Genomic DNA, 67,886 nt, shown 5'->3' on the forward strand with positions numbered 1-67,886 from the left:
ATATAGCACCTTTCACAACCACCAGACATCCCAAAGCACTTTACAGCCAATGAAGTATAGTCACTGTTGTAATGTGGGAAATGCAGCAGCCAATTTGCACACAGCAAATTCCCACAAACAGCAATGTGATAATGACCAGATAATCTTTTTTTTTGTTATGGTGATTGAGGGATAAATATTGACCAGGATACCAGGGATAATTCTGCTGCTCTTCTTCAAAATAGTGCCATGGGATCATTTACATCCACCTGAGAGAGCAGACAGGGCTTCAGTTTAAAGTCCCCATGCGAAAGACACTCCACTGGAGTGTCAGCCTAGAATTATGTATAAGTTCCTGGAGTAGGATTTGAACCCATAACCTTCTGACTCAGAGGCAAGTGTGCTACCCACTGAGCCACAGCTGACACTGGATTACCACTGCTTTCCTCCTCAATTGGAACCCAGTAAATCTAAGAGGGTATTGATGTCGTGCTGAGCATTTTCGATCATATATGGTAACTATATCCAAGATCCAGCTTTTCTGGCAGAGAATCTTGACTGAAATATGTAAAACTTTGCAGATTATATTGTGAACTGTATTTCCTGTTTGCCATACTGTCAATCTATCAATCTGGACTCAATCACTTCTGAGAACAGGGTAAATACAGTCCACAGAGGCTAGGCAAAGTGCCTATTCTCCATTCTGTACATGAGTGATTTGAGACATGACATGTAGTAAGTCTATCATTCTTGGAACAGGTGACTTTGGAGCTATGGTTCTCAAAGTGCTCCACCACTGAGACTTTGCTCGCACATGTCTGGGTCTGTTGTAGACTGATTGATAGATTGCTATGATTAGTCAACAACTCTATTATCATTGTAGCATGCAACTACCGGGATGGTAGAAGGTGAACTAGAGAGACATTGGCAAAAGCAAAATACTGCAGATGCTGGAATCTGGAGTAAAAACAAAAAATGCTGGAAATCTCAGCAGGTCAGGCAGCATCTGTGGAGAGGAAGCAGAGTTAACGTTTCGGGTCGATGATCCTTCGTCAAAACTGGAGAGTGTTTGAAAAGAATAGATTCTTAACACTGAAAGGGGGAGGGGAAGAAAGAACAAAAGGGAAGGTCTATGATAGGTTGGCAGACAGGAGAGACTTTGGTCTTTTTTTGTCTAGCAATTCCTATGATCAGAAGCATAGGTTAGGATCACCGCATGAGCAATACTCACAGTGGGTCATCATCATCATAGGCGGTCCCTCATATCAAAGATGACTAGTGAGCCGGAGGATATCAAGAGGATTTGGGTGAGGAAAAGTAATAGTAAAATAAATTAAAACCCAGCACTGCAACTTTGAAACCATGGCAACAAAAAAGAAACATTAATACAAAAGCAAAATAACACGGATGCTGGAAATCTAAAATAAAAACAAAAAATGCTGAAAATACTCAGCAGGTCAGGCAACATCAGTGGAGAGAGAAACAGAGTTAATGTTTCAGGTCGATTGCCAATTGTCGGCCTGAAACAGTAACTCGGTTTCTCTTTCCACAGATGCTGCCCACCCTGCTGAGTATTTCCAGCATTTTCTGTTTTTATTATAAAAAAAAGGTATATTCATCCTTCATTATATAGTTATAACTGTATATTTTCTAAAATATATAACCACCCAGTTTGTAACTTCAACATTGAAATAGCTTAAAGGGGGTATTTGTCCTTCTGATTTGGCTGTTTGATAATCGAGTTCACTCTTGATACATGGAGGATGTTTCCATTAGAAAGGTAATATTCTACAAGGTAAACAATTCCAACTTCGCATCAACCCCTATGTGATGCAGCTAAAGCAGTTGCCCATCTGTATGTTTCTTCCAGTTATATAATGCACCCCTTCTGATTCCATGCTAAATGTATATGCATGTGCTGCTGAAGATGATGTCAGTACTGGAGAATTGGGCATCTTAGTGACCTAATCAAGCAGTCCAAACCAAACACAAGAGACGCTGAGATCCCTTTAACCTGCCCCAGCACAGAAGGACACACCTTACTGCACTCGAGCGATACTTCAATCTCCTGTGTCAGCCAAGTGAGGCTGCCAATTATTTCTGAAGTAGTCTCGTTTGATCCCATGCCACTATTTAAAGAGCAGGAGAGTTTTCCTGTTGTCCTGGGTAACATTTATCCTTCAAAAAAAAATCACTAAAACCGTTTAATTGGCCAATAATTACCCTTCAACCAACATCACTAAATAGATTGTCTGCTCCTTATCACATGGCTGTTTGTGGGAGCTTGCTGGGTACAAATCGGCTGCCGCGTTTCCAACAGTGACTGCACTTCAAAAGTACTTTATTGACTGCGAACCTCTTTGGGACAGGTCGGTATAAATGCAAGTCCTTTCTTTCTATGGGGTTGACATTGACCCATACACATTTCACTCGAGAGGTGAAGGGATAACAAGCTAACACACTGTGCCACACGCATCTTATTTATCAAACCTTAAATTTCAATATATTTTAAACTCTAATAACTTTTTAAAGAAAAAAAACTAAACTGCTGTATAAATGATTTATCCTGCAAAGTTATCACTCCGCATGCGAGGTTCACCTGATCGTGGGTGGAGGGTGGAGGCCACTCCAAGTTCCCCTCCCCGCGAAAAACTTTTTTGGGGCCAAAAAAAATCTGGGTAAACATTACCTGGCGCTGCATGGTAACACTCAGCCAATCATTTACCTCTCGCCATCACTTTGCATCGACTGGAGATCTTGTGACTTTTTTTTGGTTGATCGACCAGCAGAAGAATGTAGAGTTGGACGAAGGAAAACATCTCTTTGAATGCGACCAAATATTTCGCCTGCAAGAAACTAAGAGGATGGGCTGACCGCGCTTGGAGGTCACGGTAAAGTATGCTGGTAATTTCTTCTGTAACTGACGATTAACTGAAAGCCCCCGCTGCCCATATTGTAGGGGGCAGAGTGACAAGAACACAAGGGTCTGACCAACAGCCCCTCTCCTTCCAGCTGTGTGTGCCATTCACCTTCTGAATGTACAACTTGCACTGGAAAAAATGTATTTGAGTGTGACCCCCCTTGCAGGGGGCATTTGTTTAAAGGGCACAACTAAAATAGTTGAATGTACAACTTTAACTTTTAAAATTCCTCAGTTACATTACTTAAGTTAATACAGGAGCCTTTATATCATTACTTATATATATATATTTGCCAATCGAACGTCCCCCCCAAAATGTCTTATAAAATTGTCACTCATTACATTGAAGACTTTAAAAAAAGATATATATTTTAAATCATTAGCCCACTTTAGTGGTAATTACCAGACAGTCCTTGGACAGAGCTACAACCACACTGTTTCCACTCTCGTGTTTGTTTAACAGGCTATTTGCAGCTTTTAATTCCTCGCATACTTACGTGTATTTAAATTAGTTTCTGTGTGGCGCTTTGCTTCCTCCTCTAGACGCCTTACTCTTACCCTCTTGTTGCATGTTCATGCAACCTGTTGGCTGAGGAGGGCGGAAAGCGTGCAGTTAGCGCACGTAGAAAGGTATGCTGTCTGAGAATCGTTTGATGGACATACCCAGAGGAGATTGCAACCAGGCTGTCTCAAACTCCTCTCACTTAGATCCCTCAACAAGCCACGGGATGCAGGAAAGCACCGAGGCGGGATCCAACTGCCGGTAAGGTTTGTATCGTTTAACTCGCGGCTACGTATGTACAGAAACTGGGGATTTTACTAACGTTTTCCAATACTTGCTAAGGTGTTAGCTAAAAGTATATGAACGCTCATTGTAGCATTTGAAATATTATAGGAAAGGGGAGAAAAAAAACCGTCCTTGGCACAAATTCAGGTCGTGTGAGACTAGGAACTGGTATGTGCAGACAATGCAAAAGTCATGTCTGTCTCAATAAGTTTGCATGTTGTGAATTGCTAGGTAACACCTTTCTGTGGCTTTAAGCCAAGCCCCTCTTAGAATTGCCTCTATAGAAGCTTATCTGACTTGAACTGCACAAGTAGAGCCTGTTCTGCTGAACTTAAACTATGAAAACATGTTAACAACATGACTTTTTTATTTATATAGCGCCTTTAACGTCGTAAAATGTTCCAAGGCGCTTCACAGGAGCGTTGTCGTCATCGGGCACGGTAGCATAACGGTTATGTTAATGGACTGGTAATCCAGCGGCCTGGACGATTAATCGGGGGATGCAAGGTCAAATTCTATCACGGCAGCTCAGGGGATTTAAATTCCATTAAATAACTGGAATAAAAAGCTAGTATCATTAATGGTGACCAAGAAACTGCTGGATTGTCATAAAAGCCTATCTGGTTCACTGATTTCCTTTTTGGAAAGGAAATTTGCCGTCCTTACACAGTCTGGCCTATATGTGACTCCAGACCCACAGCAATGGGGTTGACTCTGAACTGCCCTCTGAAATGGCCTAGTAAGCTACTCCATTGTATTTAAGAAAGCGGCTCACCACCAGCTTCTCGATGGGCAATAAATTACTCATTCTTGGGCAGTGCCGTGGAGTCGAGGATGACTTGTTTCCACACTAACATGAGTTCTAAGGTGACTGATGAGGCCAATGCGGGACCTACAGTCCCTGTCACAGGTGGGGAAGACGGTGGATGGGTGGGTGGGGTGCTCGGTTTGTCGTGCGCTCCTTCCGCTGTTTGTAAGTGTCTTCCGCCTGCTCCCGGCGAAGAGACCCGACGTGTTCGGCGCCTTCTCGGGTGCTGCTGGCCTTGCCGGCGACTAATGAATAAAAACATTTTTTGACACCAACCACATGAGATATTAGAACAGGCGACAACGAGATAGTTTTAAAGATGCAACTTAAAGGAGGAGATAGAGGCTTAACGAAGGAATTCCCGAGCTTGGGGCCAGTGCAGCTGAAAGTGTGGCCACTAATGGTTATTTTATAAATTGATCATATTTAATTTATGTTTTGTTCAACTAAAATTTATTTAGGAATAAATCATAATTAACAATGGAAACCTTCTGTAGGTTTCTGTCCTTTAATCTCTTCACCCGAGATTTTCGAAGCTAGCCCAGGCCAATGAGATGAAAATTTCTTCAACGTAAATGTCTGAAGTGAATTGACGTTATGATTGTTTCAGCCCAGTTCCTAATTGCTATGGCGTCCCATCACAAAACAAACCATAAGTCAGTATCTAACTGGCAACCTCGGTCATTCCTTGTATAGAAGCATTCAAAGGCACTAGCTCCTGTTTGTTTTTTTTTCAATTTCTCCCCACTGTCAGCTGTAGCTCAGTCAGTAGCACTCTGAGTCAGAAGGTTGTGGGTTCAAATCCCATTCCAGAGACTTGAGTACAAAAATATAGGCTGACACTCCTGTGCAGTGCTGAGGGAGCGCTGCATTGTCGGAGATGCCGTCTTTCGGATGAGATGTTAAACGTCTGCTCTCTCGGGTGGATGTAAAAGTTCCCATGGCACTATTTCCGGAGATGAGCTGGGAAGTTATCCCCTGTGTCCTGGCCAATATTTATCCCTCAATCAACATCACTTTTTTAAAAAAAAAAAAAGATTATCAGGTCAGTATCGCAATGCTGTTTTGTGGGAGCTTGCTGTGTGCAAATTGGCTGCTGCGTTTCTTGCATTGCAACTGTGACTACACTTCAAAAAAAAGTACTTCATTGGCTGTAAAATGCTTTGTGATGTCCTGAGGTTGTGAAAGGTTCTATTTAAATGGACGAGCGCCGAGCCCTGGAACATTGTGGGCTGCCCTGCCCTGACCTGTGAGAACACCAACGCAGGCCGGGGCTATAAATAGAGCTGGAGCGCCGGGCCCTGGAACATTGTGGGCTGCCCTGCCCTGACCTGTGAGAACACCAACGCAGGTCGGGGCTATAAATAGAGCTGGAGCGCCGGGCCCTGGAACATTGTGGGCGAAGGTGTGGCGAATGAGGGTACCAGGGCCCAGACGATCCAAGGCCAGCCCACGCTGTGATGTGTGTGCACTACGTCCGTGCAACAGAGCAGGTCTCCAGTTGTCTTGGTTAACGCTTGCCACTGGGTAAAGGCCTATCTCAGTCAAGCCCGTGTGGTGGCTGATGTGCAACGGTCACCACACTTTTTTTTTAAAATCCACGCACAGACATTTTCCACCCCCTCAATTGGTTTTCAGATCTGGAACACCGTGTCCTTCATTGAAACACCTGTGAACTCTTGCGGAAGCAAGTCATCCTTGTTCGCGGGACCGCCGAGGACTGCCTGATTTAAATGCAAGTTTTTGTTTTGCCTCTCCTGAGGGTGCTGACTCTTGCCGATGTATAGTTCTACCGGTGCCAAGTGACCATTCTTCGTATCTGAGACTAGGCAGCGAGCGTCAGCAAGCTGTTCGACTGGGGCAAGCATCACAGCAGAGCCTTATCTTGCTCTCGCCCAATGCTCACACATGTACACTTTTTAGCAGGAGTCACTGGATAGATATACAAGTGGGAATGGAATTTGTTTTCCCCTCACTAACCCAGGATTACTGAAGCCAACTATAATACCCTAACTCCTACTAGTGTTATCTATATTACAGGGCAATTTCACCAATGGTGGGGGGAGAAAAATATGATTGTTACAAGCCCATCTGCTTTGTTCATCCATGGCTTCTGTCCTACCACATTCGTCATCAGGAGATTTTAATAATACTTACAAACAGAAGTCAGATTATATCATTCTAAACTGGAGCTGATAAATATAATTTTATTCCCCCTAAAATTAAGCTGCTCCTGTGAAACATAGTCCCAGCATGCAAAGAAAATTGCTGTTAAAACCACCTGAGAATACATGAAGCTACTGCAAATTCAATTGTGGAGCTTGCCAGCATCTATACTGACAGGAGATGTGCGTTTAGAGAATAGGAATAAACAAGACTCCCCGAAAAAGAATGGTTGTAACCTGTTTTAAATTCAGTATGGTTTGAGTCAAACTCCACCTGTTTTATTTTGCTGATTCAGCTCCTGTTTTGTCACCACAAGGTATCAGTAAGGCTACAAGGATGGCTGTTGTGGAAATTGAAGTGGAAATGTCACACTCCTGGAACAGGAGTTCTTTTGAGTTTAGGGTTAAGGCACATTATTGAGTCAAAGTAAAGTCCATAGCTACACCTGATCTGTGAGTCATGCCTCCAGTATACCTGAAACTTGTATTTAATTTTTAAAAAAATAGGAACATGTTCCATTATCATTAATCACTCTGATAAGCACAAAAACCGTTCAAGCCAGACAGCTTGGCAGCGGCTGAAAATTTACTCACCATATTGCCCCATAGATATTTCATTATTTAATGTGTATGTAATGAGCTCAAATCGCCATGGCGCTGTGGCTAAGAAAGAAAGACTTGCATTTATATAGTGCCTTTCATGACCACAGACTGGCTAAGAGTAGCCAGTAATTAGTGAATTCAAAATCAAATCCATGGTCTACTAATTCAGAGCTACATGTCATGGTTTCAGTTTACTTCACGACTGCAGTGCCTGTTTAACAATCTACAGGCTCTTAATTCCCAGGGTTGGCATCACAAAACCACTACTTCCTGATTTACATCGTCTTCTCCCCTACTTTTGTCATCCATCTGGTCTCCTTTCCAGGGGCATACCTGGTTGCAGAAGTAAAGGAATGAATCTTCCCTCGTGTTGTGCTGTTTCTAGTGACACGGTCACATGTCTTTACCAGAAAGAAACATAGAAAATAGGTGCAGGAGTAGACTATTTGGCCCTTCGAGCCTGCACCACCATTCAGTAAGATCATGGCTGATCATTCACCTCAGTATCCCTTTCCTGCTTTCTCTCCATACCCCTTGATCCCTTTAGCTGTAAGGGCCATCTCTAACTCCCTCTTGAATATATCCAATGAACTGGCATCAACAACTCAGTGGTAGGGAATTCCACAGGTTAACAACTCTGAGTGAAGAAGTTTCTCCTCATCTCGGTCCTAAATGGCTTACCCCTTATCCTTAGACTGTGTCCCCTGGTTCTGGACTTCCCCAACATTGGGAACATTCTTCCTGCATCTAACCTGCCCAGTCCTGTCAGAATTTTATATGTTTCTATGAGATCCCCTCATCTTTCTAAACTCCAGTGAATGCAGGCCTAGAAAGGGCCAACTTCTGCACGTGATACAAACACATCACTGGCACCCGAGGTGGAAAAAAACCTGAAAGATTTGCATTTATATTTTCACAATCTCCGGCTTTAGAGCCAATGAAATATAGTTACTTTTGTAATGTAGGAAACGCGGCAGCCAATTTGAACACTGCAAGCTCCCACAAACAACAATGTGATATGACCAGATAATCTGTTTTTGATGTTGATCAAGGGTAAACATTGGCCAGGACACACACAAAAAGACATGAATTTATATAGCACCTTTCACGAACACCGGATGTCTCAAAGCACTTTACAGCCAATGAAGTAATTTTGGCAATAAGTCACTGTTGTAATGTGGGAATAAGAGACTTCCAAGATATGGGAAATGGTCCACGTTGACCAGGACCGCGCCGTGGATCTTGATGATGGGGGCAGTGCTGTGCGGCGAGGACAGGCTGGTAGAGGACCTTTGTCTTACGGATGTTTAGCGTAAGGCCCATGCTTTCGTACACCTCAGTAAATATGTCGACTATGTCCTGGAGTTCAGCCTCTGAATGTGCGCAGACGCAGGTGTCGTCCGCGTACTGTAGCTCGACGACTGAGGTTGGGGTGGTCTTGGACCTAGCCTGGAGATGGAAAACGAGCCAAAGGTGGGCAGAGGAAACGTTAAAAGGACACCCTCAAAGCCTCCCTGATAAAGTGCAACATCTCCACTGACACCTGGGAGTCCCTAGCCAAAGACCGCCCTAAGTGCAAGGAGGGCATCCGGGAGGGCGCTGAGCACCTAAAGTCTCATCGCCGGGAGAATGTAGAAATCAAGCGCAGGAAGCGGAAAGAACGTGCGGCAATCCTGTCCCACCTGTGACAGGGACTGTGGTTCTCATATTGGACTCTTCAGCCACCTAAGGACTCATTTTAAGAGTGGAAGCAAGTCTTCCTCGATTCCGAGGGACTGCCTATGATGAATGTGGGAAACGCGGCAGCCAATTTGTGCACCGCAAGCTCCCACAAACAGTAACGTGATAATGACCATATAATCTGTGTTTGTTATGTTGATTTGAGGGATAAATATTGGCCAGGGCACTGGGATAACTCCCCTGCTCCTCCTTGAAATAGTGCCCATGGGATCTTTTATGTCCACTTGAGAGAGTAGACAGGGCCTCGGTTTAATGTCTCATCCAAAAGAAGACACTTCCAACAATGCAACATTCCCTCAGCACTGCACTGGGAGTGTCGGCCTAGATTTTTGTGCTCAATTCCCTAGAGTGGGGCTTGAACCCACAACCTTCTGACTCCGAGGCGAGAGTGCTACCCACTGAGCCACAGCTAACACTGAAGATAACTCCCCTGTTCATCATCAAAATAGTGCCATGGAATCATTTATGTCCACCTGAGAGAGCAGACGGAGCCTTGGTTTAATGTCTCATCCAAAAGACGGCACCTTTGACAGTGCAGCAACTCCCTCAGTACTGCACTGAGGGTGACGGCCTAGATTTTTGTGCTCCAGTCTCTGGAGTGGGACTTGAACCCACAACAAATTCCAAGGTTTTTGTTTGACACATCTCCTCTTCGTTAATTTCAAATACATCATTAGTTACTTAGTAATGCCATGATAAGGAAACAAGTTGTACACCTGTGTTTTATGTGGGTACAGCATCTTTCACTATGCACAGTTGATGATGGCACAAAGTGACAGATTACAGAATTATTGAGCTAATTAACCAGCCTCTGCAAAATTATTTCAAAGATAAGTAGTGACGCAGAAGGTCCGAGCAGCATTAACTTCTGAAGTGAAGGTTGCTCGAGCAAATAATTAACTACAAGCCACTTTTAATCATATTACTGGTTAAACTCTCGTGTTTATTTCATTAGTAGATCAGTTTGACACTTATGCCTATACAGGGCTGGCTATAGAAAGAACTCCTACTTTGCAAATAAAAGTAAACTTTTCGCTTTTATATATAATTGATCTCTGCGTTGCGCGCAGGAAGTCGAGAGCAACTGTAGTTTTCAGGTGAACTGGGATGAGATGCTGGCAGATAATTGGACCAGGGAGTATAATCCCTATTTTCAAGTCTTACGTTTGTCCTTATGTAATATATTGTCATTACAATTCACTATGCCTATGTTTCTAATGGAAACTGCTGTTGCAAACTTGTCACGGTGTAATTGCAATTTCTCACTGCAGTTCCTCAATGGGGTGAGGTGGATGGGAGGGTGTAATTTCAGGTTGACGTGTTGACATAGACCGTTTCATTTATAAATATAAACATAGGAACTTAAAATCCAAAAGATTAACAGGAAGTGCACAGAGATATAAGGTTTTTAATATATTAGTAGATTTGATTGTGAATCCTCAGTAAAGGGCTGTTGTGGAATATTTCAAAATACTCAACGCAAGTCTGAAAACTAGGGTGCAAGCAATCTTTATTCGCATGCGTGGGAGACAACTTGTTCTCTGACCTGAGCCAAGCTTCTCAAATTGATACAGCATGTAACTGATTTTTATACATTGTACAACGCATCATTTGAATGTCCCTGCCTCCCTTCTAGAGCATTCCATATTACAGCATTCATTTTAATTCTGTTACTACTGGGTGTCCACCTTAGTTTAGATAAGTTAGACAGGAGGCAGTTGCAGTCAGCTCACTTAGCTTAATCATATTACGCTTTATCTTGTTTAGTCTTGTCCATTGTTTCGTCACATAGGCTGTTGTCCAAGATGTCACTGGTTTCTTGTCACACAAGCTATGGCCCATGTCTCCCTCGTACTCCTGTTTCAGTCCCCCCTTTTGGCCCTTGGCTATAATTGGCCCAAGGTAGCCACTCAGCTTAAGTCCCGATAGTCTGGAGACGTTTACTCCAATCTATACATGTTCTCGTACACGGGTCTCCGCGTTTGAGTGATTGTGGCCTTTGCCAACTTTCTGATTTTTGTCGCCTGTATTTGTAATAGCAGCGTCATGGGAAACAAAGAATAAGAATGAAACCAAGCTCCTCATACAGGTGCAGCGGGCCCCCACCCTTTCTGACGTTCCAAAATCAGGATTATTATCTGAAGGGAGACCAGGATGTGGGATACCATCCTTATCCAGGGATGTATCTGGACGTTCATGCCCCAATTCCATGCTATACTATACAACGGGGGAGTGCCCAAAGTTTGTGTCCTTCCCAGTTCTCCTGATTTCCTCTTGTATCTGATGGTATTGCTTTCAGCATTTTCTACAGCCTATTTGCTAACTGTTCAGTGTTCAGGGAGTTTTGGGATTTCAGGTCCCTTGGGAATTAGATATCTCCACATGTTCCCTTTTATCTCCTCTGGCATTGAAGATCATCTGTCGTCTTTTGTATATTACTATCAGTTGCTGATATCCAATAGTGGTTGGTGTTTGTGGGTGGAATCAGAAGCTCGCCGTGTTGATCGGGTACATGAGGGGTCCATAGGACAGTTTTTTTTTCCACTTGTAATCATACAGTACTTCGCCTTGCCCTGATGGGCAACGTGGGTTGGCTCAGCTTGGGCCTGCATCACTTTCATAGTGCAATTTGTGGTACAGGTGCAGCATCTAAAATCCGGAATCCTCCAGGACCAAGGCCGTTCCATATTCCGGGCTTTTCCGGACTTTCAATTTGCTTTTTGACATAACTAATCCGGAAACACCCGAGCCCAGGTTCGGGTATTTCCGGATTTTGGACTGTCAGGAAGGGGTGGGGGGGTGCACCAGTATGAGGAGCTCGGTTTAGTGCTTTTTGTTTCCCATGACGCTGCTTCTTTACTATATTTCTGTACAGCTGCATGCAATCCTTGCAGATGGAGCTGACAGCCATTCAGTTGCTAAGACAACAGCTTGAGGAAAGCACTCAAACCAATCGAGATCTGCAGATGAAATTGGAACAACAATTCCATAATGTGCTGCAATCTACCATTTGTACCCCACCTTCTTTTTGCCTCCTGGATTTACCCCGCTCGCCTCATCACCCTTACCTCAGGACCTCCTTGCCGGCCCACCCTACCATGTCCTCGGCGGGGCCCCGCCCGATGCAAGCAGCTCTTCGGCAGGACCCCGCCAAGTAGGCTGTTGGGCCGGCGAGGAGGCCCTGAGGTAAGGGCAGCAGTGGTGAGGCGAGCGGGCGAGGCCCAAGGTCGGGCAGCGGTGGGGCCCCGAGGTCGGCAGGATCGATGGGTCCAGATTCCGGAACATTTTACGGATTCCAGACAACCCTGCCACCAATCGGCCTGTATTCCATAACATTCCGGATTCTCGACGCTGCACCTGTAGTATTAAATCCGCATAGCGTCTGGGTTCCAGTCCCAACTGGGTGTGGGCACATTACTGTGTTTCCGTGTTCCTTGCATCCTGTCAGTGATATTCCTACCAGGGTCTCTCCCATATCAGGTGCTGGCTCCTTCATAGTGGCCTGGTTAAAGATCGGGTACTATCTGACATGTGCCTTTCCCTGATTTACACCTATATTTTCCACTTGGTACAATGAGTAAAGTTTTTGGCCCTCGGCCATGGCTGGGATCATCATGATCATTCCGAGGTGCTGTGTGTGATCTGTCTCACAATTCATATCAGTGAGGTATTCTCGGATCAACCCTCGGAGTTGGCATGCTGTCAGATTGCCGGGGTTGCTTGCCCCACCTAGTAATTGGTCGTTATTTATCCAGCTAGGGACTTCTCCCTGATGCAGCTGGTCCAAATTTGCTCTGACCTGGCCTTTTATCCAGGCTCCACCTGCATGGCACAGCATTTCCCTTCCACCACCTTGTTGGGCTAGTGCTGTGCTTTCCGATCAATGAGGGTATTTATAGTGTGGACAATCGTCTCTAAGAAGTGGGACCTAGCAGTCTTTGTACTGCTTTCGCTCCCATCTAGTTCTCCTGGGCTGCCTCGCAGTTTGTTTCGGACAGCAGCTCTTTTTAATTTGTTATTTAAGTTGCCCAATTTACTGTTTGCTCCTTGTATATCTAGGGAGTTTACTAGGGAAGTTCTAGTGTTAAATACCGTCCTTGTATCCCCACTCGGCTCCTTTTATGCCATTGTAATTTCACCCTTACTCAGCTTTTGGCCCTGGACTGCTGTGTTCTCTGCTGCAGGACATTCCTTACAACCTCTGAGAAGGTGTTGCACAAACCTGGCAGGTGAATTTCTGATCTGTTTAAGACTATGGGTACAAGCTCATGGTGTCCATTATCTACGAATACCGGTCCTCCTTTTGTCCCGGGTGTCGTTTTGGGACATTCCGAGGGCCCTGCTGTGGTTGGGACTAGTGGGCTGGGTTTGATGTGGGTTCTTAAGAGATATTTTCCGTTCCAACTTTGACATCTACCTTTTCCTGCCTGGTTGGGGAGTACCTCCAATGAGGTTGAATCCTCCCTTGTTCTTGACAACACGACTCCGTCTCTATCGTTTTTGTCCCAATAATATACTTGGGTCCCATTGTGGCCAGTCTTCGTTGTAGGCCGGACATGATTGTAGAATGGGAAGTCTTCACATTCCGTGCTTATACTGCTGCTTGGTGGGTAGTGTGTTTTTAACCGCATATTCTTTCCAAGGTTGTCCTCCTTTTAATCCCTGGGGTGTATCTCATTCTATCGCCTCCGAACCATACTCGAGTTCCTGGTGGCATATAAATGCCCCAGTTGCTTCCTTCTGGGGTATATTTAATGTTGGGATCAAATATCAGGTCTGTGCCCTCATTTTCCTGCTGCTGGTGGTGGTTCCAGCCCAGCACGCGAGTATGGTTTTTACCATCCACATCTTGCACGTCTTCCTGTGGGTAAAATAGGGTCCCAGTCATCACAAGGGGTTAGGCACTTTATTTTAGTTATGGTATTTCTTGGGTTGGGTCTAATGTTTCCATCGGCCCTTTCCGTTCATCTCGACGCGTATCGCTGGTCATGGTTATTTCATAAGGTCCAGTCCACCGCGGGGACAAAACCTGGTGGCCCCAGGAGGGCCTGCACCGTAACACTCTTTTTTCCCCCCCCCCCCCCCCCCCAACCTGTGGCAAAGGCTCCGGAGGTTTGACACCTCTGGTTGCCTTATCTCTGATTTCTTGTTGATCCCTGAACTCTTAGCGCAAGGCCTTTGGTTGCTCATCTCACTGTAAATATCCTTCTGAATCCAATCTTTTGCTGGTCCCAGCTCTGTGCTTCCTGTGGAACTGCCTTCAGGCAGGCGCATTGCGCTTCCGGTCATTAATTCGTACGGGGTCAGTCCGCTTGTCCAGTTGGGTTGTTGCCTGCAGTCGCATTAATACGCATGGTAGTACCTCTGTCCAAGATTTATCTGTTTCTGAAATGGCCTTTTCCCCCTTTACTAATCGTTGCATGGGTTCTGCTGTTGTGGTGAAGTTTTGTACAAAGTTCCTACAATAATTATAGTCCCAGGATCTATCAAACCTCCCCTGCCCCTCTCCCCTGCTTACCGTGGTGGGTCATGGCATTTCACTAATGGCTGTTCTTTGGTCCTGGGGTAGGGTTTTAGACCCCTGGCTAATTTCATGGCCTAAATATCTTGCTCGGTCCAAGACTTCCTGAGCTTTCTTGGAGAATACCTTAAAAGCTGACTCCTCCGAGGCTTGTAGGGTGCTGATTAACACACCCATATGCCCCACTGGACTCTCGGACACTATCAGTATATCGGCAACATACTGCAATAGCATACTGTTGTATTGAGTCAGGTCCAGGTTCTCCAGAGAGCGACTCATAACTCGGTGGAATATCCTAGGGTTGTTCTGAAACCCCTGTGGTGGGACCCTTGTCCACGTATGCTGTCAGTCTCCCACTGTAAAGGCAAACTTGTCTTGTGCTTCTACTGCTAAAGGTATGGACCAGAATCCGTTTGCAATATCTAGTATGGTAAAAATCTTATGTTCAGGCTTCAATCCATTAAATATGGTGGCTGGGCTTGCCACAATGGGGTGTTCCCGTGGGATTTCATTGTTGAGAGCAGTGTAATCGATAGTTATCTGGTCATTATCATATTGTTGTTTGTGGGAGCTTGCTGGGCGCAAATTGGCTGCCGCGTTTCCCACATTACAACAGTGACTACACTTCAAAAAGTACTTTGTTGGCTGTAAAGCGCTTTAGAACGTCCGGTGGTTGTGAAAGGCGCTATATAAATGCAAGGTTTTTTTTTGTTCGGTATTCCGAGTGTGAGATTGTGTGGTGTGTCTGGACTTCAATGCAGTGAAGACACGTGGGGGGGGGTGGAGTGGAGGGAGAAGAGCATGTAGCCTGAGGTTCTTGAAGGCATCTTTAACAACAAAATAATAACTTGTATTTATATAGTGCTTATAACATAGTGAAACATCCCAAGGCGCTTCACAGGAGTATTATGAGAGAGAAAATTTGGCACCAAGCTGCATAAGTAGAAATTAGCACAGGTGACCAAAAGCTTGGTCAAAGAGGTAGGTTTTAAAGAACATCTTGAAGGAGGAAAGCGAGGCGGAGAGCTTTAGACAGGTAATTCCAGAGCTTTGGAGGTGGAGGGGGCCTAGACAACAGAAGGCATGGCGATCAATGGTTGAGCGATTTATAATCAGGGATACTTGAGGGCAGAATTAGAGGAGCACAGACATCTTGGTTGGGGGGGGGGGGGCAGGCTCAAGGGGCCGTATGGCCTACTCTTGTTACTATTTCTTATGTTCTTATGACTTGGTGCGAGTTAGGACACGGGTAGCAGAGTTTTGAATCCCCAAGTTTACGTAGGGTAGAATGTGGGGGGCCAGCCAGGAGTGCAATGGAATAGTCACGTCTAGAGGTAACAAAACAGTTGTCTGTGTAATCCTGTACATGAGAGCTTCAGCAGCGGATGAGCGGAGGCAAGGGCGGCGACGGGTGATGTTATGGAGCTGGAAATGGCAGTATTAGTTATGCTGTGGACATGTGGTCGAAAGCTTGTTTCAGGGTCAAATATGACACCAAGGTTGGGAGGTGTGGGAGTTACGTTTGACATCAGAGCAGATAGTGAGCCAAAGAATATCAATAGCTGAAAAAGGACCAAGAGTTGGTCTACCACAGGCAAGAAGTGGTCACAGTTGATTGGACATGCAAGATACATGTAGGTGCAGCATTTTGCAAAAAGTAAAGTAACATGTTTTTCTTGCTCATTTGAATGGCATGAACAGTGGTCTGTGTAATCCTGTACATTCTTGTAAGGATGTTGTAATGAGATAACTGCTTCAGAATCACTTTGGTATATCCAGTGTTCTCCATTTAATGCTTATGGTGTTGACAAGATAATTAACACAGAAAAGCTTCTTGAAACATGAAACCAGTTTTAAGAAGTCAAATGCACTTTCCTTTTACAAATAGAGGGAGTCTGGTTTGTATGTACAGACCGAGGAAGCCAAATCTGTCTCGCTGAAGGAAAAGGTTTGCTTACAATTGGCGACATCCTGATGAAAGCTGTCTGAAGTTAAAATCTCCGGGTTCATTTATTCTGAGCTAATTGGGAATGGATTCTGAACACCGACAGAATTCAAAATACATTTTTTCTTTTACTTTTCCTCTAATATTCTTCTCTCTTCCCCTGGAGTCACTGACTCATTCATCGTTTGTCTTTACATTCATGGTGCATTTGCACAAATGTCAAGCCCTTCAGTGCCTTCCCATGGTGGCTATCCTTCATCTTTTGAGCCTAGATAAGTGAGCTGTTGGCAAGCTGTTGGGCCTTGGAGGACATCAGAAGCGAGTCTGATCTGATCCTTGCCAATTATCCAAACACACACCACACCATCCATCAGAAGGTGACGGGCCAGTGATCATTATAGAGAGAATGCTGGTGGATCTTGCCCTATCCCAGCCTGAGAGCAATCTGGCCAACCATAGTCATTCCCAATGCCAAGAGCAGCAAACTGGATCGAATAGAGAAGGAACTTGACTGGTTTTGAATAAATTAGTACCACCAGGCAATACAGTTACTTACTGAGCCATCGGGGGAACGAGCCCAACGAAAGAAAAACTTGCAACAATTTCCATCCCTGATATTAATGAATCAAAATAGATTGTTACCCACATTAGTAAATTCTCTCTGCTGTTTAAATGTGCGACTTCATCGTGACTTATGTCTGTTTAGACTAGTAGGGTTGTACGATTTACTGCTCAAGTATATTTTTCCTTATTAGGCCACGGTGAGTCTGATATTGGTGCTGGAGTTGGCCGGCACAGCATTGGAACCCCTCGTACTTTTGCTGAAAACATTGGATTGGAATCTTTGTTATCCATGTTCCTCTGTTTAAACATTCTGCATGGGATGTTCCAGATTGAAATGCCTTTTAAAGCTATAGTGGAATATAAAGATATCGTCCATATATAAAATCAACATTAACTTGCATTTTTATAGCAGTTAGTGTAAAAAAATATCCCAAGCTGCTTCACAAATAGGTGAAGAGGTTTTAGATTTGGCTGTGGCTTATTTGGTAGCACACTCAACACTGAGTCACACCGAGTCAAAAGACTGTATGTTCAAGTCCCATTCCATAAACTTGAACATAAAATCTAAGCTGACACTTCAGTGAGGGAGGTTCCCCCTTTCCGATGCGACATTAAAACCAGGCCCCGTCTGCTCTCAGATGGCCGTAAAAGATCCCGTGGTACTATTTCGAAGTAGAGCAGGTGAATTATCCCCAGTGTCCTGGCTGATATTTATCCCTCAATCAACATCGCTAAAACAGATGATCAGGTCACTATCACATTGTTGTTTGTGGGAGCTTGCTGTGCACAAATTCGCTGCGGGGTTTCCTACATTACAACAATGATACTTCAAAAAGTACTTCTTTGGCTGTAAAGCCCTTTGGGGTGTCCAGTGGTCGTGACGGGCGCTATATAAATGCAGGCCTTTCTGTCAAGGTTTTCACGTGATTAAGCAGCCTGCTGTATCTCACTACTCCAGGCTCATACGGGATGAGTGGTCGCCTGGCACCCACTGACGCAGTTAAAAACTCTGCAAGGACAGGAGAGAAAATTGAGGGGGGGAAAAGAAGGTTCTCCTGATGCCTCAGTTGGTGAGTGTAAAACTGAGTCATACATTCCAGGAAAATCACAGGTTCAATATACACTCTGTGCTGACTTTGCTGATCGAAGCCATGGGGAAAGGAGATTGGTGGGGGGAATGGGTTCTACAATTAGCCTCAGTACTCTTAGGCAGGAAACAATTATTCAGTGTTGCCATCCCCGACTGCTGAGTCAATCCTCCTTTAAAAAGTAGTGACTCTGATATATTATTTACAACATTGCAAACACACTACATGGCGCTACACAAGCTCTACAGGAGCTTGTCATGTGACCTTTTCACATGATCCTTTTGTATTTGCATCAGTAGTTGCATTACCGCAGTAGTCCACTAGGGGGAGCTCTATATTACAGTTACGGACAGATGTCTGGTGAAAATGGGACCATACTACATTGTCGTCAAGTAGTTTGCCAACACTCCCCATCTAAACTCCCACATGAACCACCTGAGCGAGAGATCGGGGGGTAGATGGTGCCAGTGAAATTGTCTCCCAGTGCAAGTTAGCACCCTCAGGATGCAGGACAAAGTTCAGCTGCCTGAGCCCTAAGCTCTGGAATTCCCTCCCTACACCTCTCCACCCCTCTCCTTTTTAAGATGCTCCTTAAAATCTACCTCTTTGACCGAGCCTTTGCTCAGCTGACTCAATATCTCGGGATTGGTGTCAAATTTTGTTTGACAATATGCCTTGACAGTTTTACTACATTAAAGGCACTATATAAATGCAAGTTGTTGTTGCGAGGATGGTGCTTAAGTTAAGGCAAAAGAACCACAAACAACCATTTGGATAAAGAAAGAACCACAGGTCAAAGCATTTTTTGTTTTATTTCTTTTTTAATTCCATACAATTAATTTTGCTTTTATAGTGACAGCAACATCATAGGTAGTCCCTTGAAATCAAGGAAGACTTGCTTCCACTCTAAAAATGAGTTCTCCGGTGACTGTATAGTCCAATACGGGAATTACAGTCTCTGTCACAGGTGGGACAGACAGTTGTTGAAGGAAAGGGTGGGTGGGGAGTCTGGTTTTCCGCACGCTCCTTCCGCTGCCTGCGCTTGTTTTCTGCATTCTCTCAGCGATGAGACACTAGGTGCTCAGTGCCCTCCCAGATTCTCTTCCTCTACTTAGGGCGGTTTTTGGCCAGGGACTCCCAGGTGCCGGTGGGGATGTTGCATTTTATCAAGGAGGCTTTGTGGGTTGTCCTTGAAACATTTCCTCTGCCCACCTGGGGCTCGCTTGCCGCGAAGGAATTCCGAGTAGAGCACTTGCTTTGGGAGTCTTGTCAGGCATCGAACAATGTGGCCCGGCCAACGGTGCTGTCAAGTGTGGTCAGTGCTTCAATGCTGGGGATGTTGGACAGATCGAGGACACTAACATTGGTATGTCTGTTCTCCTAGGGGATTTGCAGGATCTTGTGGCGATATCGTTGGTATTTCTCCAGCGATTTGAGGTGTCTACTTTGTGGTCCACATCTCTGAGCCATACAGGAGGGCGGATATCACTACAGCCCAGTAGACCATAAGCTTGGTGCCAGATTTGAGGGCCTGATTTTCGAACACTCTCTTCAGGCAGCTGAAGGCTGCGCTAGTGCACTGGAGGCAGTGTTGAACCTCGTTGTCTATGTCTGCCCTTGCTGATAATAGGCTCCCGAGATATGGAAAGTGGTCCACGTTGTCCAGGGCCGCGCCGTAGATCTTGATGACTGGGGGGGGGGGGCAGTGCTGTGTGGCAGGGTCAGTGACAACAACAACAATAAAAACTTTTATTTACATAAGCGTCTTTAACGTAGTAAAACATCCCAAGGAGCTTCAAAGCAGTGTTATAAGACAAAAGGAATAAATTTGACACCGAGCCACAGAAGAAGAAATTACGCAAATGACCAAAGGGTTGGTCAAAGAGGTATGTTTTAAGGAGCGTCTTAAAGGAGGGTAGGGAGGCAGAGAGGTTTAGGGGCCCAGACAGCTGAAGGCACGGCCACCGATGGTTAAGCAGTTATAATCGGATGCTCAAGAGGGCAGAATTTGAGAAGCGCAGATATCTCTTGGGGTTGTAAGACAGAAAAAGATTACAGAAATAGAGAGGGGCAAGGCCATGGAGGGATTTGTAAACCAGGTTGAGAATTTTGATATCGAGGCGTTGCTTAACCAGGAGCCAATGTAGGTCAGCGAGCACGGGTAACGGGTAATTGGGACTTGGTGCGAGTTAGGACGCGGGCTGCCGAGATTTGGATGACCTCAAGTTTACATAGGGTAGAATATGGGAGGCCAGTGAGGTGTGCTTTGGAGTAGTCCAGTCTAGAGTTAACAAAGGTGACTACAAGGGTGCGAATGCTACTGGCATCCAAAGCCAGTGTTTCTCACAATCATTGGCAATCTGAATGTAAAGAGACCAATTCATTAAATCTGACCAATGGAAAGATAATGCAGCATGCTGTTATATTCTGCAATGCACTGCTGGATAATGTTATGCAAGCAGCATCAATAGTAACTTTCAAAAGGGAATTGGAAAAATTAGTAGGGCTATGGAAGGAAGAGCAATGGAGCGGGACTAATTAGATTATTCTTTCACCCGACACCGGTACAAAGAGCCTCTTTCTGTAGTGTATTATTCTATGATTCTAGTGATAATTGAAGTTGTGCAATAATGGCTGACTCACTGGGTGGATTCAAACCAGCTCATGCTCTTGCACCCAGCCTGTTCCTCTTGTTCTGAGCTCATCATCATTGGCAGAAGCTGTTGCACCAACAGGATGACGCTGGGTGATAAATGATGGCTGGATACATCTCCTTGGCCCAAAGTCAACTTCTATTCTGCAAGTGCTGAGAAACAGATTCAAGTCAGGGATGCAAAACGCAGGAGAACGTGTAAAAACATGAGATAGTTACACAATTAGAATGAGGTAAAGATGTCTCGCTAGACCCAAAGGGAAGGGCTTTGTAAAGATCAGAGTCAAGGTGTTCCTAGCACAGTTATGTTTTGGTGGATTTCTCAAACGTGACTGTTTCATTGTGACTAATTCATGTAAACACTCGATCCTGCTGGAAAAGATGCTTGTAAAAACAACAGTAGTTCAACAGATCTTGCCAAACTGAGGATCAGTATTTCTCGGTGCTAATTAGTACTTTCCTCTCTGTTTGTTTTAACAATTCATAAACCCATTGGGAAACATGTACTGGACTGCGGTTGAGGAAAGTGTGTATGCCAGGTAGCTATTCAAAACGTACCATCTAGCAAAGTCTTATCAACCAGCATTTTCTGACCAGGTGCCTCTCTGTATTTGTTTAAGGTGGGTTGAATTTCATAAGTTCACAGCCTATTTATTGTAACACACAAAGAACATAAGAATTGGGAAGAGGAGCAGGCGATGAGGCCCCTCGAGTTTGCTCCGCCATTCAATAAGATCATGGCTGATCTTCGACCTCAACTCCACTTTCCCGCCCGATCATTATATCCCTTGATTCCCCATAGAACAACAACTTGTATTTATATAGCGCCTTTAACGTAATGAAACGTCCCAAGGCGCTTCACAGGAGTATTATGAGAGTTAAAAAATTGACACCGAGCTGCACAAGTAGAAATTAGGGCAGGTGACCAAAAACTTGGTCAGAGAGGTAGGTTTTAAGGAGCGTCTTGAAAGAGGAGAGAGGGGTTTAGGCAGGGAGTTCCAGAGCTTGGGGCCTAGGCAACAGTAGGCATGGCCACCAATGGCTGAGTGATTATAATCAGGGATGCTCAAGAGGGCAGAATTAGAGGAGCGTAGGTATCCCATGGGGGAGCGCGGGGGGTGCCTGGAGGCCATTAAGAGAGAGGTAGGGGTGAAATAATGAAGGGATTTGAAAATAATTAGGAAAATTTTGAAATCGATGAATCAAAATCTATCGATCTCACCCTTGAATATACGCAACCGTAAGGATGAAATGACAAAATCTCTCGGAGCAGTTAATATCCTATTTTCCAACCATCAATGGACAGAGAACTTAAACAATTAGGAAAGGGTTCATTCCCTGTATAGATCGCAAGGTTGGTGCTTGTCTTCAGTTTAAACCCTAATGCTTTCTCGGTCACCCAGTAGCCATGATTTTAATTAAAACCCGTGAGTGTGGCCATGAATAACCAGGGTTGATCATTGTTTTTCTGACACAGGAAATCGATGTTGGGTTGTTGACCTGGAGCCGATCCTCGATCAGAGAGTCCTGTGTACCACCTTTCGCTTCTCAATTTGCACCGCTCTGAAGGATGAAACGATGGGTCTGGGACAGTCGTGCCTGGGTGGTAAGCTAACTTCCTCACCCCCAAACCAAAATAAAGCCACTTCTTTGTTCTGTCTCTGCGAACGCTGACTTCAGCCCTGCTACCTGTGGTCAGGTAGAGGTTGATCCAGATCACAAAACTTGCTCATTCGCTCCGATTCCTAGTTATTGGCTCCCACTTGCTTCTCATAACCAATTATTTCAAACTTGAGCTTTCTTGATGATAAATTAAATATAATGTTTTTTAAAAATTCATTCATGGGATATGAGTGGCGCTGGCAAGGCCAGCATTTATTGCCCATCCCTAACTGCCCTGGAGAAGATGGTGGTGAGCCACCTTCTTGAACCGCAGCAGTCTGTGGAGTGAAGGTACTCCCACAGCGCTGTTAGGGAGGGAGTTCCAGAGACGATGAAGGAACAAAGATATACTTCCAAGTCAGGATGGTGTGTGGCTTGGAGATGGTGGTAGTGTTCCCATGTGCCAGCTACCCATGTCCTTCTAGGTGGTAGAAGTCGCGGGTTTGGGAGGTGCTGCCGAAGAAGTCTTGGCGAGTTGCTGAAGTGCATCTTGTAGACAGTACACACTGTAGCCATGGTACGCTGGTGATGGTGGGGGTGGATGGGGTGCCAATCAAGCGGGCTGCTTTATCCTGGATGGTGTTGAGCTTCTTGAATGTTGTTGGAGTTGCACTCAGCCAGGCAAGTGGAAAGTATTCCATCACACTCCTGACTTATGCCTTGCTAAAGTTGTTTTTAAATGCAAAGTTTAGAGTGGATACAGAGAGAATGTTTCCACTTGTGAGGAAGAGCATAACTAGAGGTCATCAATATAAGATAGTCACCAAGAAATCTAACAAGGAATTCAGAAGAAATTTCTTTACCCAAAGACTGGTGAGAATGTGGAACTCGCTACCACGGAGTGGTTGAAGCGAATAGTATCGATGCATTTAAGGGGCGGCTAGACAAGCATATGAGGGAGAAGGGAATAGAGGGTTATGCTGATAGATTTAGATGAGCAAAGACGGGAGGAGGCTCGAGTGGAGCATAAACGCCGGCATGGACTGGTTGGGCCGAATGGCCTGTTTCTGTGCTATCCTATGTAATGTAATCCTAAGCCCACCCCTGCATCTCTTGTTAGTTTCAGCTTTTGGAAAGCAAAAAGAATGTATGATTTCGAAATGTTGTTCCAAATTTCACCTACAGTATTCAGTATTGGCTAAATTCCCAATAGTCACCGTTTCGCCCGAGTTAAAACATGTCAAACAGGAAATTATTTTCTTTTCTTGGGTTACACGCATGTTTCTATGCAGCTGTCCGTCCCTTTTGTACTCTCGGGAATTCAGTGGAACTCAACTTTTATTGGTAATTTGTGGTGTTCTTTTCTCCTCTCTCCCTTTCCCTCTCTCTCCAGGCTGCAGATTATGTTTACAAAGCGAATGCAACGAAAGCAGGACTTCAGTCGAGAGCCGCCTCCGAGTCCCTGATATCATAGTAACACCGCCGACACCCACCGTTCTCTCAACACCCGGGGCCTTGAAACAGGCTGACAGGGACTCGCTGCTAGACGACACTCTCCCAAACAGATGTTAGCTGCAAACGCGCCCCCCGATATTTATGCAAACGCCCGAGCACTGAGATCACATCAAGAATGCTTCTTGTTTGAAGAAGCGTTAAGAACAGATTGCACAGGCACCATCTGCCTCATTTCACTCGGTGTGTGAATGATAAACTATACACAGATTTATCGACCAATCTGGGTTTTTTTTACTTTAAAAATGAATTCTGATGACACCAGCAATATCAAGCTTGGATTTAAAACTTTCACATCGCAAAAAATACTGACACATTTTTACTGCTTGATCTGTGCCTTGCACTGTCGCTTAACGCATTTTTCTTCTCCTGATGGGTCCCCATGCTCCCACAAGTTAAGCACCTTTTAGTACACGATTATTTGAAAGTTAAGAGTACAAATTGTTGCTACCAATTTTACAGTTACCCCTTTTTTGGAATACAGTATTTAACTAAAGAACAATTCTGCATCAAGCAACACACCAGTAGTCTGAATTAAACTCAGTATCTCACTCCAACTCCATGACACAAACTCCTGAGATAACCAAAGATGGTTTTTATAATGCAATAAGATTATCAACATGCAGAGATTACCAAGGATCTGTAAAGGAAGGCCAGATGGAGTGTCATTTCATCTTGATGCTGTTGATGCCTGAAGGAATCTTTAATGGAGAGGTAGACAGATGGAAATTTTTAATTCATGATGGCAGTGAGCAGATGGCGAAAGGCATAATCTACAAGCGCATGATTTCAGAGACACTTTCTTTCAAAATGTCAGCAACCAAATGGAAAAGAGCGCCTTTCAATTCAACCTGTCACCCCCATCCATCAGAAACTGAAATCCGATCTCATTTTTTAAGTAAATGAGACACTAGTCTTGAGCTCCAGATATATGCAGCAGCAACTGTGAAGGTCCGTTACTACCCAACCTGAAATGGGAGCACTATTTAGATCAGGGGAGAGATCTGTAGGGAATGCTATTGCTGGAGTTACAACTCTTATTTATAGGATTCCTGCGTTTTTTAAGATTGGAAACAATGTTCTTCCTAATGTGTTTCTGATGGGTTTTCAAAAATGTCCTTGCTTGCAAACGCTGAAGAACAGGCTTGGGTCTTTTTTCGCTTGCAAAGAGAAGGCTGAGGGGTGACCTAATAGAGGTCTTTAAAATTCTGAAAGTTTTTTTGATCGATTTAGATACAGAGGGAATGTTTCCACTTGTGGGGAAGAGCATAACTAGAGGCCATCAATGTAAGATAGTCTCCCAGAAATCCAATAGGGAATTCGGAAGCTTCTTTACCCAGAGTAATGAGAATTTGGAACTCGCTACCACAGGGAATGGTTGAGGTGAATAGTATAGATGCATTTAAGACAAGGCTAGATATGCATATGAGGGAGAAGGGAATAGAGGGTTACGCTGATGGTTAGATGAGGAAGGATAAGAGGTGGTTCGAGTGGAGCATAAACGCTGGCATAGACTGGTTGGGCCGAATGGCCTGTTTCTGTGCTGTATATCAGATGTAATCCTGTGCATCTATGTTTACTCTTGCGCAATGGCTCAGTTGGTAAATAAATTGACTGGCGTGATATTGAGCCACACTCACCAGGAAGATTCCCCGATACCACCCCTGATCGCATCAGAAATAGCAACTAGGGTGCTACAATTCACATCAGTGCCCCTCAACTAGGAAGAGAAATAAAATCAGCCAGAGTACCTGGTTGATATCCTGTGACTTGTGCTGGAGAGTGGGCATTGGCTGAGGTCTGGATCTGGCTCCCCTGTGATGCCTATCGTGGTTGAATTGCCTGATGGCAGTCACTGACCAGACTCGAGCATCAAGAATAGGTTAGGTGAGGTGTTGTGTGGTGACATTACCAATGGCTCCATACCTCAGCAAGCGTCCATCATAACTATAAAAGTGGAGGGCAGAGATTATAAATAATTCCACCCATTCATAATCACAGGATGGCTCATCTAGTTTTTACTCTCCTTAAAAGTGACTGATTGTCTCTTTGTTGCTGAAGTGCATGTCTTACTTTGATTTGAAGCAATTTCTTTGTAGCATCAGAAAAGGTTACATGATCTAACTTCAGTTATTCTTCAACAGAGAGTGCTAATGGGATTTACTTTAGCATATTAAGAACATCTTAATGACATGGTTTCATGATACTCTGATGCTTGGTAGCTAGGGTATAGCAATAACTGCCTCACAATGCACAGAGTGCACCATAATGCCAAGTACGCGAGGTCCTATGCTCGTGTGCAGGTTTCCCAAGGAGGCATCATTGGCCTACACTGAAGTGAGGTGGTTGAACTGCATAACTCCACTCTGTCCATTCATGCTTCTCAGAAACTGAAGCCAGCACCAGATCAGTTCACCAGGGGTCCCCTTGGTGGCTCAGTGGGTACATTAAATGCCTGGTGGGATGCTGAGTCATACAGATCAGCAAGGTCCCAGTCAGCTGATTCCCAACCAGACTAGTGGTAGAAGTGTTCCAACTGATTTCAGGGCCACTGGGCTCGAGAGGAGGGAAATCATTCAGAGTTCCAGCTGGACTGTCTGTTGACTGCTATTGGATAGTGCATGTGGGTGGACAGGGTTGGACTTAACCGTGATACCTCCTACAGTTAAATCAATTGATTTAGATTTGCATAGCCCTTTGAGTGGACTGTTGCTAGTGGAACCATAGGAAGAGCCAGCACCTTCAGGACAAAAGGGCAACACAATGGGATTTTTTTTTTTTTAACCCTGTTCATGATCCAGTGCCATAAATACAGCTTGATATCCAGTTGTTTCTTTTTGTAGCAGTGCTGAGGGAGCGCTGCACTGTTGGATGTGCCGTCTTTCAGATGAGACGTTAAACCGAGGACCTGTCTGCTTTCTCGGGTGGATTTAAAAGTTCCCTTGGCACTATTCCGAAGAAGAGCAGGGGAGTTATCCCTGGTGTCCTGGGGCCAATATTTATCCCTCAGTCAACATAACAAAAGCAGTTTATCTGGTCATTATCATATTGCTGTTTGTGGGAGCTTGCTGTGTGCAAATTGGCTGCCGCATTTCCCCACATTACAATAGTGACTACACTTCAAAAGTACTTAATTGGCTGTAAAGTGCTTTGGGATGTCTGGTGGTCATGAAAGGCGCTATATAAATGCAAGTCTTTTTTTTTCGGGCTTCACATTAAGAATGATATTTGTAAACTATAATTAAATGAGTACACTTTTCAATGTTTCTTGTAAGCATTTCATTTCCTGATACTGGTAGGTCTGACATAACACGTTTGTAGTGATGGTGGTGTAACTGACCATCAGTGCTATTTTTAAATGTTGCCTTTAAATAACCTCAAGGTTAGAAGAGGAGTCGGCCCTGCAGTCTTTCTCAGCGTGTAACACATCCGCGCTCTCTGTGGCCCTGTGAAAATGCAGAAACCAACCCCGTCAACTACCGAAGGCAGGAATCGAATACATGAGCAGTCTCAACGTTTCCCCTCGATAAATCTGATGAGTTAAAACAAAATGAAATAAAGCGTTTTGCTCGTGTAAAGGCTCAGTTGATTTAATGCACTGCCGAGGGTAAAACTGCATCAAGTAAGGGACCGTGTTTGTTTTTTGTGGCCTGTGCTGAGCTGTGGTGACAGTTAGGTGCTACCATTGACCTCTGTGTCCTTGTACTAGGAAGAGGTGAATGAAATGAGCCATGGTCCCCACTCCTACTGGTTACCAGTTAGCTGCTGCTGGAAAGCGTGTTTGGTACATGAGGTGAAGACCTACTTGAGCTCAGCTATGCAATGGTTGAATTTCCGGCTGGCATTCACCACCCAGCTTCACACAGAAACAGTGACCACTTGGGCGAGAGCATTAGTGCCCGATAACCATGCTCCAGCAGGAACCTGTGCCTTCAGAAGAGGAGAGCAGCAAATAAGAACATAAGAAATAGGAACACGAGTAGGCCCTACGGCCCAGCGAGCCTACTCCGTCATTCACTGAGATCATGGCTGATTATCTGCCTCAACTCTACTTTCCTGCTCAATCTCCATATCCCTTGAATTCCCCAGACTCCAAAAATGTATCTATCAGCCTTGAATATATTCAGAGACTCAGCATCCACAGCCCTCTGGGGCAGAGAATTCCAAAGATTCACAGCCCTCAGCGTGAAGAAATTCCTCCTCATCTCTGTCTTAAATGGCCACCCCTTATCCTGAGACTGTGTCCCCAGTTCTAGCACTCAGCCCAGGGGAAATAACCTCTTAGCATCTACCCTGTCAAACCTCTTCAGAATCTTGTATGTTTCAATGAGATCACCTCTCATTCTTCTAAACTCCAGAGAGTAAAGGCCCATTCTATACAATCTTGCAATTGGCAGGAAAAAGCAATATTACAAAACAAAATCACAAATGGTGGAAACAGCACACATTATTATTTATTTACAATCCTTCTACATTTCATGAACGCAATCAGTGTAACAAATGCCTTGGCATCACACACATGCCTTGGTGAGAAGCATTCAAAAGCGTAAGTCGCCTAAGCCATCTACAGTAATCTTTGGTATAAATGAGAAAAATCCATCCCCCGCTTCCGGCTAACCCTGTTATTTAGCTCCTTTTCCAGGTCTTGGGTGGGAATTTCCTCAGAGCTGCTTCTGCTCTGCAGCTGTCCCTTTGTGGGAAGTGCAGTGGAAACTCTTTTCATGCACGTAAATGGGGTTTCTTTCCCCTGCACTTCCAATGGAGATATCCGGACGGAGCGGGAACAGACTTCAAGGACATTCTCTTTACATAACAGGCAAAGCTCAATTGGGTCCACAGTCATGGGTGTCATGTATGTATGCTTGGGGTTACTAGCCACCAGGTGGCACCACTGTTGGAGGTCATTGGGCTGTCGCACGTGTGTAAACTTAACAGTGTGCCGGTGCCTATGGAATTGGACACGGGTGCGAGTCAATCAATAATGAGCCAGAGGACATTCGGCAAGCTGGGATACTAAGACTGTGAGGCCTAAGCTGAGTCCAGTCAATGCCAAGTTGCGTACGTACACTAAAGAACTCATAACACTGATTGGCAGTGCAGTAGTCATGGTGTCGTATGATGGTGTGGTTCATGATTTATCGTTATGGATTGTTCCAGTCAATGGTCCAACGCTGTTTGGCAGGAATTGGCTAGAAAAAATCAAATGGAATTGGAACGATATCAAAGCATTGTCATCGGAGGATGATACTCCATGTGCTCAAGTGCTGAGCAAGTTTCTCTCACTGTTTGAACCAGGCATCAGCAATTTCACGGGAGCCAAGCTGCAGATCCACGTGTACTCGGATGCAAGACCCGTCCATCATAAAGCTCGGGCGGTTCCGTACATGATGAGGGAGAAGGTCGAAATAGAATTGGACAGACTCCAGCGTGAAGGGGTCATATCACCGGTCGAATTTAACAAATGGGCCAGCCCCATTCGTTCCTGTGTTGAAGAGTGATGGCACTGTCAGGATTTGTGGAGACTACAAGGTTACGATCAACTAAGTTTCGAAACGGGATCAATACCCGTTACCGAAGGCTGATGACTTGTTTGCAATGCTAGCCGGGGGGAAGTCGTTCACTAAACTGGATCTGACGTCGGCCTACATGACACAGGAGCTGGTTGAGACGTCGAAAAAACTTACGTGCATCAACACTCATAAAGGACTATTTATCTACAACAGGTGTCTTTTTGGAATTTGCTATGTTGCAGGCATATTTCAGTGGAGAGTCTACTGAAGTCCATCCCTAGAACCGTCGTGTTCCAAGATGACATCCTAGTCACAGGTCGTGACACCGCCGACCATCTGAACAACCTGGAAGAGGTTTTACATCGTCTGGACAAAATGGCACTCAGACTGAAACGTTCGAAGTGCGTCTTCATGGCACCGGAAGTCGAATTCCTGGGGAGGAAAATTGCTGCTGACGGCATCAGGCCTACAGACTCGAAAACTAAGGCAATTAAAAATGCACCCAAGCCTCAGAATGTGACGGAGCTGCATTCGTTCCTTGGTCTACTCAATTACTTCAGTAATTTCCTATCTAGATTGAGCACTTCATTAGAGCCACTTCACATGCTGTTAAGAAAAGGCGACAACTGGGTTTGGAGTGCGTCTCAAGATAGAGCTTTTGAGAAAGCTACTAATCTGCTTTGCTCTAAGGTACATTATGATCCATGTAAGCTTCTAGTATTGGCCTGTGATGCTTCGTCATATGGAGTTGGTTGCGTGTTCCAACAAGTTAATGAGTCAGGTAAACTACAACCTGTTGCGTATGCTTCTAAAAGTTTGTCAAAGGCGGGCAGAGCCTACAGCATGGCAGAAAAAGAAGCATTAACCTGTGTGTATGGTGTTAAAAAGATGCATCAGTATCTTTTTGGTCTTCGGTTTGAACTGGGAACAGATCACAAGCCACTCATTTCATTGTTTTCGGAAAACAAAGGTATCAATACCAAATGAATCATCCCGCATCCAGAGGTGGGCGCTGACATTATCTGCCTATGATTATGTCATTCGCCATAGACCTGGCAATGAGAATTGTGCTGATGCACTGAGCTGTCTGCCGTTGCCCACACTGAAGGTGCCCACAACCTGCAGACCTACTGTTAGTTATGGATGCTTTTGAAAGTGAAGGAATGCCTGTCACAGCTCAACTTGGACCAACCAGGACCTGATATCAGTTGTGAAACATTGTGTCCCTTAATGGTGATTGGTCTGCCATACCCAAGCAAATGGGCGATGAGACCAAACATTACAACCATCGCAAAGACAAACTATCCATTCAGTCAGATTGTTTGCTGTGGGGTAATCGTGTTGTTATGCCTAAGAAAGGCAGAGAGAAATTTGTACATGATCTACATAGCACTCATTCGGTATTGTCATGATGAAAGCCATTGCCAAGTCTCATGTATGATGGCCTGGAATTGACTCTGATCTGGAATTATGTGTGCATCAGTGCAACACTTGCATGCAGCTGAGTAAAGCACCAGTGGAATCACCGCTGAGTCTGTGGTTATGGTCATCTAAGCCATGGTCCAGGATCCACATCGACTTTGCAGGTCCCTTCCTGGGAAAGATGTTATTAGTTGTGGTGGATAGAGTGTATAATCATGTCATCCAGTACATCCAGCTACCATTGAGAGCCTTCGTGTCATGTTTGCCACTCATGGTCTGCCCGACATCATTGTAAGCGACAACGGACCTTGCTTCACTAGTCTGGAGTTTCAAGAGTTCATGAAACTCAATGGTATCAAACATGTGAGCTCAGCACCGTTCAAACTCGCATCTAATGGTCAAGCAGAGCGTGTTGTCCAAACCATCAAGCAGAGTATGAAACGTGTAACTCAAGGTTCACTGCAGACTCGCTTGTCATTCATATTGCTTAGTTACAGGACAAGACCCCACACACTTACCGGGGTCCCCCCCTGCTGAACTATTGATGAAGAGAGGTCTCAAGACCAAGCTCTCTCTTGTTCACCCTGACTTGAACGATCATGTTGAATACAGACGTCAAAGTCAGCAGTGGTATTATGCCATGCAACATTTCTGTTAATGATCTTGTGTATGTACTAAATTATGGTCAAGGTCCCAAGTGGATCACAGGTACTGTTACAGCCAAGGAGGGTAACAGAGTGTTTATCTTCAAGCTCAAGAATGGACAAACATGCAGGAAACATGTTGATCAGATAAAGCTGCGGCACACGGATGAACCGGAACAGTCTGAGGAAGACACAATCAGTGACCAACCAACCTACCCTCAGTCATCAGAGGACTCCGCTGTCATCAATGAATCTGGACTTTCAATCCCTGACATGGTCATTGCCACTCCCATCAGATCGGCTACCCAGCCCCCAGTCATAACAGTCTCAGAACACTCGCCCACGGCTGGAGTTGAACTGAGACGATCAACTCGGTAGTGGAAAGCCCCAAACCATCTCAATTTGTAAAAAGACTGTTACTAATATCTTAAAGGGGGATATTGTCATGTATGTATGCTTGGAGTTATAGCCACCAGGTGGCGCCACTGTCGGATGTCATTGGGCTGTAAGCATTTGTGTGCAGCCCAGGTATAAAAGGCAAGCCGTCATGTAATATAATCACTTTGGACCTAATAAAGCAGAGCCAGGTTTGTACCTGTGTTAGTGTACAGTATTCAGTCTATCGAGTTATTACATACATAACAATGGGAATACTTGCATATAGGCTCAGGAGTACAAGTACTTAAGATGCTTCTAAGGTTAAGCTTAGCATTACTTGGGCCAGGTGTTTAATTGCTTTGAGGGAAAAATAAATCACTTTTATTTTCGACACACCATTCCTCCAGCATTTTTTTGAACATTGCACCCTCGATGTAGCACAACAGACAACAACAACAACTTGTATTTATATAGCAACTTTAAACTAGTAACACTTTCCAAGGCGCATCACAGGAGTGTTATAAAACAAAACATTGACACCGAGCTGCACAAGAAATTAGGGCAGGTGACCAAAAGCTTGGACAAAGAGGTAAGTTTTAAGGAGCGTCTTAAAGGAGGATAGAGAGATGGAGAGGTTTAGGCAGGGAGTTCCAGATCTCAGGGCCAAGACAACAGAAGGCACAGCCACCAATGGTTGAGTGATTATAATCAGGAATGCTCAACAGGGCAGAATTAGAGGAGCGCAGACATCTCGGGGGTTGTGGGGCTGGAGGAGATTACAGAGACTGGGAGGGGCGAGGCCATGGAGGGATTTGAAAACAAGGGTGAAAATTTTGAAATTGAGATGTTGCTTAACTGGGAGCCAATGTAGGTCGGCGAGCACAGGGGTGATGGGTGAGCAGGACTGGGTGTGAGTTAGGACATGGGCAGCCGAGTTTTGGATGACCTCAAGTTTACGTAGGGTAGAATATGGGAGGCAGCCAGACACTTGCCCAGAGCAGGAGTGGTGGTCAGGGAATAGTCAAGTCTAGAGGTAACAAAGGTATGGATAAGGCTTCAGCAGCAGATGAGCTGAGGCAATGCTTTTCCTAAAACTTAGATAAAATATAATTTGAATGTCTTAACTCTGGAACTGCACTGGTGTATTTTTTGCTCTTTAATCCACAGCAAAATTGGGAACACAAGTAGAAAGATGATTTTGGTAAATATAGCAGAAGAAATCTCCTGTAATGGTTTAACTGAGAGCCTAATAATGAAAGTGGGACATGAAGGGTGAACATAAGAACATAAGAAATAGGAGCAGGAGTGGGCCATATGGCCCCTCGAACCTGCTCCGCCATTCAATAAGATCATGGCTGATCTGATCATGGACTCAGCTCCACTTCCCCGCCCACTCCCCATGACCCTTTATTCCCTTATCGTTTGAGAAACTGTCTATTTCTGTCTTAAATTTATTTAATGTCCCAGCTTCCACAGCACTCTGAGGCAGCGAATTCCACAGATTTACAACCCTCAGAGAAGAAATTTCTCTTCTTCTCAGTTTTAAATGGGCAGTTTTAAAAGATCATGTCCTCTAGTTCTAGTCTCCCCCATCAGTGAAAACATCCTCTCTGCATCCACCTTGTCAAGCCCCCTCATAATCTTATACGTTTTGATAAGATCACCTCTCATTCTTCTGAATTCCAATGAGTCACACTGCTACTTTTTTTGTCGAAATGAAGTGGTTTCAGTGCACGTTGATGTGAAAATGGCAGTATAACTAGCATCCAGGACCTTATGCATATATGCACTATAGCCAAACGGTGTCAGACATCATTCAACAGGCCATCTTACACGGGACTGAGTTCACACCTGCCCTATGCAAGCCGCTTGGATCTCCTGAGAACTTTCATATGGAGTCTTTTTTAACCATCTGCTCTCTTCTAATGTCACGGGCTATCCGGTCGGAGACGGGGAATATGCACCTACATAGAAATATGTAGCCACAGAGCTCCGTGGTCACTGCAATCCGGTACCAGTCAGACAACAACAACTTGCATTCATAAGGTACCTTTAACATAGTAAAACGCCCCAAGGAGCTTCACAGGAGCGTAATCAGACAGAAAAATTGGCACTGAGCCACAAAAGGAGAGATTAGGACAGGTGACCAAAAATCTTGATGAAAGAGATGGGTTTTAAGGAGCGTCTTAAAGGAGGAGGGAGAGGTGGCAAGGTTTAGTGAGGAAATTCCAAAATAGGGCCTTGGCAGCTGAAGGCCCGGCTGCCAGTGGTGGGATGAAGGAAGTCAAGGATGCCAGCGGACACCAAACTCAGATCATTAGCCGCAATGTGACTGAAACCTAAAAGGTAAACAGGCCCTCACTGAAGCAGTATCACAAGAATTCTAAGCTCTGAATTGGGGGTTTGTACCCTCACTGTTTCCCAGTCGATATTGTTTTGAGGTACCTTTTGCCCTCGGAGGTGCTGGTTCCCACGGGTTACAGAATTCTCCGCTCCTTCTCTCAGCACAGCTCTGCACTTCAGCTCATCGAAAGCCCAGTGCAAAAGGGACAGATCAAGATCTGCCTGTTTACCACTCCGCCCATAAACGTATTACCTCACTTCTGCATGGTGCACCAATGAGTGGTTTGGCTGAAAGCTAATGAAGATTAGCCAAACAGACATGCAAGTATGAATGAACGGCTGTGCTATTCAAAGCCGCAGTATTATTTTTGGGAGGGGATTGGTCATGAGCATGAGCTACCCTGTAGCACTCCTTCCAACTCTTAGACTTGCGGCATTTGTGTTTAACTTAAATTCCACTTTAGTGTGAAGCTGCCACATCGGAGCACCATACAGTGCCCTGAACTGGCAGGATGTTGACACAAACCCTCCCCTCCCCCTCCCATTGTGTTGTCAGCCTAAACAGGATTGCTGTGGAGAGGCACGGAGAGGCAGCCAGACACTGCCCCACGGCAGGAGTGGTGGTCTGGGAATCAGAGTGAGGAACAGCAAGGTCACTTTTGCATCTCCTGCCAAAAGATCAACCACCAGCTATCCTGACAGTGAATCGTAGAATCATAGAATGGTTACAGCCCAGAAGAAGGCCATTCGGCCCGTCGAACCCGTGACGGCTCTCTGCAAGAGCACTTCAGCTAGTCCCACTCCCCCGCCTTTTCCCCGCAGCCCTGCAATTTTCTTCAGGTACTTATCCAATTCCCTTTTGAAAGCCACGATTGAATCTGCCTCCAGCACCCATTCAGGCAGTGCATTCCAGATCCTAACCACTCGCTGCGTAAAAGAGGTTTTTTCTCATGTCGCCTTTGGTTCTTCTGCCAATCATCTTAAATCTGTGTCCTCTGGTTCTTGACCCTTCTGCCAAGGAGCAATTTCTCTCTGTATACTCTGTCTAGACCCCTCATGATTTTGAACACCTCTATCAAATCTCTCAACCTTCTCTGCTTTAAGGAGAACAACCCCAACTTCTCTGCTCTATCCACATAGCTGATGTCTCTCATCCCTGGAACCATTTTTGTAAATCTTTTCTGCACCCTCTCTAAGGCCTTCACCTCCTTCCTACAGTGTGGTTCCCCAGAATTGGACACAATTGTTATGTATGTAAACATGATAACTGTGTAAGACTTGCCACCAGAGGGCGCACCTGTTGGAGACCCAAGGGTCACCTGCACACCTCATGCAAGCGAGTATAAAATGTTGTCTGCCATGCTGCTTTGGCACTCTGGAGTTTTATTAAACAGACTAAGGTCACATCAGTTTAAGCTCACAGTACTCAGTCTTGTGGAGTTATTCTAAACATAACAATTGGCGATGAGTAACAGATCTAGAACTTTCACGTGGTTATGGTTGCCGTTGGTATTCTTGAGCGATTTGTAGGGGGTGATGATTGGGAAGCCTTCGTTGAACATCTCGACCAGTACTTCATGGCCAACGAACTGGATGCGGACAATAAAGAGATCAAATGCAGGGCGATTCTCCTCACCGTTTGAGGGTCTACAACATACGACCTCATCAAGCATCTGCTAGCAGCGACGAAACCAACGGAAAAGACATATGCAGAGTTGTGTACGCTGGTTCGGGAACACCTCAAGCTGAAAGAGAGCATCTTAATGGCCAGGTATCGCTTCTATACACACCATCGCTCCGCGGGCCAGGACGTGGTAAGTTATGTTGCCGACCTAAGACGCCTTGCGGGACCTCGTGATTTTGCTGGATATTTGGGGGAAATGCTGCGGGACATTTTCGTGCTTGGAATCGGCCACGAGGTCATTCTTGGCAAGCTGCTGTCTGCCGAATCCCCAGACCTGAGCAAGGACATCATGATAGCCCAGGCTTTCATGTCCACGAACGATAATACTAAACTGATATCTTCTCCGCATCGAAGCTCGCCAGCAAGTACTGTGCATAAAATAGCGCCGTTAGCAGGCAGAACTGTACATGGCAGGGTCTACACGTCTGCAGCTGCAAGAACTAGGATGACTCAGAATCCGCCGCGGGGCATGAATGCGAATCCATTAACACCATGTTGGCACTGCGGGAGCAATCATAGAGCCCATCAATATCGATTCAAGCACTACATGTGCAAAGGCTGCGAAATAATGGGGCACCTCCTGCGAATGTACAAACGTGCTGCGACTCACCACGTGGCAGAGTCAGCAGAAGATGATCGATCCGAAGCGGATCATGCAGAACGAGTAAGAGAGGCAACTCAACCCGAGGCCGAGGAATAAGTGTATGGGGTACACACCTTCACCACCAAGTGCCCTCCTGTAATGCTGAAAGTCAAATTAAATGGCATTCCAGTTTCCATGGAGTTGGACACGGGGGCGTGTCAGTCAATTATGAGCCAGAAGGCTTTTGAGAAACTGTGGGGCAACAAGGCACAAAGGCCCAAACTGAGCCCGATTTATACAAAGCTGCGCACTTACACCAAAGAGCTCATACCAGTCATTGGCAGTGCGTCAGTGAAGATATTTTACGATGGAGCTGTGCATCACTTAACTCTGTGGATTGTACCAGGCGATGGCCCAACGCTGTTCAGCAGAAGCTGGCTAGGAAAGATTCGATGGAACTGGGATGACATCAAAGCACTATCTTCGGTGGATGACGCCTCGTGCGCTCAAGTGCTGAGCAAATTTCCGTCGCTATTTGAACCAGGTATCGGCAACTTCACAGGCGCCAAGGTACAGATCCATCTAGTCCCTGATGCACGGCCTGTTCATCACAAGGCTCGAGCGGTTCCATATATGATGAGGGAGAAAGTCGAGATCGAACTGGGCAGACTTCAACGAGAGGGAATCATATCTCCAGTTGAGTTCAACGAGTGGGCCAGCCCAATTATTCCGGTGTTGAAAAGCGATGGCACGGTCAGAATCTGCAGCGACTACAAGGTAACAATCAACTGAGTCTCGTTACAAGACCAGTATCCACCACCCAAGGCGGATGACCTGTTTGCAACGTCAGCAGGGGGGAAGTCGTTCACCAAATTGGTTCTAACCTCCGCTTACATGATACAGGAGCTGGCTGAATCTTAGAAAAGATTGACGTGCATCAACACGCACAAAGGATTGTTTATATACCACAGATGCCCTTTGGGAATCGCTCTGCTGCTGCCATTTTCCAGAGGAACATGGAGAGTCTGATGAAATCGGTTCCGCGCACTCTTGTGTTTCAAGATGACATCCTGATCACCGGTTGTGACACCATCGAACACCTGCACAAACTGGAAGAGGTTCTAAGTCGACTAGACAGTGTGGGACTCAGGCCTAAGTGTGTTTTCCTGGCACCAGAGGTCGAATTTTGGGGGAGAAAGATTGCGTCACACGGCATCAGACCCACAAACTCAAAGACGGAGGCCATCAAGAACGCAACCAAACCACAAAATGTGACGGAGCTGCGTTCGTTCCTGGGACTCCTCAACTATTTTGGTAACTTTCTACCCAGGTTGAGCCCTTTGCTGGAACCATTGCACATATTGCTACATAAGGGTGACAACTGGGTTTGGGGTAAATCTCAAGAGACAGCCTTTGAGAAGGCCAGTAACCTGCTATGTTCTAACAAGTTACTTGTATTGTATGACCCGTGTAAACGTTTAGTGCTAGCTTGTGCTGCATCTTCGTATGGGGTCGGGTGTGTGTTACAGCAAACCAATGTATCAGGCAAACTGCAACCGGTTGCATATGCGTCTAGAAGTCTATCTAAGGCTGAAAGAGTCTACAGTATGGTCGAGAAAGAGGCGTTAGCATGCGTATATGGGGTTAAGAAAATGCACCAATACCTATTTGGACTCCGGTTCGAGCTTGAAACCGACCACAAACTGCTCATTTCACTCTTTTCAGAAAGCAAAGTTATAAACACCAATGCTTTCTCCAGCATCCAAAGATGGACATTAACATTGTTCACTTATGACTATGTAATCCGCCACAGACCAGGCACGGAGAACGATGCTGATGCCCTCAGTCGGCTACCATTGCCCACCACCAGGGTGGAAATGGCGCAACCCGTAGACTTGCTTCTGGTCATGGATGTTTCTGAGAGCGAGGGGTCACCCATCACGGCTCGCCAGATCAGGACCTGGACCAGCCTGGATCCTGTGCTATCACTGGTAAAAAGTTGCGTCCTCAATGGGAGCTGGTCGGAGTTCCCGGGGAAATGCAAGATGAAATTAAGCTGTTTCACCAATGTAAAGATGAAATGCCCATCCAGTCAGATTGTCTCTTATGGGGTAATCGCGTGGTTTTGCCAAAAAAAGGCAGGGAAACATTTATACACGACCTACACAGAACCCACCCCCAGGCATAGTCATGATGAAGGCTATCGCCAGGTCGCACGTTTGGTGGCCCGGCATTGACTCGGATTTGGAGTCATGCGTTCACTAATGTAACACTTGCTCACAGTTGAGCAATGCACCAAGGGAGGCTCCACCGAGTCTGTAGTCATGGCCCTCCAAACCGTGGTCCAGGATCCACGTAGGTTTCGCTGGCCCCTTTCGAGGAAAGATGTTCTTAGTCAATAGTGGACACTTACTCTAAATGGATTGAATGTGTAATCATGTCATCCAGCACATCCACTGCCACCATTGAAAGCCTCCGGGCTATGTTCGCCACCCATGGCTTGTGACAATGACAATGTCAGTGACAATGGACCGTGTTTCACCAGCTCGGAATTCAATGAGTTTATGACCGCAATGGCATTAAGCATGTCAGGTCTGCCCCGTTTAAGCCCGCATCCAATGGTCAAGCGGAACGGGCAGTCCAAACTATTAAGCAGAGCTTGAAACGCGTGACGGACGGCTCCCTGCAGACCCGTTTATCTTGGGTTCTGCTCAGCTACTGGACACGACCCCACTCAATTACCGGAGTTCCCCTGGTGGAATTGTTAATGAAGAGAACACTCAAAACCAGGCTCTCCTTAGTCCACCCGGATCTTAATGATCATGTGGAAACCCGGCGTTACCGGCAAAACATGTAGCACGATCGTGCGGCTGTATCGCGTGACATTCATGTAAACGACCCTTGTTTGTCCTTAATTACGGTCATGGTCCCAAATGGGTTGCTGGCACTGTCTTGGCCAAGGAGGGGAATAGAGTGTTTATTGTCAAACTATGTAATGGACAAACGTGCAGAAAGCATTTGGGTCAGACCAAACTGCGATTCACTGACAACCAGGAATAAAATGAAGATCACCATCATCGATCCACCAACGAACACCCAACCAGCAATCGACTTCGCCGTCAATCAATTGGACACACTCACCATGCTCAACAGTCCGGTCAGACCAGCCGCGCTGTAGTGCAGCAATGGTCCGACCAACTCACCTATGCCAGGGTTCGAACTCAGGCATTCAACCAGGGAGCGAAGGACCCCGTCCGCCTCAACTTGTAAATAACTTGTATCAAAGACCTTGGGGGAGGGGGGAGTGATGTTACGTATGTAAACATGATAACTGTGTAAGACTTGCCACCAGAAGGCGCACCTGTTGGAGGCCCAAGGGTTACCTGCACACCTCATGCAAGCGAGTATAAAAGGTTGTCTGCCATGCTGCTTTGGCACTCTGGGGTTTTATTAAACAGACTAAGGTTACATCAGTTTAAGCTTACAGTACTCAGTCTTGTGGAGTTATTTTAAACATAATAATAATACTCTAGTTGAGGTTGAACCAGTGTTTTATAAAAGTTCATCATAACTTCCTTGCTTATGTCCTCTATGCTGCTATTTATGAAGCTCAGGATCCCGTATGCTTTTTTAACCACTTTCTCAACCTGCCGTGTCATTCTTCCACAAGTTGTGCACATATACCTCCAGGTCTCTCTGTTCATGCACCCCCTTTAGAAGTGTACTCTTTAGCTTATATTGTCTCTCCTCGTTCTTCCTATCTTAAAAGCTGACATATCGGGCCCAAGTTTCGGGCCGCGCCTAAAACAGCGCAGCCCGGACCTGGATGCCCGTTTTTCGCGCCACAAAGTGCGCCTAAAAAAAACTTACCTATTCTCCGGCTTCCTGCAGGTCCTCTGGAGCTGGGCGCGGCACAGCACAAGCTGTGGGGGGCGGAGCCAGGTCCCTGCGCTGAAAACAGTGCCGGGACCTCTGCACATGCACGCTACAGTGGGCGCGCATGTGCAGTAGCTCCAGGCGCCCAAAACTGTGGGAGGGGCCCGAAGCACGCAGCCCCTAGCCCTGGTCGAATGGCCTCACTGGGACTGCGTGGATAAGGCTCCTCCCACCCGACCGTACCCGACCCAACCCCTGCTCTCCCCCCTCCCCGGCGACCCGCCCCCCCGCTCTCACACCCCCCCCCCCCCCCCACCCCGGCGACCCGACCTCCGCCCCACCCCTCTCCCCGGCAACTCGACTTCTGCTTCCCCCCGCCCCGGCGACCCGACCTCCGCTTCCCCCACCGACCCGACCCGACCTCCGCGCCCCCCCACCCCCCCGGACCTCCGCGACTCTCTCTTCCCCCCTCTCCCCCCCCCGGACCTCCGCGACTCTCCCCCCCCCCGGACCTCCGCGACCCCACCCCGCGACCCCCCCCCCCCCCGAGACCCGACGCCACCTACCTGTAAATCCAGCCCAAGTCTTGGGCCCGGCCGTTCAGCCTCCGTCTCTCCCTCCCCCCCCTTCTCTCCCTCCCCCCCTCCCCTCCCTCCTCTCTCCCCCTCCTCCCTCCTCCCCCTCCCCCTCCCCCTCCCCTCCCTCCTCTCTCCTCTCTCTCCCTCCCTCTCTCTCCCTCCTTCCCTCCCTCCCTCTCTCCTTCCCTCCCTCCCTCCTTCCCTTCCTCCCTCCTCTCTCCTTCCCTCCCTCCCTCCTCTCTCCTTCCCTCCCTCCATCCTCTCTCCTTCCCTCCCTCCATCCTCTCTCCCTTCTCCCCCTCTCCCCCTCTCCCTTCTCCCCCTCTCCCCCTCTCCCCTCTCCCCCCTCCATCCCTCCTTTCCTCTCTCCTTCTCTCCCTCCATCCTCTCTCCCTTCTCCCCCTCCCCTCCCTTCTCCCCCTCCCCCCTTCCCCTTCTCCTCCCCCCCTTCTCCTCGCCCCTCCTCTCACCCCCCCACCGCCCTCCTCCTCCCCTCCCCCCCACACCCCTCCTCTTCCTCCCCCTCACCCCCCTCCTCCTCCCCCCCACCCCCCACCCCACCCTCCTCCTTCCACCCCACCCACCTCTACTTCCCTCCTCCTTCCTCCCCCTCTCCCCCCCACCCCCCTTCTCCCCCTCCCCCCACCCCTTCAACCCCCCACCCCCCTTTTCTCCCCCCACCCCCCTTCTCCCCCTCCCCCCCAACCCCCTTCTCCCCCTCCCCTCGCTGTCAGAAACACAGACACTGACAGACAGAGAATGAGAGATACACACACAGTCAGACAGAGAGATAGACAGACATACACTGGAGGGGGCCATCCCAGCACGATGTTGGAGGACTCCCGGTGCTGCAGTCGGTAAGTAGAAAATGTTTTATTTATTGATTTTTAATTTTTTTTAATTTTTTATTAATTTTTTTTGATTGATTTATTGGTTGATTTATTGATGTATTTATCATTTATTATTGATGATGGCTCTTTATTTGTAAAACTGAAGTGTTTAATGTTTGTAAACTTCCCTTTAAACCCCCCCCCCATTCCCTACGCCTAATTTGTAACCTATGCCTGATTTTCTAAACTGTAGACAAGGTTTTTTTGAACGTACAAAAATCTTCACTTACTCCATTCTAAGTTAATTTGGAGTAAGTTTTCACTGCCGAAACTTTGAAAACAAGTGTAAGTGGCCGAACACGCCTCCTTTTGAAAAAAAAAATTCTGTTCCAAAGTGAAACTGTTCTAACTGACTAGAACTGGAGCAAACTAAATGCCGAGAATTCAAATTTCTAAGATACTCCATTCTAAACCAGTTGCTCCAAAAAAACAGGAGCAGCTCAGGCCGAAACTTAGCCCCATCCTCACTGGACAGTGAGAGGGCTCCAAAGGTTCACCTTAGTTGATATGCCAGCAACATACAAACAGTGTCCATTGAAACTGGTAGAATTGTGCACATGCATATTAAAATTTTGGCTATGAGGAAAGATTGGAGATGCTGGGTCTGTTTTTTTGGAACAGAGGAGGCTGAGGGGAGACCTGATTGAGATGTATAAAATCATGAGGGGCCTGGTTAGAGTAGATAGGAAGGACCTGTTTCCCTTGGCAGAGGGGTCAACAACCAGGGGGCATAGATTTAAAGTAATTCGGGAGAGGTTTAGAGGAGTTATGTGGGTAAATATCTTCACCTAGAGGGTGGTGGGTGTCTGGAACTTGCTGCCTGAAAGGGTGGTAAAGACAGGAACCCTCACCACATTTAAAAGATACTTGGATGTGCAATTAAAGTGCCGTAACCTACAGGGCTACGGATCAAGACCTGGAAAGTAGGATTAGGCTGGATAACTCTTGGTTGGCCGGCGCGGACATGATGGGCCGAAATGGCCTCCTTCCATGCTGTAAATCTCTACGATTCTATGATTCTATGAAAAGATGCTTGACACCATTTCCCGGATTGGGAGTAAATTCCACTCATGTGCCTGCAGCATACTAAAGCGTTTAAACAGCTGACACCACTGTCAAATGCTTGTCCGTGTGTCAACTCGCCACGGTAAGATTTCACCAAGTAAAGGCAGCTGATCAATAGCATTAAGGCCTAAGCAGAATGGAAATTGCAACCCACTAAATTCCGAAAGTAGTTATATTTGGCATGTCACCTGACCATATGATATAATTGATCACGGAGACATGGCTCCAGGGTTGGGAACTCAACATCCAGGGGTATTCAACATTCAGGAAGGATAGACAGAAAGGAAAAGGAGGTGGGATAGCGTTGCTGGTTAAAGAGGAAATTAACGCAATAGTAAGGAAGGACATTAGCTTGGATGATGTGGAATCTGTATGGGTGGAGCTGCGGAATACCAAAGGGCAGAAATCGCTAGTGGGAGTTGTGTACAGACCACCAAACAGTAGTAGTGAGGTTGGGGACAGCATCAAACAAGAAATTAGGGATGCGTGCAATAAAGGTACAGCAATTATCATGGGTGACTTTAATCTACATATAGATTGGGCAAACCAAACTGGTAGCAATACGATGGAGGAGGATTTCCTGGAGTGTATTAGGAATGGTTTTCTGGACCAATATGTCGAAGAACCAACTAGAGGGCTGGCCATCCTAGACTGGGTGATGTGTAATAGAAACATAGAAAAAGATTAGTGAAGACAAACGTAGGTCCCTTGCAGTCAGATTCAGGTGAATTTATAATGGGGAACAAAGAAATGGCAGATCAGTTGAACAAATACTTTGGTTATTTCTAGGGCCACTTCCTTAAGTACTCTGGGATGCAGACTATCAGGCCGATAAATCCCCGGGGCTTGATAGTCTGCATCCCAGAGTACTTAAGGAAGTGGCCCTAGAAATAGTGGGTGCATTGGTGATCATTTTCCAACAGTCTATCGACTCTGGATCAGGAGGGTAGCTAATGTAACACCACTTTTTTAAAAAGGAGGGAGAGAAAACAGTAATTATAAACCGGTTAGCCTGACATCAGTAGTGGGAATGTTGGAATCAATTATTAAAGATGTAATAGCAGCGCATTTGGAAAGCAGTGACAGGATTGGTCCAAGTCAGCATGGATTTATGAAAGGGAAATCATGCTTGCCAAATCTTCTAGAATTTTTTGAGGATGTAACTAGTAGAGTGGACAAGGGAGAACCAGTGGATGTGGTGTATTTGGACTTTCAAAAGGCTTTTGACAAGGTCCCACACAAGAGATTGGTGTGCAAAATTAAAGCACATGCTATTGAGGGTAATGTACTGACGTGGATAGAGAACTGGTTGGCAGGCAGGAAACAGAGAGTCGGAATAAACGGGTCCTTTTCAGAATGGCAGGCAGTGACTAGTGTGGTGCCGCAGGGTTCAGTGCTGGGACCCCAGCTCTTTACAATATACATTAATGATTTGGATGAAGGAATTGAGTGTAATATCTCCAAGTTTGCAGATCACACTAAACTGAGTGGCGGTGTGAGCTGTGAGGAGGACGCGAAGAGGCTGCAGGGTGACTTGGACAGGTTAGGTAAGTGGGCAAATGCATGGCAGATGCAGTATAATGTGGATAAATGTGAGGTTATCCAATTTAGGGGCAAAAACACGAAGGCAAAATATTATCTGAATGGCGGCAGATTAGGAAAAGGGGAGGTGCAACGAGACCTGGGTGTCATGGTACATCAGTCTTTGAAAGTTTGCATGCAGGTTCAGCAGCTGGTGACGAAGGCAAATGGTATGTTGGCCTTCATAGCTAGGAGTTTTGAGAAAAGGAGCAGGGAGGTCTTACTGCAGTTGTACAGGGCCTTGGTGAGGCCTCACCTGGAATATTGTGTTCAGTTTTGGTCTCCTAATCTGAGGAAGGATGTTCTTGCTATTGAGGGAGTGCAGCGAAGGTTCACCAGGCTGATTCCCAGGATGACAGGACTGACATATAAGGAGAGACTGGATCGACTAGAGTTTAGAAGGATGAGAGGGGATCTCATAGAAACATATGAAATTCTGACGGGACTGGACAGGTTAGATGCAGGAAGAATGTTCCCGATGTTGGGGAAGTCCAGAACCAGGGGACATAGTCTAAGGATAAGGGGTAAGCCATTTAGGACTGAGATGAGGAGAAACATCTTCACTCAGAGAGTTGTTAACCTGTGGAATTCTCTACCGCAGAGAGTTGTTGATGCCAGTTCATTGGATATATTCAAGAGGGAGTTAGATATGGCCCTTACGGCTAAAGGGATCAAGGGGTATGGAGAGAAAGCAGGAAAGGGGTACTGAGGGAATGATTATTGAATGGTGGTGCAGGCTCGAGGGGCTGAATGGCCTACTCCTGCACCTATTTTCTATGTTTCTATGTTTCTATTACAAGCTACCGTGGCCTTTGTTGCTCAGTAGTTTATTTGGGTGGTTTACTGTCCTCATTGCATATTCATAGTGGCACTGGAAGCAGTTCGCCCTTTAGTATAAAGGAACCATTAATGTTCCACTGCCCGCTGCCATACATCCTTGTTTTCTTTTATTGGTGCCAAGCTAGAAGTAGCTTTTGTAGTGGAATACTTTAATTCAGGTTTTTAAACATTACGCTAAAACATACTAAGTGAGTTTGGCTGAAATCTGCTGTCTTTATAAATAAACCCAAGTACAGCTCTAGCTTTCATTCATATCTGCTGCTTGAGTAAGGCCAAGTAAATATTGATATTCCCTCTTCATTTAAATTAAATCAAGATTTCTTGCATGATAGGCATCTGATGCTGTGATTTGCTTTTCTCTTTGCCCACAGTTTACTACATGTAAAACCAAACAAGGTAATAGGAGAGAGGCAGGGTAGAGAAACAAAGGACTGGGATCTGCACTTGAAGTGCTATAACCTACAAGGCTGCAGACCAAGGGCTGGAAAATGGGATAAGGCTGGATAGCTCTTCTTTGGTCGGCACAGACACGATGGGCTAAATGGCATCCTTCGCTATCGTAAATTTCTATGATTCTATGAATGAGATCATATCATAAGCTGAGTCCCAATGTTCACTGATGGTGCTGATGAAAATTAATTGAAAACTTTAGTAACCAGAATAATTAAAGTTTCCAAAGCAGAAGGCATGCAGGTGGTTTTGCAATGGAGCACAAGGCAGGTCTGAGACCCGTGGACAGAAAGAAAGACTTGCATTTCTATAGCAAGCTCAGGTCGACCCAAAGCGCTTTACAGCCAATTTTGAAGTACCTTTGAAGTGTAGTCACTGTTGTAATGTCGGAAACATAGCAGCCAAATTGCGCACAGAAAGCTCCCACAAACAGCAGTGATCAGATAAACTATTTTTTTAGTGATGTTGATTGAGGGATAAACATTGGCCAGGATTAACTCCCCTGTTCTGCTTATAGTGAAATAGTACCATGGGATCTTTTACGTCCATTTGAGAGGGCAGACAGTGCCTTGGTTTTAACTTCTCATCCGAAAGACGGCACCTCTGACAGTGTAGCACTCCCTCAGCACTGCACTGGGAGTGTCAGCCTAGATTTTTGTGCTTACATCTCTGGAGTGGGACTTGAACCCACAACCTTCTGACTACCAAGAATACTACTAACTGCCACGACTGACAACAGAGGGAAAATCTGTATGGGTGAAAGTTTTAGGTATAAGAAGATGGGCTGGTGAGCTTATTAATAAAACTTACTATATATTTTCTGCAATTGTTGAACTTCTAATGTATTTATAATGTTAGACATTTTCGGGTAGAGTTTGGAAAAGTTCACACATACTGTGTTAATATTGCACAAGTGTTTAAAATACAGATTACTACCTATGTAAAAATAGTGCTCATAGTAGTATAGTATAAGTATGATAAGTGTTTGTATATGAATCCTTTTATTTTTAAGGCAAGGAAAATGTGGTTTAAGAAACAGGAAAAATGCATCAAAAAGGGCCCCTGTTAAACCATTGAGATGTTTTTACGCAAATGTTAGAAACATTAGGAATAAGCTGCTGGATTTGGAGGTTTGCACAAACATGGCTTAGCATTAACAGTAGACCAGAATATATCTGTATAACGTGATAAAAATCTTACATCTGTGCGCAGATTCTGCATCAAGTTTTCCAGTCTAAATTCTGCTGTTCACATTTATAATAGGACAGTATATGTAAACTTGTCACACTGTAATTACACCCTCCTGCCAATGGTGGCATTGTAACAAATCTGATTGCCATCTCCCAGCATCTCAGCCAGCACTGCACAGAATCATTTACCCTGCAACCAACTCGACTTTTTTGCTTCCCAAGTTGCTGCCAGTTTTGCTATTTAACTACGTAAATAATATATCTAAAATCACAGTATTATACAAAATAAGAACAGAAAGTATGGCTTTAAAATGAGGACTCAATTATATCTGGCTGCCCTGGTCCAATTATCCCCTGCCCCATAACCTTGCTTCACCATCTAGACTTTGCGTGCAATGTCAGAGGAGACTGACTAATATATATATATAAAACTCAAATGGTTAGGTTAGGAGGAGTGTAGCTTTATTTCTAAAAGAAGATGTGGGTATAAGCGAGATACAATGATCTAGGTAAGTAATCATCATCCATCATAGGCAGTCCCTTGGAATCGAGGAAGACTTGCTTCCACTCCTGAAGTGAGTTGGGGTAGGTGGGACTGGTTTGCTGCATGCTCCTTCCGCTGCCTGCGCTTGACCTTTTCACGCTCTCGGTGTTGAGATTCGAAGTGCTCAACGCCCTCCCGGATGCACTTTCTTCACCTAGGGCGGTCTTCGGTCAGGGACTCCTAGGTGTCAGTGGTGATGTCGCACTTTATCAGGGAGGCTTTGACGGTGTCCTTGTAATGTTTCCGTTGCCCACCTTTGGCTCGTTTGCCGTAAAGGAGCTCCGCATAGAGCATTTGCTTAGGGAGTCTCGTGTCAAAAACATAGGTAAGTAAAGGCGATCAGTGGAAACAGTTTGTGTAAAATTGGAGCCCGGGATAGGTTCCGATGATAAGACCAGTAGCAGTGTCAGCTCTGGCTCAGTTGGTACGGCTCTCGACTGAGTCAGAGGGTCATGGGTTCCATTCCCACTCCAGAGACTTGAGCACAAATATCTAGGTTGACACTCCAGTGCAGTACTGTCGGAGGTGCCATCTTTTGGATGAAACGTCAAACCGAGGCCACATCTGCTCTCAGGTTGGCGTAAAAGATCTGATGACACTATTTTGAAGAAGAACAGGAAGTTATCCCGTGTCCTGGCCAATATTTATCCCTCAATCAACACCACTAAAAAAACAGAATAACTGGTTATTACCACATTGCTGTTTGTGGGGCCTTTTTAAAAATTCATTTACGGGATGTGGGCATGGTTAGCAAGGCCAGCATTTATTGCCCACCCTCGAGATGGTGGTGGTGAGCCGTCTTCTTAAGTACAACTGAGTGGCTTGCTGAGCCATTTCAGAGGGCAGTTAAGAGTCAACCACATTGCTGTGTGTCTGGAGTCTGATATTGGCCAGACCGGCTAAAGATGGCAGATTTCCTTCCCTAAAGGACATTAGTGAACCAGATAGGCTTTTACAACAATCCGGTAGTTTCATGGTCAGCATTATTGATATTAACTTTTTGTTCCAGATTTAGAAGACCACTGTGTGCAAATTGGCTGCTGGGTTTCATACATTACAACCATGACTACCTGCCATATTAAAAAGTACTCAATTGTCTGTAAAGGGCTTTGGGATGTCAGGTCGTTGTGTAAGGTGCTATAAAAATGCAAGTCTTTCTTTCATCTGTGTCGATCTCTAGAACAATCAGCTGAAGAGTAAAGGGAGTTTCGTAAATTAATTAGCGCATGCAGCAAAAGAAAGTAATGTATTTATTATGGGGTATTTCAATCATCCATCTACTCGGCGGTCTGGAATTAGATAGCCGAGTGAGGAGGGGAGAAATTTATTGAGACAATTGATTCTTGACTGAGCATATTAAGGATGTTACCAGAGGAGGGTATTCATTGGGTTTAGTATTCGGTAGTGAGCCTGAGGTGACATCTGATTTTGATACACGTGAACATCTGGACAATAGTGATTGTGTATCATCAGAGTTAAACTAATGCAGTACTATAAAAAATAGATGACTTGATGTTAATATCTAATCTTACTAGATCAAAATTAAAAGATATTCTATAATGTTCCACATTTCACAATTGCCTTATTAATCATTTTGTGCTTTCTGTGCTGAAATATCAAATTGTTTTGAGTATTTTCTCAGTGCTTCACACACACACAGAGTTGCAACAACCTCCTCCACTTGTATATGTGATCTACTTTCTGTACCAGTTACCATATAGTTGACACTAGACCTGCTTTGAATCACTTGATGTCAACTTCAACTTACTTGACAACAGCAGGTAAGACTGTTCCCATCCAAGTCTATTCCTGTAGGACATTCACTATATTTATGCTCCTGGAGAGAATAATTGACCTTCTGTCTATCTCAGCTTCGAATGCTTTGTATAACTTTGTAACAATGGCAGGCATGTGCCTCTGTTGTGTGTCCGATACATTCTGAAATGTATTAAATCATTATGTTTTTCAGTAAAAAGGAAATAGTTAACATTTCGCAGTGGCTCAGTGGGTAACTGCACTACATGCCTGGTACTGAGCCATGCGGATCCATAAGGTCCCGGGTCTGATTCTCAGTCTGTACTGTCCCGGTGGTGGGTAGAGCACTGCAGTTATCCCCAGGGCTGGACTTGCCACTGCTGGAAAACATGTGTTTGTGTGTAGACCCCCACGTTTGGACAACATGACCTAGAAACTGGGTCACGCATCGCCCATTTTTCAGTGCAGTGTATTTGCTTCGTGGATTCTTTACTTAAGAATTCATAGCAACACATTGCTTTTAAGAACTAGTTGATTTATTAACAAAGGTTTAACAATCACACTGCACATTAGCAGTTCATCCACCAGGCTCACAACCACCTGCCTCATCGTGGATCCCCTGAACCCAACTGGCCGGGGTTTTATTGAGTCCTGTGAACATCACGTGACTGGCTCAGCCATTCACAACCCCACAGCTCTACAACTATTTTGGTAGAAACTTTCATTCAAGTGCCCCCTTGCTTTTTTGAGGGCACCAAAAACCACAAATTAACAATTGAACATTAAAAGGGAACCTTTGTCAAATCAAATCAAATTAAAATTTGGTTGCCGGGGGTGATGTTGCACTCCAGTCCCTCCGGCGCCCACCTCTCGTGGAAGTCCGCGAGCGTACCGGTGGACACCGCGTGCTCCATCTCCAGGGACACCCTGGCTCGAATGTAACCGCAGAAGAGAGACAGGCCGTTGGGCTGAACGACCCCCTCAAGCACCCCCCCAAAATCTGTGAGCATACATTGGCACACTAATTCCATGCCTGGTATGCATCAATATTCCCTGAAATTATTTTTGGTGCCACGTGGCACCTTGAGCTGTTCAAAATGTCATGCAGGGCGTTTTTTGCATTGAAAAGCCAGCTGTGCGTGTCCCCTGGAGCCCTGTGTAGCCACACAGCTTACAGGAAACATTGGTATGTGCCACGCAACTTATTGGTGAGAGTGATCTATAGTTGTCCAGTGAGTCTGCCTAAAACAGCCAGTAAGCTCATTGCCCATGCAAATTGAAGGCTTTAGGCCTCTTTTGGGCCCCTTTCTGATATTGGATCACGACTGACTGCAGAGTGCACCGTGTGGTCAGGTCTCTCGGGCCAGCAGTCTTTAAAGGTACCGCTGGAGGCTGCCACCACAAAGGGTAAGTAAACTTACCTGAATGTGGAGCCAGGAAGAGAGCGGGAGTGTTCCTCCTGGCTTCGCTTTAAAACAACAGGCTGCTGTCGGCCACTGCGCGCTCCCCCCTCCTAGTCGTTCTGGTGCCGCTGTCCTTGCCGGCTGATCGTCTTCACGACCGGAGCACTGCCCCTTGGGGCAAGACTTGCATCCGCAACATGCCAGTGTCAGCTGTGGCTCAATGGTTAGCACTCTCACCTCTGAATTAGAAAGTTGTGTGTTCAAGTCCCATGCCAGGGACTTGAGCACAAAAATCTGGACTAACACTCACAGTGCAGTGCTGAGGGAGTGCTACACTGTTGGAGGTGCCGTCTTTCAGATGAGACGTTAAACCGAGGCCCTGTCGCCTTTCTCAAATGGATGTAAAAGATCCCATGGTACTATTTTGAAGAAGAGCAGGGTGCGTGATCCAATCTGGCCAATATTTATTCCTCAATCAACATAATAAAAACAGATTATCTGGTCATTATCACTTTGCTGTTTGTGGGAGCTTGCTGTGTGCAAATTGGCTGTCGTGATTCCCACATTGAGCTGAAAATTATTTCATTGCCTGCAAAGCGCTTTCAGACATCTGGTGGTCATGAAAGGCGCTATATAAATGTAGGTCTTTCTTCCTTTCTGATGATACAAGAGGACTAATTTTGCGTCATCCTCTTGCTTATCAGTTTGGCACAACAGTTTGTGGTTGGCACTCTGATTGTGCCCGAAGTTGAGCCTGAACCAAATTCTAGGCACATCAGTCTTGATTACGATGCCTTCCATGTCAAATTAAGATTCACACATGAAGAATGGCCCGGATCTGATTTGGCCTGGTCCTCAAGATATTGTAAACGGGTCCTCTCCTCAGGTATTGTGCCCCTCCCTTTCAAATCTGCCGTCAGCAACCCCTCCTCAAGAAACCAACCCTTAACCCCCTCCGTCCTTGTAAACTACCACACCATCTCCAACCTCCCTTTCCTTTTCAAAGTCCGGAATGCCTCCCACATCCGTGCCCACCTTTCTCTAAACTCCATTATTGAACCTCTCCAATCAGACTGCCACAGCACTGAAACGGCCCTAATCAAAGTCACAAGTGACATCCTCTGTGACTGTGACCGTGGTGTCCCAGCCCTCCTCATCCTCCTCGACCTGTCTGCAGCCTTTGACACAGTTGACCAAACCATCCTCCTCCAACACCTCTCCTCCGTTGTCCAGCTGGCTGGGACTGCCCTCGCCTGATTCCATTTTTACCTATCCAGTCCTAGCCAGAGAATCTCTAGTAATGGCTCCTCTTCCCTCCCCGCACCATTACCTCTGGAGTCCCTGAAGGACCTGTCCTTGGCTCCTTCCTATTTCTCATCAGCAAGCTGTCCCTTGGCAACATCACCCGGAAACACATCAAGTTGGTGTTGTTGGTAATTGAATTTGTTTTTCTGTCAGGAGAGAAAACTAGTGGCCTTGATTATAAGTTTTGCTGCTTTTTATAGCAATGAATTTCTGGCACATGTAATGCTGCTGAAAAATGCCTATTTAATTTCCGTCCTTTGTTTATGTTTTCAATGTGGAGCCAACTGGAGAGCTGCCAAACTTCACTGAGCTGTACCCTATCAGGAATCAGCCTGTTCAGAGAAGGTAGGGACAAAATTTGGCAACTTAAAGACGATGTCAGCTTGGCTCAATGATAGCAATCTTACCTCTGAGTTGGAATGATGTGGGTTCAAGGTCTGTTTCACAAATTCTAGGCCATACTAAAGGAGTGCTCCATTGTTAGAGATGAAGTGTTTCACGTACACATCAAAGATGCCATGGACTATTGGAAGAGGAGCTTGGGAGTTCTCCCAGTGCTCTGGCTAACATATATCCCTCAACCAACATCGCCAAAACAGATTCATTCATCATTTATCTTACCGCTGTTTGTGGGACCTTGCTGTGCACAAATTGATGGCCTTGTATGCTTACAGAACAGCAGTAACTATACCTCGAAAGTAATAAATTGAATGTGAATTGGTTTGGGATGTCCTGAGCATGTGAAAGGTGTTATATAACTGAAAGTTCTTTCTTTTGACATTAGTATTATTCTTGGCATCCGTCTTTCAGATGAGACGTTAAACCATTCAGGTGGACGTACATAAGAACATAAGAACTAGGAACAGGAATAGGCCATACGACCCCTCGAGCCTGCGCCGCCATTCAATAAGGTCATGGCTGATCTGATCTTGGACTCAGCTCCACTTCCCCACCCACTCCCCATAACTCCTTATCCCCTTATCGTTTAAGATAGGTAAAAGATCCCGTGATCACTATTTCGAAGAAGAGCACGGGAGTTATTCCCGGTGTCTTGGCCAATATTTATCCCTCAATCAACATAACAAAACAGATTATCAGGTCATTATCACATTGCTGTTTGTAGAATCTTGCTGTGCACAAATTTACTGCTGCGTTTCCCATATTACAACAATAACTGCACTTCAAAAAATATTTCATTGGCGGTGAAGCACTTTGAGACGTCCAGTGGTCGTGAAAGGCGCTATGTAAATGTAAGTCTTTCTTTTTTCTTTTTCATTCTATTGGGAAAAGCTGCCTCTCTCTTGGCTGGTCCTCAGCCTGTTCAGTTTCTTCATTGAATTTTACTAGTTCTACTTTTTAAAAATTGGTAATAATTATTCTTATCACATTGTCACTGTCCCATCTCTGCTGTGTATCTTTCCACCTTGCTTCACGTTGGCACCTTTGGGCTGTTATCATAACCTACATCTCAAATTTCGTCGTAATTTTATTCACAGTAAGAAAAATAATTTACATATTAATACTGTGTTATGGATTACCTTGCACACTTAAATTGGTGGCTCATTAGCAACGAATTACCATTCTATGAGAAGGTGCTAATGTGCTAAAGATTGGTCTTTTAGCATGTGCTGCTGTTTGGAGGTGAAAGCAGCAAACAAACTGATAGATTACTGTCAGCTCAACCTCGAAGGTGTGAATGAAGGATGAGAGTTATACAGGCATTTCTGCGAAAGAAATGCAACCAGATTGACCCAGTATGAATGACGTTCAGACCAGTTCACCAAGGCTATTGGATTCCATTTCCACAGAAAAAACTGGTAAAAATTCCAGAATCCCATATATTAAAAATGGAAACTCGGGAAGGCATTAAAAAACTGGGAGAGTGGGCATATAATTGGCAAATAAATTTCAAAACAGATATGTGTGCGATATTACATTTTGATAAGAAAAATGAGGAGGTCACAAATTACTTGGAAAATTACAATTGAAATGGGGTAGAGGAGCACAGGGATCTATCTGGAAGTACAAATACACAAATCACTAAAGTTAATAAGGCCATAAAAAAGCAAACCAAGCACTAGGGTTTATTTCTAGAGGGATGGAACTGAAAAATAGAGAATTTATGTTACACTTGTAGCGAACCTTGGTTAGACCACACCTGGAGTACTGCGTACAGTTCTGATCAACATATTATAAAGATGATATAGAGGCACTGGAAAGGGTGCAAAAAAGATTTTCAAGGACGATACCAGAAATGCAAGGGTATATCTATCAGGAAAGGATGAAAAAGGCAGGGTCTATAAAAGGGAAGGCTGAGGGGTGACCTAATAGAGGTCTTTAAAATGTTGAAAGGTTTTGATAGAGTAGACACAGAGAGAGTGTTTCCACTTGTGGGGAACAGCAATACTAGAGGCCATCAATATAAGATAGTCACCAAGAAATCAAATAGGGAGTTCAGAAGAAACTTAAATACCCAGAGAGTGGTGAGAATGTGGTACTCGCTACCACAGGGAGTGGTTGATGCGAATATTATAGATGCGTTTAATGGGAGGCTAGACAAGCATATGAGGGAGAAGGGAATAGAGGGTTATGCTGATAGATTTAGATGAGGAAGGATGGGAGGAGGTTCGAGTGAAGCATAAACGCCAATATGGACTGGTTGGGCTGAATGGCCTGTTTCTGTTCTGTATACTCCATGTAAATCTATGCAACTTCCATGGCCACTGATCGTCCTCCAATGTTTTGGTTTATTTCCATCAACCATTGTTTCTTTGAGTCACTGATGTTAGCACTGCATTAGAGTTCTGTTCTAACTCGCACCAAGTCCCATTCACCCATCACCCCTGTGCTCGCTGACTTCCATTGGCTCCTAGTTAAGCAATGCCTCGACTTCAACATTCTCATCCTTATTTTCAAATCCCTATCCCCCTCCCTATCTCTGTAATCTCCTCCAGCCCCACAACCCCCCAAGATGTCTGCGCTCCTCTAATTCTGCCCTCCTGAGCATCCCTGATTATAATCGCTCAACCATTGGTGGCCGTGCCTTCTGTTGCCTCGGCCTTAAGCTCTGAAACTCCCTGCCAAAACTTCTCCGCCTCTCTACCTCTCTTTCCTCCTTCAAGACGCTCCTTAAAACCTACCTCTTTGACCAGTCACCTGCCCTAATTTCTCCTTATGTGGCTTGGTGTAACAATTGTTGTCTCATAATACTCCTGTGAAGCGCCTTGGGACTTTTCACTACGTTAAAGGTGCTATATAAATACAAGTTGTTGTTGTGGACAGTATTGTGGATTAAAAAAAAATCTCCTTCCCGTATGTATGATTCAAAATCAAGTTCCCAAATGAATAGCCCGTGAAGAAAGCAGTTCATGATATTGCTAAACTGTTGAAACACAACCTCTTCAAAACAAGGGCATGCACTGATCAGGACTGTGCTCTCCCACCAAACATTTAGCACGGGTGCAAGCAAGGTACTTTTGTGCACACGTGCAGAGCACTATCGAAGGAAGTTAGTTTGAATATGCCAGCTTGATTCAATCAATACCATTGTTGCCTCTGTATCAAAATCATAGAATGATAAAGGACAGAAGGAGGCCATTCGTCCTATCATGCTTGTGCTGGCTCTTTGAAAGAACTATCCAATTAATCCCACTCCCTTGCCCCATCCCCATCGCAGTGCAATTTTTTCCCCTTCAGGTATTTTCCAATTCCCTTTTGCAAGTTATTAATGAATCTGCTTCCACCGCCCTTTCAAACAGTGCATTCCAGATCATAACAACTCGCTGCGTAAAAAGATTTTTCTTCATCTCGCGTTTTGGTTCTTTTCCCAATTACCTTAAATGCATGTCCTCTGTTTACTGGAAACAGTTTCTCCTTATTTACTCTATCAGCCTTTGAACACCCTTACTAAATCTCCCCTTAACCTTCTCTGCTCTAAGGACAACAACCCCAACTTCTTTAGTCAAGAAGATTGTCAGTTCCAGCCCCATACCAGAACCTAAGTTTATAACATAGGCTGATGACAGTGCATAACAGAGGAAGTCCTGCCTTGTTGAGGCCTTTAGATAAGATACTAAACCGAGATCTGGTCTGTCTGTTCAATTGAAATGCAAAGATCCAATAGCACTATTTGAAGAAGAAGCATTGAGTTCTCCTATTTCTTGCCCAATATTTCTCTTTCAACCCAATGCCATCAAAAATAAACAGATTCATTGGTCATTTATCTCCCTTATTTATTATTTCTTCTCATGGTGTAGTCAATACTGGCAAGGCCATATTTATTGTCCATCTCTAGTTGACCTTAGAATGTTGTGGTGGGCCTTTTCCTTGAACTTGTAGTAATGGTGCTTACACCTTGGTGCTGGGAAGGGAATTCCAGGATGCTGAACCCAGCTACAATAAAAGAACATATTATATGTCCAAATCAGCATGGATCCAAATCAGAGGGGGCCAAGGATAGATCCTTGGGGGACACCAGATGTAACAATGTGGGGCGGGAAGAGAAGCCATTGCAGGTGATTCTCTGGCTATGATTAGATAGATAAGAGTGCAGTCCCACCCAGCTGGATGCTGGTGGAGAGGCGTTGGAGAAGGACAGAGTGGTCAACCATGTTGAAGGCTGCAGACAGGTCAAGAAGGATGAGGAGGAATAGTTTGCCTTTGTCACAGTCACAAATGAGGGGAAGTTGGAGGTGATGGTGTTCCCATGACATTGCTGTCCTTGCCTGCTCAGTGACCGAGCTCACAGGGCTGGGAGGTGCTGCTGAAATAAGCTTGGTGAGCCATGATACGATAAGGGGATAAGTGGTTATGGGAAGCGGGCGGTGAAGTGGCGCTGAGTCCATGATGAGATCAGACATGATCTTATTGAATGGCGGAGCAGGCTCGAGGGGCCATATGGCCTACTCCTGTTCCTATTTCTTATGTTCTTATGATCTTATTAAATGGCAGAGCAGGCTCGAGGGGCCAGGTGGCCTACTTCTGCTCCTATTTCTTATGTTCTTTCTTATGTTCTAAGTTCCTCTTGGAGGTAGTGCATATTGCGGCCACAGTGTGCCTGTGATGGAGGGTGGATATTGAGTTCAATTGCAGGGAAACTGGCTGTGCTTTATCCTAGGTTGTGTTATATATGCAGACTATTGAGACACTCTCTGTGTAGTCACTGTGTATTTGCATAAGATGGAAACTTGTTTACCTGATGTACTATCAATAAGGTTTACACTGTGTATATACTATGGTGGCACCATTAGAGGGTGCAACTGGTGGAGACCGGGGTTTCCTGCCACTGGTGGCAGAGGCTGTATAAAAGAGTAGCCACCTTGCGGCCACCTCACTCTGGAGTTATGAATAAAGGACCAAGGTCACTACAATTTGAGTACAACACATTGCCTTGTGGAGTCATTCATAAGTATATTACAGATATAACAAGTTGTGTTGAGTTTCTTGAATGTGGCTGCACTTGTACTCTTCCAGATAAATTTTGAGTATTCAATCACCCTTCCTTGACCATAAAACAGCGCGAAATCGGGAGGAGTGGCAGACGATAAAACAGCTAGCCCTGAGCAGCACCAACTGACCTGGGAGGATAAGACGTCAAAAGATTCAAAGTATGATGTTACAGGAAAGCAGGGAAGTGAATGGTTGGTCAGTTTTTCTCTCTTTTCTTGGGCATTAGTTTAATTTAAGAGTTGGGATTAAATACCTCTTTGATCAAGCTTTTGACCAAGATGTTGCTGGCACAGAATGAAGCTGCCTACATAATATCAGTTACTGAACTTCAAACAGTAATTCATGGTGTGTATTGCTCGAGAAGCTATTTGCTTTTGAATGCAGGAGAAAAATGCACGTTCCTAATTTCTATGGTCAGCCTTGATCCAAAACAAAACTGGACGGCAGATGTGCAGCTACATATAACATTTTGGATGGGTCATCAGAGGAACTTCCAAGAGTTATAGTGGGGGAGATGGAGATGGGGAGGGGAGATGGAGGACCTCAAAGGTAGTAATCTCAGGATTGCTACCAGTGCCACGTGCTAGTCAGAGTAGAAATAGCACGATAGTTAAGATGAATATATAGCTTGAGGAGTTGTGCAAGAGGGAGGGATTCAAATTCCTGGGACATTGGAACCGGTTCTGGGGGAGGTGGGACCGGTACAAACTGGACGGTCTCCACCTGGGCAGGACCGGAACCAATGTCCTAGGGGGAGTGTTTTCTAGTGCTGTTGGGGAGGGGTTAAACTAATATGGCAGGGGGATGGGAACCTATGCAGGGAGACAGAGGGAAATAAAATGGGGGCAGAAGCAAAAGATAGAAAGGAGAATAGTAAAAGTGGAGGGCAGAGAAACCCAAGGCAAAAATCAAAAAGAGCCACATTACAGCAACATTCTAAAGGGACAAAGGGTGTTAAAAAGACAAGCCTGAAGGCTCTGTGCCTCAATGCAAGGAGTATTCGTAATAAGGTGGATGAATTAACTGCGCAGGCAGCTATTAATGATTATGATATAATTAGGATTACAGAGACATGGCTCCAGGGTGACCAAGGCTGGGAGCTCAACATCCAGGGGTATTCAACATTCAGGAAGGATAGACAGAAAGGAAAAGGAGGTGGGGTAGCGTTGCTGGTTAAAGAGGAAATTAACGCAATAGTAAGAAAGGACATTAGCTTGGATGATGTGGAATCTGTATGGGTAGAGCTGCGGAATACCAAAAGGGCAGAAAACGCAAGTGGGAGTTGTGTACAGACCACCAAACAGTAGTAGTGAGGTTGGGGACAGTATCAAACAAGAAATTAGGGATGTGTGCAATAAAGGTACAGCAGTTATCATGGGCGACTTTAATCTACATATAGATTGGGCTAACCAAATTGGTAGCAATGCGGTGGAGGAGGATTTCCTGGAGTGTATTAGGGATGGCTTTCTAGACCAATATGTCGAGGAACCAACTCGAGAGCTGGCCATCCTAGACTGGGTGTTGTGTAATGAGAGAGGACTAATTAGGATTCTTGTTGTGCGAGGCCCCCTGGGGAAGAGTGACCATAATATGGTAGAATTCTTTATTAAGATGGAGAGTGACAGTGTTAATTCAGAGACTAGGGTCCTGAATTTAAGGAAAGGTAACTTCGATGGTATGAGACGTGAATTGGCTAGGATAGACTGGCAAATGATACTTAAAGGGTTGACAGTGGACATTTATAGATTACATGGATGAACTTCAATTGTACATCCCTGTCTGGAGTAAAAATAAAACTGGGAAGGTAGCTCAACCGTGGCTAATAAGGGAAATTAGGAATAGTGTTAAATACAAAGAAGAGGCATATAAATTGTCCAGAAAAAGCAACAACCCTGAGGACTGGGAGATATTTAGAATTCGGCAGAGGAGGACAATGGGTCTAATTAGGAGGGGGGAAATAGAGTATGAGAGCAAGCTTGCAGGGAACATAAAAACTGATTGCAAAAGCTTCTATAGATATGTAAAGAGAAAAAGATTAGTGAAGATCAACGTAGGTCCTTTGCAGACAGAATCAGGTGAATTTATAATGGGGAACAAAGAAATGGCAGACCAATTGAACAAATACATTGGTTCTGTCTTCACTAAGGAAGACACAAATAACCTTCCGGAAATATTAGGGGTTCGAGGGGCTAGCGAAAAGGAGGAACTGAAGGAAATCCTTATTAGTCAGGAAATTGTGTTAGGGAAATTGATGGGATTGAAGGCCGATAAATCCCCAGGGCCTGATAGTCTGCATCCCAGAGTACTTAAGAAGTGGCCCTAGAAATGGTGGATGCATTGGTGATCATTTTCCAACAGTCTATTGACTCTGGAGCAGTTCCTATGGACTGGAAGGTAGCTAACGTAACACTACTTTTTTAAAAAGGAGGGAGAGAGAGAAAACAAGGAATTATAGACTGGTTAACCTGACATCGGTGATGGGGAAAATGTTGGAATCAATTATTAAAGATGAAATAGCAGCGCATTTGGAAAGCAGTGACAGGATCGGTCCAAGTCAGCATGGATTTATGAAAGGGAAATCATGCTTGACAAATCTTTTGAGGATGTAACTAGTAGAGTGGACAAGGGAGAATCAGTGAATGTGGTGTATTTGGACTTTCAAAAGGCTTTTGACAAGGTCCCACACAAGAGATTAGTGTGCAAAATTAAAGCACATGGTATTGGGGGTAATGTATTGACGTGGTTAGAGAACTGGTTGGCAGACAGGAAGCAGAGAGCCGGAATAAATGGGTCCTTTTCAGAATGGCAGGCAGTGCCGCAGGGTTCAGTGCTGGGACCCCAGCTCTTTACAATATATATCAATAATTTAGATGAAGGAATTGAATGTAATATCTCCAAGTTTGCAGATGACACCAAGCTGGGTGGTGGTGTGAGCTGTGAGGAGGATGCTAAGAGGCTGCAGGGTGACTTGAACAAGTTAGGTGAGTGGGCAAATGCATGACAGATGCAGTATACTGTGGATAAATGTGAGGTTATCCACTTTGGTGGCAAAAACAGGAAGACAGAATATTATCTGAATGGTGACAGACTAGGAAAAAGGGAGGTGCAATAGGACCTGGGTGTCATGGTACATCAGTCATTGAAGTTTGGCATGCAGGTACAGCAGGCGGTGAAGAAGGCAAATGGCATGTTGGCCTTCATAGTTAGAGGATTTGAGTATAGGAGCAGGGAGGTCTTACTGCAGTTGTACAGGGCCTTGGTGAGGCCTTACCTGGAATATTCTTCACTCAGAGAGTGGTTAACCTGTGGAATTCTCTACCGCAGAAAGTTGTTGAGGCCAGTTCGTTAGATATATTCAATGTGGAAATGTATTTTTATCTAAGCTGATACCACGCGGTATTTTTGTGCCCTTTGCAATATATAACAAAATGGAGTCCTGGTCCTTCCAGAAATTTCTGCATAAAGCAATCGGCTTGCATAAACAGATAAACCTGGCTTGAAATGGCTGATAGCCACCAGACAGCTAGGAGACAAGTCCTGCTGAAGACAAGTACCACCCATGGTGCTCTATTATTGTCTGTACGACACCAGTTCCACTCCACCCCACCCTTTTGACAGTACTCAAACCACCAGCCATTATCTCTTGTAGAGACCTCATCCATTTGATGCAAAAAGATAACTGACCAGGAAACTGGACCATCCTGACACAATGCAAGGCAGGTAATAGCTCATTACCACACTCTCATCGAGTAATGGCCGGCTGGCCAACTAATAACCCTGACAAAAGGAAATATCTGGAAACCATGTCAGGACAAGGATGTAGTTATTAACTCTTTATCTGTATTCACTGACTGCGAGACAGAGCCAATACACAGGGAGAGGCCATAACTTGGGTTTTACTGTATAAATATCTCGCGAAATTGTCCCATTGCGAGAGGTGTTCACTTAGCCATTGACTGAGTGTGACCTTTCCCTTGCTAGCAAGTAAATTAAAGAAACTTCTGCCGGAGCTGAAGGTGTCTGAGTCGTTTATCGGGGGTCGAGATTTCGACGGTTACTTTTTGGAGGTTCCACCGAGATGCATACTCTCTGTCCTGTGAGTAAAACGGATACAGGTATAGTGCCTCTCCAGTGAAAGGCTTCAGTGGCCAAAACAAGGTGAGCCTTTTGCTCACAAGAGGTTCCTTCACTGTTGAATCGCATATGTAATCTGTTGTCCACAGGGGAGGTACTGCAATCTACGAGACTCGACATTTAAAAGCTAAAGTTATTTTTTATGATCATTTTTTTCTCAGCTCGCAAGCAGAAGAGATCTGGTTCTGGAAATATCTAGAAACAGCCCGGGGAAGGTTTCAGTAGGTAAGGTAGAAACAGCGCTAGTCGATCGAAGGTTCTTATGTGATAAGATTAAGAGAAAAAAAGCGCTAATCGATCGAAGATTCTTATGTGATAAGAGTTAATTAGGAAACGGTTCTTATGTGATAAGAGTAGGGGAAAAAAAGCGCAATTGATCGAAGGTTCTTATGTGATAAGAGTTAAGGTAATGGGACCATAAGTTTTATAAGTTTTATTAGGATAAGTTAAGGACTCGGTCTGTAGTGGCGTACAACGCAGACTGAGAATTGATTATTTGTTTAGATAGAGTTTAAGGTTATGATTTGTATACTCGCGTGAATATTGTTTGTCCTAGTTGTCCTTGTTATACTGTTGTGTTCAATACCTTTGAGCGACATTGCAATTAGAGAAACGGGAAGAGTCACTAGGGAAAAATTGTGATTTGGAAAAACAAGGATTGATTAACTACGGTTGGTTCGTGCCAACATCTCTCACACACCCAGACTGAGCCCGAATTAAGAGCCTTTTCAGGCCACGTAACGGCTAGGAGAAGTAGAGAACTCGGTTGGCCGAAAGGATTGTGAGATCAGAAACTGTGGAAAATCTTAATCATCCAGAATGGGTGCCGGAGCAAGTTAAAACACCACAAAAGGCCACACCAGCCTATTTTATGCTCCAGAATTGTGGTCAGTCTTCAATTAATAAAAGAAATTGGGTACGGTGGACTAAGGGTGAAAACAGGCCATTTCCACCCGATGGTTCATTTAATTTAGAGAGAACAACATGTCTAGAGGAGTGTCTTATAAACAGAGACCTAGGTAGAAGAGGTAAAGAAAAAAAAAAGGAAAGTAATAGGAAAGGCCTGGGTTCCGATTCTTCAAGCCCATGTAAAATTAGCAGAGGAAGTAAATCAATATGTAAAAAAAAAGAGAACCTGATAGTGACTTATGGATTCAAAAAAAAAATAAAGCTGGCCAACAGAAAAAAAGCTTTATTGAATGAAGAGACACTTTTGTGAATGTCTGTCTTTGAATGAGAGTGCTTCTGTGTTTTTTTTCTCTCGTGTCTGGAAACCTGTTTGGAAAGGTGGTGCAACTGCCTGTTTGTTTTAGCTCCACCCACTTTTTCAAACAGAGTGAATTTTTTTTTTAACCCTTCATTGGGTTGTCCTGTATGTGGGAAGTTTAAAACATTTTAAATTAGAAACGCAGGTGTGGATCTATTCGGATGAGAAGTTATGGAGCTAGGAAATGCACAAAGGGTAGGTTTGCTGAGACATGGTCCCGGTGGTTTAAAAAAAAGAGAATTTATTTGACACGCTCACTTACTTGTCGAAAGAAGACACGCAATCATTGATTATATTGGTATGAAAGACATAAATTTAGTCTAGGAGTAAGATAAAGTACGGGGAAGGGAAGTTGTAATGCCTTGGGAAGTTGTAATGCCTTTTTTTTTTAAAAGCCTTTGTGGGTCTCTCGAGGCTGCAGGCTGGGGGAATACACTCCCATTGTCCTTGGTGTAAAATCTTGACGCGAAAGCTTCTAGCTCAGTAAGAGGATTTGTTTTTTTAGATAATGAGTGGCAGTACAATATTTGAATTGGGATTTTGAGATATTTCAGGTAATCTCCTTGATCAACATTTTGGGTGCATGGAAAAAATCTTGGGTTTGGAAGCCTTTTAATAAAACTATAAAACAAATACTTTACATTCTGTGATCTGTGAATCACTATAAGCATAAATGAGAAGTCCGTGTAACACACCGATTCTTCCGGTTCAGAAGCCCAATAGTGACAAATGGAGGTTTGTCCAAGACCTACGAGCTGTGAATGAATCTACTATATTCTCACAATGCTTAAAGATGGATTTGGAATGAAGTATCCCGGAATGCTTTCCAGAATCTTAAGCAGTCCCTCACTTCAGCACCAGCATTGGGATTACCAGATTACACTAAGCTATTCAACTTATTTGTGCATCACAAGTCGGGTTTTGCACAATCTGTTTTGACTCAGTTACTTGGGGACAGGCAGCGGCCGGTAACGTATTTCAGTACCCAACTAAACCCAGTGGCATGCGGACTACCAGGATGTCTTCCTTCGCTGGCAGCAGCTTATTATGCTGTACAACAGGCTCAGACAATAACTCTAAATCATCAGACCATTCTATACATCCCACACTCTGTCGAGATTTTACTTACTAAATGTGCCACCCAACACCTAACCTCCGCAAGAACCATTAAATATGAAGTTGAACTGTTATCAAATCCGAACCTTATCATTAAAAGATGTACTACCTTAAATCCAGCCACTCTATTCCCCACGGAAGAAGACGGTGAACCCCATTCATGTGAAATGGTAACCGAATTAGTGACTAAACCACGTATCAATTTAACAGATGTACCAATGTGTAACCCTGATCTAGTGTACTATGTTGACGGATCAGCCTTACGAAATGATAGGGGCCAACCTAGAGCGGCTTATGCAATTGTAACCCAGTTTAATGTTGTCGAAACAGCCTCTCTTCCAGACTCCTTTTCAGCCCAACAAGCCGAATTGTTTGCGTTAACTCGAGCCTGTATTCTGGCTGAAGGACAAACAGTTAATATCTACACTGACTCCAGGTATGCTTTTGGGGTATCACATGACTATGGACAAATTTGGAAGATTCGCGGGTACCTGACTTCTTCAGGAACCACTATCAAAAATCAGAACAAGTGGAAAATCTTCTGCGAGCCATTCAATGCCCCTTGAAACTTGCCATTATGAAATGCCAAGCACATACAGGCTAGTCGAATGAGGTGGCACTTGGGAACGCCAGAGCTGATAATGCAGCTAAGTCAGCAGCTCTGTCAAAAGGGGGGATGCAGGTGTCATTGTTCCCACTGAGGAAAAATAATTGCTCAGACCTGTCACCCACTATTAATGACATGCTGACCTTTCAGACACAGGCCAGTACGGAGGAGGTGGTGACCTGGACGAAGGATCAATGTTATAAAAATCCAGAAGGAATATGGGTTCACCACAACGGCCGCGTGGTGGCGTCCAAATCCTTACTTCCATGGATTGCCCGATGTGTTCATACATTCACACATGCAGGCAGAGGGTGGATGGCAGATTATATTTTGGCAACTTGGTATGCACCAGGTATTTCGGCAATTACAAAACAAATCTGTGAAAATTGTGTTACCTGTCAGACAATGAATCCGGGTAAGTCGGAAAAAGTAGAATCTGCCTCCCACCCAAATCCAGTGGGGCCTTTTGTACATTTACAAATGGATTTTATTGAATTACCTATGTGTATGGGATTCAAGTATGTATTATTTATTGTAGATGTGTTCTCTAGATGGATTGAAGCCTTTCCATGTAAAAAGGCCAATGCCACTACTGTTGCTAAATGTTTGTTAAAAGAAATCGTACCGCGCTTCGGAATCCCTGCTAAGCTTTCTAGTGATAACGGGTCACATTTCACGGGAACTGTTATAAGAGAAATGTGTAAAGCTTTGCAGATTAATCAACGTTTTCATTGAAGTTATCATCCACAATCAGCTGAACTTGTTGAAAGATATAATGGAATGCTTAAAAATAAGCTGGCAAAACTATGCAATGACACTGGACTGAAATGGACAGAACTGCTGCTTTGATGGTAATGCGATCTGCAACCAACAGAACAACAGGCCTGCCACGGCATGAGATAGTTATGGGACATCCCCAACGACTACCTTTTACAGCACCATTTACTGCAAAACAAATGGACATCCACAAAATGGAGGAAAATATGTTGAATTATTGTATTGCACTAACCAAATGTATTTCCAGCTTTCATTCACAGGTAAAGGAAGCTCAAGTCAAACCAGCGGAAGGAAAGTGTCATAACCTGGAGCCCGGGGAATTCGTTTACATCAAAATCTTTAAAAGAAAAAGCAGTCTACAGCCAAGATTCGAAGGACCATACCAGGTCTTGCTGACGACCAATACTGCAATCAAGGTAAAGGAAAGACCAACATGGATCCATGCGTCCCATTGCAAAAGGGCACCCGACCAGGAGGAAGGGAAGAAGGAACCAGAGGAACAGAAAAAGGAAGACTGAATAAGGAACTGTATGGACTATGGGGACTGATGGTGCTGGGCTTGACAGGGTGTTTACTTTGCATTATTGATTATACCAGGGGTACAGACACGCCACCGAAGGGAACTGCAAGTAAACGTATTTATGGCACTGAGTCATAAGTATGCTCAAAGAAGAAACTTGTCGAGTTGTTGGATATGTTCCCATGTACCTGTCCACTCCGAAAGGGGTATTCCCCTGAGATCTGTCCCCGTTAACGAATCAGAAATGGTAGAATGGTTGATAGTGCAAAATAGGACAAACCTAACCAAGGTGTCGGAAACGAAGGAGCAAACAGAATGAAGGTCAGCAGGGTATAAACGTACAGCCTTCCAGGGATGGTACCAGCCCAATTATAATAATAACTGTCAGCCTCCCTTCCTAAGCATTACTCCCAGAATAGGAAATCCTGAAGGTATAATATGCCTAGTGAGTAATGAGACTAAAGGACCAGAAATGGGACGCAGCAAGTGTTCTCAAATGACTAAATGGCAAGCCACAACTAATCCCACTGATGGGAGAAAGATAGCAACCGTTGGCTGGACAACGGTCCTTAACAAAGCCCCAGGTAAAGGGTGGGAAGGTGAGACCACTCGAGTATGGATGGCGAGAAAGGACCAGGAGCTGACATCCTATAATTGCACCTACTTTATTTGTGGCCATAAAGCCTACCCATGGTTACCAGCCAACTGACAGGGTCCTGTTACTTAGGATATGTGGTACCCTTATCAGGTCAATAAAGACTCTAAGGGATGCCTATGGAAGTTCATAGCTTTAAACGGGATTTGACATGGCTAAATGGAATATTCAAGGTAATGGTGCCACCCTATGGAATAGCATCAACCGAATGGCAGTTACGGGAATTGGCTAACTTAGTCGAATCAGTAGCCAACACAACTTCCCAAGCCTTCAAAGGGGTGAATGATGAAATGGTAGCTATTCGAACAGTGGCTTTCCAAAATCGTATGGCCTCAGATTATCTCCTAGCCAAGGAAGGAGGGACATGCGCATTAATAGGTGGAGAATGCTGTACGTATATCCTGGATAAATCAGAAGAAATCGGCAGTCTAGCTGAATACATTAGGAAAAAGGTAATAGAGTATAAACACACAGTTGGTCAGGACGGTATCACCTTGTGGGGTTGGGCATCGGGATGGTTGGGATCCCTAGGGAGATCTGTGGTACAGGGTTTGAACATATTCCTGCTGATAGTCTTCGCCCTATATCTCTTATTTGTCTTGGTTAAGTGTTGCTGTGCTAGGGTGGGAAAAACCATGTTACCTACCGAGACCATGGCTAGAGTTATGGTAGCAACAAGGCTCTTGTGTGGAAATGGAAATAGAGAGACTGTACAAGATCAGAATGGATTAAGTTGTCCTTGTGAAGGACAAAATGGGGGAATGTGGAAATGTATTTTTATCTAAGCTGATACCACGCGGTATTTTTGTGTCCTTTGCAATATATAACAAAATGGAGTCCTGGTCCTTCCAGAAATTTCTGCATAAAGCAATCGGCTTGCATAAACAGCTAAACCTGGCTTGAAATGGCTGATAGCCACCAGACAGCTAGGAGGCAAGTCCTGCTGAAGACAAGTACCACCCATGGTGCTCTCCTATTGTCTATACGACACCAGTTCCACTCCACCCCACCCTTTTGACAGTACTCAAACCACCAGCCATTATCTCTTGTAGAGACCTCATCCATTTGATGCAAAAAGATAACTGACCAGGAAACTGGACCATCCTGACACAATGCAAGGCAGGTAATAGCTCATTACCACACTCTCATCGAGTAATGGCCGGCTGGCCAACTAATAACCCTGACAAAAGGAAATATCTGGAAACCATGTCAGGACAAGGATGTAGTAATTAACTCTTTATCTGTATTCACTGACTGCGAGACAGAGTCAATACACAGGGAGAGGCCATAACTTGGGTTTTACTGTATAAATATCTCGTGAAATTATACCATTGCGGGAGGTGTTCACTTAGCCATTGACTGAGTGTGACCTTTCCCTTGCTAGCAAGTAAATTAAAGAAACTTCTGCCGGAGCTGAAGGTGTCTGAGTCGTTT

At 44.9% G+C, this 67,886-nt stretch overlaps 1 long non-coding RNA gene across 3 annotated transcripts; it reads left to right on the plus strand.

Annotated features, from left to right (window-relative positions):
• Positions 1-2,260: 2,260 nt before the first annotated feature.
• On the plus strand, positions 2,261-27,418 carry LOC139278973 (uncharacterized). 3 transcript variants are annotated; one of them, XR_011596394.1, is made up of 3 exons: positions 2,261-2,348; positions 22,251-22,379; positions 23,769-27,418. It is a non-coding gene; the product is annotated as an uncharacterized lncRNA (long non-coding RNA). The 3 variants fall into 3 exon arrangements; XR_011596395.1 differs by lacking the exon at positions 2,261-2,348 and adding an exon at positions 2,757-2,875; XR_011596393.1 differs by lacking the exon at positions 2,261-2,348 and adding an exon at positions 3,463-3,667.
• Positions 27,419-67,886: the final 40,468 nt, after the last annotated feature.

Source organism: Pristiophorus japonicus, chromosome 13, assembly GCF_044704955.1.
Source record: "Pristiophorus japonicus isolate sPriJap1 chromosome 13, sPriJap1.hap1, whole genome shotgun sequence".
Taxonomy (NCBI): Eukaryota; Metazoa; Chordata; class Chondrichthyes; family Pristiophoridae; genus Pristiophorus; species Pristiophorus japonicus.